We start from the raw sequence: 72,089 nt of genomic DNA on the forward strand, positions 1-72,089 counted from the left end.
ATGTGGACCATAGGAGGGCAACTCCAGAGTGCTTGAAATTGAGTTGCTTTGTTGTCTAAGCTCAAGTAATGAGCCAAGCAAGTATCTGTGAGTCATCCTACTTCTGTTTCCAAAACAGACTCACTGACCTGATTTAAGAGGCATTAAAAGGGACGAAGTTGACATTTGCAAATATATTTAACTTATTTGTCTCGCAGGCAGAGAACATGTTGGGACAACTTTCAACTGCATTATGTGTGGTCCAGGAGCTTTGATCTCTTTATGCTTTCTTTATATTGAAAAAAAGCTTTGAAGTATCCTGGAATAATGAATACAGTAGACTCCTGTTGTAATGGGTTGCTATGAAATTGATTTGACTCTACCAAGGGTCAACTCTTGTCTCCTGACGAAACCCTCATGTGCTGTAAAAGGCTTTTGCCTCTCAGTAACTGAAGGGAAGAGTGTTAGTCATACTTCCTATTTTTAGCCCAGGAAGGGGTATTTATACCATTTAAGTTTCTCCTTCAAGTCATTGATTAGATAGGGTATCCGTGCCAAAATGGCTGTCACATTGGCCAATACAAGTGGAGGTGACATGATGTTCATGCATTTATCTTGGGGTGTTTCTTTTTATTTATTTTTTTTTAGTTGTAAATGAATTTTTTGAGTGATGCTGGTGATTTTGACATGATGCTTTTTCTTATGACTATTCCATTGATGAGGAAAATTAACGCAAAACCTAAAAATAACAGTCTCTTGGATTTATATTATCCATGGATCATAGACAGGTTTAGTCTGATTTTATCTGACACTGTTGAGCACATAAAAAACAAATCTTGTGTTTGATCAGCTGAGTATCCCTTTCTGAGTTCTTTGCCCAGGCTTTCCAAATTGGACCAAAGAATTGGGAGCTTTACAGCCCCCGAGGTCCTGCCTTTGCTGGGCCTTTGGGACTCAGAGCCAAAACTTTCTGAAGGGGGATGGTATGCACTTGGGCTAGCCATTCTTCAGGAGATAGAGCCAAGTTGTAGAGCATATTTGTGCTTCCACTAAGCAGAGATATTTTTCCTTTTCGTCCTTCTTCTTTCCCTGCTTCTTACCACATTCTGGTCCTTTCATATTTCCAGGCTTCTGGTCATGTGGTATTCCTATCTCAGAAGTGAAGGAAGAGAATACTCACATCTCTGTATGTTCATGCTCCCTTTCTGCACTGACATGGCTCTGTGTGGGATACAAGACTAAGTCTGGGTTTTGCCAAACCCTTGTCAACCCTTTGGTGAAACCCTTATCCAATGGGATGGGTCATGGCTACCCACTAGGTCTTACATCTTCTGAGGCAAATCTTTATAGCTGGGTGTAGTGCTGACCAAAGGGTGGGGAACAAAGGGGGTGGGCCTAGGTAGCAAATCTCTCTCTTTCCAGCTGTGGGCAGGCAGGATTTTTATGACTCAGGCAGTATGACTGACCATAGACTGAAACAATGAGTACCGGAATTCCAACAATGAGACACTGGTCTTCAATAAACTCCAAGTAATCTCCTTTTACTGGATTGACTTTCACTTCAGGAAGATCAGTTTGTGGCCTGAAATCATTCACGGTGCTCCTTTAATGAGAAAAACAGTGACCTGGGATGAGAGGCCTGTTTAGAGCACAAATAGCTATTATTACAATTTTAGATAACCCAGTCTAACAGAAGGCCATGTGATTGAAAGGACAGACGATAAAATCTAAATATGAGTACAGCCTGAGAATGCACTCTTTCTTCTAGTGCTGACTGTCTAGTTGTGTTTGTTATCTAACCCTGTAATTAGGATGGCATTCAGAAAATATGAGGAAAGTTGGTATTCTTTTCATAACCCCCAAATCTTTGCATTGCTGCATGAAACTTTTGGCTTCAGCTTTTCCCTGTTCATTAACCATGCCAAAATTTTTAATCTAACACCACTGTTAAAGAGTGGCAGGCTTCCAGGGAAATATATCAGCCAGGCTTATTAATTTCATGCCAAGTGCTGGAGGCGTGAATGTAGAGAACGCTGTTTGACTTTGGATAATAGGAATCAGGCAGCTTAAAGGCAAGGGATAAAGATCAGGAGCCCTGTGTCTCAGGAGGAGGAGCAGGTGCAGGCTTCAAGCAAGGCCTTCAGGCCCAAAGGGGCAGCCCATGCTTAAAACAATCTGCAGTGCATTTTTTTTTTTTTAATTTGGCGTGTGCCTCTCACAGCTTAACAGACCGCTGCTCCACAAAGAGGGGTAAACAGAGAAAGGGAAATTAAAAAGGGAAGTCCCAAGGTAGACAAAAACAAATTAGGGCAAACAAATTACACAGAGTCAACAAATAAACAAGGGAACATCTGTGAATATATTTCTTGGATTTTCTGATTCTGAATGCAACCTGAGAAATGGTAGAGGGAGGTGAGTAGTTTAATCTAGAGCAAAATCCTTTACGGAGGGAATGAGCAAGCTGAACACAAAGAGTGAGAGGCACCTAGAAGGCTGAATCTCAGCAGGGTGCTGTGGGAGGAGTGGCAAGCTCCCAGGGGGTGCTGAACAGCCTGAGGCAGTAGCAGTAGTGAGCAGGTCCTCCTTTCCTTCCCAGCAGCACCCACTGTCTCCCTTGGAGGGCAGCTGCCGCTGTGCTTTCTGACACCCTTCAGACTGGAAGGGGCTGTAGAAACAGAAAGAGGTCGTAGTCTGTTCACATCAGCAAACCAAAATAAAGCAAGAAACATTGGAATAGCGGAAGTGTTCACCTTATCCATTTTTTCACATCTATTCCTAGTGGGCGCACTTCCAACTCTTCCAACCAGTAGATGCTTGCCAGGTGTTGACTGGATATTGGGAAACATTTGAGCTGCTCCTTCTGGCAGTTTGGTTGCTGCTGACACAATTTCCCTTTTACCCCAAGGCTGGTGAATAGGTCTCAAGGTTTTAAAAGGAAGTTCAGCATATTGCATCCAGTTAACCAAAGGCAGAAACAGAATTAAGGAATTTAGAGACTTACCTATATTTATTTAAAAAGTAGAAGTTTGTTTGCAACATCTTCCATAGATCTCCTTATTGTGGATAGTGGGCAACTATAATATGTGGGGGGCAGTGAAGAAATGGTAAAAGTTTGATTTATCCTTTGTATAAGCTCTAATGATATTCATATTATTTCTAAAACTTCTCCTTTTGGATTTTTAAAACTTCATGAGGTATGAGCTTGTAGGGTCTAAACTACTATTTTTCTAATCTTATTATTGTACTAAATGCCCTATTTACCTATCTTCTCTTGTGCCTTCATCATGTAAGGCTAATAACCTGCTAGAAACATTCAGCAAGGTGGGAACTTTTCTTTGTAAATGTGAGAATGAAATGATTCTCCTCCTATTCCTCATTTATAAAATTTGCCTTATTGCTTATTCCTAAATGGGACAGAACAGGCAAGCTGTGTCCAAAGCATTATACTAGATGTGTCTGGGAGGTTCCAAGATGCCATGGCAGGAAGATCCTGAACTCATTTCCCCTCATGGCCACACTGAATCTACAGCTACATATGAATTATTGCCTTCTGAAAAAGATCTGAAGCCTATATGAACTGTTCTCCACAAAAAGGATAAAAGGACAACGTGGAGACACTGTGGTCTTGCAAAAAACCCTACCTCCTAGCACAGCAACACATGATAGGGAGGGATCTTACCAGACAGGTGCTTCTCCAAGAAAAGCAAGGGATTGTTGCCCCACATGGAGTTCCTCAGGCCCAGGGATCTTCACTGGAAAGGTGGGCTCCCAGAATACCTGGCTTGGAAAACCAATGGAGCTGACATCTACATGTCCCCCAAAGCTATGGGAAACAGAGTCCCCATCTGAAAGGCTCACATTGTTCTTGCTTGCCCCAACACCCAGTGAAGAAATAGCAGTTTGCAAAGTGCTTATATTTTATGTGAGATTCATTTGCTAATGTGGGGGCATTGGCTAGAGCAGGTAAGGAGGGCAGAGAGAGACTGGCAGACACTGTTATTGCACTTCCCACATAACCTTTAACACAGGCAGGTGAGCTCAGGCGTGACATCTTCCCACCACCTTGCTGGGATGGGGGGTGGGGGGGTGGTGAACAGCTGTGGCACTGGCTGAGACCAGAGAGCACAAGCTGTTGCAGTGACTGGGGCTGGTGACTGCAAGCTGTCATAGCATACTCCTCCTCCCAGCCTAAAGCCGGGACACATGCACAGACAAGGCACTCTCTTGCTGTATTGCTGAAGCCTGTGGGCATGCATAAGACGGGATCTTTCCCCCATTGCTTTTCTGAAGTTGACAGGTGTACTCTGCCCCCTTCACTCTCCAGCTGCTTAGTTAAAGCCAGTGGATGCATACGATCCACATAGGGGACACCTCTTGATCTCCTGGCCCCAATAGCCAAGAAGGCTGGTGTTCCAAAGCTCCATGAGACTTTTAACAATCAGAAAGAAGCTCTTGGCAGGTCACCACCCCAGGGTATTGCACAGACAGCAGACTAAAACACAACCCCAGTCTTCCCGTGAAAAAGTCCTATTTATTTAGCTTCAAGCTTCAGCCTGAGGGACAGACTTCAGGTTTCCTACATATCTAGAGACTAAGAAGGTACTCCTAGGGGATGTAAGCAGGGAGACACTGTTTTTGTGCACTCCCTTGGCCTTGCTACAGCTTGACAAGATTTCCCAGAAAGGAGTTTATACACTTGTCTGGAGCCCCAGTTTTAGCTACTTGCCAAGAAACACATCCAGATCTCCTGGTCTGGATGCCAACAGGGATTACAATTGTGATCCCGCAGGACTGTGTATATTTGCATACTTCAAAAGCTGCTGTCTATGAGTCTGGCTTCCAAACAGCCTAAAACTAGGTGCTAAATGAAATTCCTTCTCTTGGATCACTGATAGGTCTTGGCACACCTTCAATGATGGGGACATATCAAGAGTAAATCAGGTAGTTTAGGCAATCACAAAGGTTTGAGAGACAACCAAGAGCTAGGGCCAGATTGAATGAGAAGGATCACCATATACACAAGGCCACCTTTTCAAGATGAAAGAAGTAACTATTTTGCCTAATATATAGAAATAAACAGAGATTCAAGCAAAATGAGAAAACAGAGAAATATATCCCAAATGAAAAACAAGACAAAAACCCCAGAAAAAGACCTTAATTATACAGAGATAAGTTATCTACCTAATAAAGAATACAAAATACTGGTCAGAAAGATGTTCACTGACCTTAGAAGAACGGATGAACACAAAAAAATAGAAAACCTAAGAAAGTACAAATAACAGTTACAGAGCCAAAGGATACAATAACTGAACTAGAAAGTACATTATAAATGTTCAACAGTAGACTAGATGAAGTAGAAATATAGATTCGTAAGCTGGAAGATAAATCAATTAAATATACCCAGACAGAGCTGCAAAAAAGGAAAAAAAACTTAAAAAAAAAAAAAAGAAATAACTTAAGGGATCTTTGGAACAACATCAAGTGGAATAAAATTCACATTATAGGGGTCCCTGAAGGAGAAGAGGGAGAGAAAGGGGTCAGAAAACATATTTGAAAAAAAAGAAAGAAAACATATTTGAATAATGGCTTAAAACTTCCCTAGCCTGGTGAAGGAAACAGACATCCTGGTCCAGTAGGCACAGAGTTCCAAATAAAATGAACCAAAGGAAAGCAACACCAAGGCACATTATAATTAAAATGTCAAAATTAAGGACAAAATCTTGGCTTCAGCTCAGGTCCTTACTTCATGGGTTGTGGGATTGAGCTCACGTCAGGCTCCACACTCAGAGGGGAGTCTGCTTGAAGAGTCTCTTCCTCTGCTTCCCTGACCCCACTCATGTGCATGCATGCTCTCTTTCTAAAATAAATAAATAAATCTTAAAAAAAGAAAAAAAAATCAAACCACAAGGGAAGAGAAAAAGATAAGAAAAAAAGAGGAGTTACAAAATCACCAGAAAATAATTAACAAAATATGACAGTAAATACATAACTATAGATAATTACTTTATTTATTTATTTTTTTTAGATAATTACCTTAAATACTTGTGGACTAAATTCTCCAATCAAAAGACATAGAGTAGCTGAGTGGGTAAAAAACAAGACCCATCTATACACAGCCTATAAGAGACTCACCTCAGAAGTAAGCACATATGCAGATTGAAAGGAAGGGATGGAAAAAGATATTCCATATAATGTAAACAAAAAGAAAGCTGGCATAGTTGTACTTATATCAGAGAAAATAGATTTTAAAACAAAGACTTTAATGAAAGATAAAGACATTATACACTACATAATGATAAAAGGGTCAATCAAGCAAGAAGATATAACATATTTAAATATATATGCATCCAACATGTGAGCACCAGAATATACGAAGCAGACATTAACAACCTAAAGGGAAAAATTGACAGCAATACAATAATGGTAAGAAACCTTAACACCATACTTACGTCAATACATAGATATCCTGACAGAAAATCAGTAAGAAAACATTGACCTTAATGACACATTAGACCAGACAGACTTAATAGACAGACATATACAGAACATTCCATCCAAAGCAACAGAATGCACATTCTTCTAAAGTGCACATGAAACATTCTCAAGAATAGACCACATGTTAGGCCACAAAACAAGGCTCAACAAACTCAAGAAAATGAAAATCATATCAAATATTTTTTTCTTATCATAATACTACGAAAGTAGAAATTAATTACAAGAAGAAAAGGGGAAAAACTACGAATATGTGGAATTTAAACAACATGTTACTGAACAACTACTAGGTCATAGAAGAATTGAAAAGAGAAAAACAAAAACCCTTAGAGACAAATGAAAACAGAAATAGGACACCAAAATTCGTGGGATGCAGCAAAATCAGTTCTAAAAGAGGTCAGAACAATACAGGCCTACCTCAAGAAATAAGAGAAATCTCAAATAAACAGTATAACTTTACACATAAAGGAATTAGAAAAAGAACAACAAATGAAGCCCAAGGTTAGTCAAAGGAAATAATAAAAATCGGAGTGGAAATAAATGAAATAGTAAAACAACAAACTAAGAGCTGGTTCTTTGAAAAGATAAAATTGGAAAATCTTTACCTAGACTTACAAAGAGACAGACAGAGAGAGAGAAAGAGAGAGAGAGAGAGATAGTGCTCAAATAAATAAGAAATGAAAGAGAAGTTAAATCTGATACCAAAAAAATACAAAGGGTCATAGGAGACCCTATGAACAATTATACACCAACGAATGGACAATGTAGACAATACAGATACATTTCTAGAAATTTAGAATCTTGCAATACTGAATCCAAGACTGAAAAAATAGAAAATCTGAATAGACTGATTCAATCAGTAGTCAAAAACCTCCCAACAAAAAAAAGTCTGGGACTAAACAGCTTTGCTGGTGAATTCTATGAACCATTCAAAGAGGAGTTAATACCTATCTTTGTAGAAATAGAATCTTCTAGTTATAAACAAGTCATGAGGATATAATGTCCAACATTGGGATCCTAGTCAAAAGTATTGTATTAACTTTGTAAGGTGACAGATGGCAACTAGACTTATTGCGGTGACCATTTGTGTAATATACACAAATGTCAAATCACTGTGCTTGCCGCATACCTGAAACTAACATAATATTTTATGTCAATTATACCTCAATAAACTTAAAGAAAAGAATTTTACTAGATGTGGTCAATTTATAAACATAAGAATGGTACCACTGTTAAAAGTTCTCGTAGTTAGGACTTGGTCTATGAAGTAAACAGTGTAGGGAATAACAGAAGCAGAAGGTCAATACTAACCCAAACCTCATTAGATTGGTAGTGAGGGCACCCAGGCATTTTTCCTAGCAGGGGTGGGCATGTTATGTGACCTTTGTCATTATTTGACATCTGTGTCCTTGCTGATTTGTAAAATAGGCATAGCCATATTTGTTTCTTTCTAGTGTTTCAAGAAGAGGTAGGAAATCCAGCCATTCTATATGAGGTACTTTTAATTCTGGACAGAAATTGGCTATAAAAATGCCAGACTCCATTTCTTATTAACTCTCAAGTCACAGGGCTTCAAGGGGCCTTGTGAGGTCAACCTATTCACACCCAGCTTGTGCTTGTTATTTGGGATCTTGGAGAAGCACAATGATGGATTATCCCAAACTCCTTTGTGTCAAGGTATTAAGATGAGGTACCCAATTACTATCAAAGCCCCACTAAAAACTCATTGTAGGATGCAAGAAATCAATATCATCAAATATTTATTGGGTGTCTATTGGGTGCCTCATGTTTCATTTGTAACTATTTACTATGATTTAGAATTCAGGTCTACAGGCTCTTATTTGCTAATTTAGTAACTTGTCTCCTCATTCAGTTCTTCCTCCTAATCTTTGGATTTCTTTTATAAGCTGAATATGCTTCTCTGGGAAGAATTTGTAAGAAATCCAGTTTTAATACCAATTCTGGAGAGAAGACAGAAAAAAAACTCCAACTGTGTAGAACAAAATACTACTGCAAAGGCTATTGCTACAGTAAACCTGAAAGAAAAAACAGAAAATGGTTTGTAATACTGTTATGGTTCCACTTACACGAGAAACCGAATACGGAATTAAACTTTAGTGTTTGTTGTTCCATTAGTCTTATAGAAAATTATTTTACTGTAATTATGTCTTTGAAATATAATTTTAGTAGCCTTGATACCAATTTATTTACTCAGTTTGATGAAGCATCCAAACCAGCCCTTAATACATGCTATAGGGCAGAGGTTATGGGGAGTGACATTATTTTTTTAAAGATTTTATTTGTTTATTCATAAAAGACACACACACACACAGAGGCAGAGACAGACAGAGGGAGAAGCAGGCCCTGCAAGGAGCCTGATGTGGGACTCGATCCCGGACGCTGGGATTACAACCTGAGCCAAACGCAGATGCTCAACTGCTGAGGCACCCAAGCATCCCACATTCTCTCTCTCTCTCTCTCTCTCTCTCTTTTTTTTAAAGATTTTATTTATTTATTTGAAAAAGAGAGTGAGAGAGAGCACATGCAGGGGCAAGGGGCAGAGAGAGAGGGAGAAGCAGGGAGCCCCATGCAGAACTCGATCCCAAGGTCTTCTGATCATGGCCTGAGCCAAATGAGGACGCTTAACTGGCTGAGCTGTTCAGGTGCCCCAGGGAGTGACATTCTTAATATGAACTATGTTGTACTTATGGGGAGTCTATTTCCTGGGATTTAAAACCACTTCAATGATTCTGACAATCAGCATGTTTTATACCTGTTTTTATCTAATTTCTCTGGATACCTACATACCTAGGAACTTAAGTTATTTTATTCCATTACTTTAATTTTAAATTTATAAATCAGAGCTGGAGAGTACTAGAAATAGTCCTTTCTCAATGTGTAGAAATGCTTTGAAATCCTTAGAAGAATGGTGCTATGGAAATTCAGGGTAGTTATTAGTCTAATTAACCAAATAATTTAATGAATCCAATTAGTTCTTTGTATTCCTTGTAGCCTATTAAAAAGTAATTACCAATCCTGCTTTAGATTAAGATCCAGTAGCTAGTATCAGACTAACCTTGATAAAGGCTACTATAAAACACTTGTTTGAAGGCAAAAAGGGAAATCAAGGCAGTCGGGACCTGGCGGTCAAAATCCCAAAGAGAAGGAATATGCATTGAGGTGAGCCCTGTATTTACCATCCGCTCTCCACATGGGGCATTTGCTAATTGTAGGGCAGGGCATAGAGTCTAACTAGAAACCTTGTAGCAAGTGTATTCATTGGGCTAAGCTGAGCCAAACATTATGGGTTAATTAATACTATATTGCTTAATTTCCAAACATTTGGCGATTTTGTAATTATTTTTTTGTCCCTTGTTTCCAGACAACAAAAATTATAAGCATATAGAAAGTGTGAATAACATAACCTGAAAAATTTCCCTAACTGCATATAAAGGACCACAGTACTGACCCCTGAAAATATATACTTTCTCTTCAAGTGAATGTGGAATATTTACCAAAATAGTGTATATGCTGGACCACAAAGCAAATTAAAAAAACAAACAAACCAAAAACAAAACTCCATCATAAGGAGTATGTTCTCTGATTATAATGGAATTAAGTAGAAATTTTAGAGTGAGGAGGAAAAAAAAGGATCAATTCAATAAAGAAACTACATTTGATAAAATTTAATACCAACTTATGAAAACATCCTTAGTAAGTTAGGAATAAAAATAACTTTCTTAATTATAAAAAATATTTTTAAAAAAGATGCAAACCTCAAATCAACCATGAACATTACTCTTAATGGTTAAATAATGAAAATATTTCCCTTGATATTGGGAACAAAGCAAGAATCTTCTATACATTGTTGTACTGGAATTCCTAGCCAGTGCGATGAAACAAGAAAATAAAACAAAAGACAGAAGTATTATGCACAAAGAAATAAAATTGTTTTTGTTCACAAATGAGAGGATTGTGCATGCAGAAGTTCCAAAAGAATCTACAAATGAACTATTAGAATTAGTTAATTTCGCAAGGTCGCTGTAGACAGCAAAGTCCATATATATAAATCAATTGTAATTATATCAACCACACCAATTCTAAAATACATTTTCAAAAATATGCCACTTGTACTAGCATCAGAAGTATTAAGTAGTCAGGAAAAATGTAATAAATGCAAGACCTCCATACAGAAAACTATGGAATATTATTGCCAGAAATTAAAGACCTAAAAGGAGGTCTATAAACATGAAAAGGGATTGAAAGGCTCAATATTGAAAAGATGCCGAACTGATCTACAAATGTAATGCCATCTTAATAAAAATTCCAGCTGTTTTTTAATGGAAATGGACATGTTCTAAAATTTATACGTAAATGCATAGAGTTGGGAATAGTGAAGACAATCTTGAAGAACAAAGTTGGAGGATGTAGATCTCAGATATCAAGATTTCTTATAAAGCCACAGGACTTGACTTTTGTTGTTGTTGGCTTAAGGATAGAGAAATTGACTAAAGGAATAGAATAAAAAGTTCAGAAACAGACCTACATATTTTCCTGGCCACCTGACTTATGACAAAGGTGCCACAGTAGTATAGCGTCAAAGGCTATGTTCCTTTCTTCAACAAATGGATAAATATAGAAAAAAATGGACTTTGTCCCCTATCACAGACCATGCACAAAAACCAATTCTTCGTGGATCATAAACCTTAATACAAAATAAAATATTCTAGAAGATAACATTGGAGAATGTATTTAAGACCTGGGAATATGCAAAGATTTCTTAAATAGGACACACACACAAAAACTAACCATAAAATGAAACTTTGATAAATCTACTTCATCAAAATCAAGAATCTCTTCATACCATTAAGGAGAGTGAAATGGCGAACAACAGAGAAGGATCGTTACATCACAAATACCAGGCTAAGGAGAAGCATCTAGAATGTATAAAAAAAAAATCCTACAAATCACTAAGAACAGGAAAAAATCCCATGGAAAGTGGACAAAAGGCTCACACCAGCACTTTCCAACAGCTAATAAGCATATAGAAAGATGCTCAACATTGACAGTCAATAGAGAAATGCAAATTAATACCATATGAGCTATCACCATCCATGCTTAAGATTTTACTAATTCGCAATATTAAGTGTTGTAGAGAATGTGGAAGACTAGGACTCCCTTATATATTGCTGGTGGGAGTGTAAATTAGTAAAGTGAGTTTGGAAAACTATCAGTATCTTCTAAAGTTACACATATACCCACCCTATGATGCAACAATTTCACTCCTAGGAATAAATGCAATAGGAATTCATAAATGTATGTACCCAAAGATGTATACAAGAATGTTTATAGCAGCATTATTCATAATCACCAAAACTAGAAATACCCAGATGGCCATCATCAGTGGAATGGATAAATACAGTATGTCCACATAATGGAATACTGACTGTACCACAATGAAAAAGAATGAATGAGTGATACCTACTACAATGTGGAATCATCTCACGGACATAAGTACCTCAGCAAAAGAAGCCAGACAATAAAGAGTGCATATGGAATCGCTCCATTTATATAAAGTTTGAAACCAGGCAAAGTTCACCTATGGTGATAAAAGTCAGAATTATATGCGACTGAGTTCATGACTGAAAGGAGCTATGCAGGAGGCTTCTGGAATATCAGTAACATCTTATATCTTGATCTGGGTTCTAGGAACACAGGGTGTTCAGTTTTTAAAAACTCCCTAGGTGTGCACTTAAAATCAAAAGTTTATAAAAATAATTGCTATCCAATAATTTAGAGACAGATCTTGGGTTGCTTTTCCAGGGTAGTAGAGAAGCTTTCGGTGGAGCTGATTCATATGAGGTTTCCAGCTGTAGCCTTTTAAAAGGGAAGATTGTCCTCCTGTCCCTCTGATCCCTTGTTCAGTGGAATTTACCTGGCGATTAACTTGTTACACTAAATACGAGGGAAGATTTTATTTTATTTTATTTTATTTTAACCAGTAAGGCTGCTCAGTTGAGTCTGGTTCAATGACATAAGGTTGTTTAAAGAATCTGGATATAAAAACCACACTTGGGATTAACAAACTCTTTTCACTGCTTTCTCTCTAGAACCAGGGGCTGACACTGAATTAATAAAGCTTTTCTTGTGTTTGGATTATAAATCAAAGAAAAATTACTTCCAGTCCGAGCATCTTTCGGGGTAAACAAAAGGAGACACGTGGGTGAGGCTGAGGGTGGGGAGAGTGGGACCACGGATCAGAGATTGAGAAGGACCAAGAGAGCAGGATGCATAGGAGTCAGAGCGGCATGGGAGGGAGGGAAAGGGAGTGTCAGAGGCCGGGAGTTAGGAGACAGCCAAAGAACCTGGAGTGAATCAGTATTTGTTCATTTGGATATGTAAAACACCTAAGGGAGAAGAAAACAGGTGCAATATGAATGCATTAATGGAATGAAAAATGAGGCTTGACCTATGAATAAATATTCGGAATAAAAGCATTTTAAAATGTATCTTGGTTTTAGGGCACTTACTCGGTCTGGCAGCTAATTCAAAGTTTTCATGGTCACACACACTCACATGGGTTGTCAGCTTCCCAGCGCCTGAGACGCATTCACCGAGGGTCCTGTGGTCCCTGTGCCTCCTCCTCCCCCCTCTGTTGCTCAGTCCTGTTTCTCTCCATGAGATTCTACTTAAATTGTATAAAACAAGATCCCTTATTATAATGGATTCAGATGGTCAAATTATGTCACCAGAAATCATGATCTGGACCTAAAGCCCCTGCTGGCAATTGTAGGGGCCAGGTGGTTGGTCCATTTCTCCCCCAGGAGCTGTTGCTGGCACCTGTCCTATGGCCTCCGATTTTGCCTCAGTCTTGTGATCAAAATCTTACCAGAAACCAGGTAAAGGGAAGGATATTATAAATTTGTCCCCCTTAGAAATGTGGCTTCTGGCAGGTTGGGTGGAGACCCCCATTAGTTCAGACCTGTGAGGAGCATCTCTATGACATATAGAATAGACTTTCAAAATGATTTCTTCAGCCTGATTTCCTCAGGAGATGCGCAAGGGGCCCTAGGAAATGAATCCCACCTGCAGCTGTCTCTCTGGCCTGAGACTCAGCTCAGAAATGGGGCTGCCCACACCCTACAAGAATGGCTCCCTGCTCCTCTGCCCATAGATTGTAAAGTTTTCTTCTGAGCCAGGAGTGACTCTTCTGATGGGGGCAGCCTGTGTCCCTCAGAGTGGCCAGGCCTCTGTCCACCTGCCAGGGGGCAGCACCCAGCCTTCTCCATCCACAGGGACACCTGTAGCTGCGTCCCTTCTGCTTGGTCCTGTCTCAGCTCTCCTTCTCTGCCCTGGCCCTTAAGGATCATAGCCTGCTTCAGCCGCTTTAGAAATCCAAGGAATTGGGGCAGCCCCGGGTGTCTCAGAGGTTTAGCGCCGCCTTCAGCCCAGGGCGTGATCCTGGAGTCACTGGATCAAGTCCCACATCGGGCTCCTTGTATGGAGCCTGCTTCTCCCTCCACCTGTGTCTCTGCCCCACCCCCTCTCTCTGTCTCTCATGAATAAATAAATAAAATCTTAAAAAAAAAATATCCAAGGAATTGTTATTTTGCTTTTGAGCATCTGTGAGATTCCAAGATGGGTCAACTTATGGTCTTTACCATAGAACTACATTTAGGTTTCATGAATTTCTTCAGGCTGCAGAGGGCAAGAGGGGTGGTATGGGCACAGATGGAATCTGGAAATGATTCAGGGGGTGGGTGTGGGATCATGGGGACATGCCATGATGCTCTCACAATGATTCCCTGTCCTTACTCTAGTCATTTGTAAAAAATGACCCCATATCTCTCACTTCCCTGAATCACCCTCATTCTCGAAGATTGACTTTGAGATAGTGATTAAATGTTTCCTTTAAACGTGTGTACCTTCTCTAGAAAATGAATCTTTTATAATAGAGAGGAGCCTACATTTCTCCCCTCAGGATTTCGAAATTTCACGATTGCAGAATTGGCCAAAGGCTTATTGAATTTCCCCCATGATTTGGTGTAGGATCAACCCCAGGACTGGGAAGGGTGGACTATTCAGTTGGGGGCTTAAGAGGTGGTGGTGGGGAAGGTGGGGGCAGAATGGAGGACAGGCAGGTGGAGCCAAGAGGCTGCTCCTTGGCTCAGTATTTTGAAGTGCTAATGTGAGGTGCATATATAAAGATATGGTGAGTGTTTGTTCTTTCTCTTGTACCCCATGGGATGGCATCTGTTAATGCCAATGCCTCGAAGAATTTGTTAATCATTTTTATTTTCTTCCCTGCTGTTATTTAGAGATGTCTTCTGTTATTAACAGTTACAGTAATAATTAACACATGTGTTAAGTCATTTATGTTTACAATGGCTTAATAAGGAAGGAACTGTTGCTAGTCCCATCTCACAGAAGAGGAAAGTAAATTATGGACAGGTAAGTGATGTGTCCAGGGTCACCAGCTGGTAAGTGGAGGCGCTGGGCTTTGAATCCTGGTTCTTAACTACTATACTACTTCTTTAAGAAGAGTTCTGAGCTTACCTTGATAAACTACACATCATGAAATCAGATACGGTGCAGATCACCTAGCCATGGAGCTTGGAAAGCTTAACTGTCCCACTCTTATGTTGTTTGACTGATTGGTTAATCCATTCATTTGATTAAAAAAGGAGAGCCCTCTCTGTGCTAGACATTGTGCTGGGTGCAGGGAATTCAGAGACAAGTAAGATCGGGAGCCCTCTATGTGGGAGAAGACATATGTTTCCCATTATTTACTAAATAACAGTACACATGTGAATGTGCAGATTAGTGTAGCATGCATTTAAACCATGGAGGAAAGGCAAAGGAAATCAGGGGAAGATTACAAAGTTGACATTTGAGTAAGTCCTAGTAAGAAAACAAAACAGAACAAAAACAATTACTCAAGAGATACATTTGCTGCATAAAAATGCAAACTGTATAGAGAGTGTATAGAATATGAAGGGAAAAACTACCTCCTTCTCAGAGGTATTATTAAAAGTTTTATCCGTACTTCTCCAGACATTTTTCTATATATTTACATAAACATAAATATATGCTAACACAGAGTTCGGACCAAAATAAAAATGGGTGCATCTTATAATACTATTCTTTACATTGTCCCCCTAATTTATTGATAATGTCTTAGCGATTTTTCCATGTCATATTATATAGGTCTATCCCATTGTTTTAATTGTTGGGTATTAGTGGGCTAAATGGTTATAACATAACTTATTTCCCATCATGCTACTGATGGCCATTTAGGTTAGCTCCATTTTTTAAATGCCACCATAAACAATGCTGCCATAAAAAGTATACATATGTATCATTGCCACTAGGCATTTGACTTCTATATTATTATCACGATGTATCATTTCTATGGTATATGTGCTCACTTCAACCTTTGATATATACTGACAATTTAATCTTCATTGAGTCTCTTCCAATTGATAGTCCTTCCATCAGTTCTGAGTGCCTACTTCCTCACACACTTGTCCATTTAGGATATTAATAACCTCTTAAATTGGCCAATTTGACCATGGAAGTTGATATTTCATTATTTTAATTTTTATGTCCCTGATTACTAATATGTTTGTCCTTGCTTGTATCATCTTGGTTTGTGCTTTTGGCTTTTAAGTCATTATTATTATTAATTTGTTTTCAGGATTTTGCTGCGAGGGGGTTATCTTGTTTGTCCCCTCTTCTTCAGTGATGTGCACGGCTTACATTCTGCCTGAAATTTCATATTGCGTGCCTCTTTGTTTCCGTAAAAACTTTCTTCAGTTCGCATTTCATTCAGGATCAAAGAATTCAAGTTACCTTTTGGCTTGCTCCTATACCATGTAAGATGGGCTCTCTAGCACAATGTTACTATATCTCCAATCTGTGCTACTTCCCACACTCTTGTTTCTTCCCACTGACTTTGGAGATCCAGATGACTGTTGTTACATCATTATTTTTTTTACTTTTCATATCTCCCCTTTAAAGAAATTTTTTAGAAATATGTATTTGATTTTGTATCTATATCTATGTATTGTGTTTGCCTGTGAATGTTTCTAATACTTACTGATAATATTTTTATACCACAGCTCCCAGCTTTTTATTCTGATTTATCATCCATTTGACTAGAGTAGATACTCAACTATTTTTTCAAGAAGTAGAAGAGTTTGGTATGTTTCTGGGCCCAGTATGCCTGAGGATATTTTTCTATTCTCTTAACACTTGAGTGACAAGTTGGCTGGGTATATAATTTTAGAGTTTTTTGTTTCTGTTTTTGTCAAAACTCTTTTTTGGATTTAGTGTATGGAGGAGACATCTGAGCTCAGATGGATTTTATTTTTTCTTTGTAGGAATTCCCCCTTCCCAATTTGGTTTCTTGTAGGATTTCTTCTCCCTCTCCTTCTATTTAGAGAAGTTTAAAAGATACTGAAAAGTATAAAGAATGAAACAAACTTTAATGCTCTCAATACCCAGAACGAACTATTTATATTCTGTCTCACTTGCTTCAACTCTTTTCTGTCTCTCCTCCCTCCTCCTTCTTCCTAATAAAACATCACAGATATAGCCAAGGCATCCTTTAACCAGCACCCCACTTCCCAGCCCATTCACTAGCCCCCTCCACAGCCACTCAAGGACAGCTGCTATTAAGATTTTGAAATGTAATTTTCAGGCCTTTTCTTTAAAATTGTCCATACATATTTATATATCCATGAATAATATACAGTATTGCTATGAATGTGTATGTATTTTTCTTATTTGTATAAATGGTCTCATGCTAGAGATATTCTGTATCTTCCTTTTTAAGGGATACATTTTCCTTGTCCCTTGCTTGTACTTTAAAGGATTGCCAGGATGTGTTGAGATGTGGTCTTTTATTTTGAATAATACATTTTGATCCTTTTTAAATTTGTACATTCTAGGTTTTTTTAGCTCAGATTTTAAAAAATTATGTTTTTGTTGGGGCGCCTGGATGGCTCGGTAGGTTAAGTGTCAGACTCTTGATCTCAGCTCAGATCTTGTTCTCAGGGTCATGAGTTTGAGCCTTGTGTTGTGATGGAGCCTACTTAAAAAATATATATATATATATTTGTTGTTTATTGCTTCTAACCAAATTGCTCTAGTCTTCCATTGGGAAACTTATAATTTGTAGAGTAGATCTAATTGTTGATCACTTATTTTTTCTTCTTGCTATACTTCGATGAGGAGAGATTAATCCAGCCTCTGCTTATTAACAGACGCATATTTGTTATTCACATGTGCACTGCTAACAGCCTTTTTAAAGTTGTACCTGTGGGGAAAGTTGATATGCTTCTCTTCTAGCCTAGTTCCCAGTTTCTCCAAGTTCTTATCTTGGGCAGCTCTAATGTACCATAATGAAACCATTTTTGCACTCTGAGACTCCTGTGTTCCTTGATCAACCGAAGAGAGGGAATAAACAAAAAAAACTAAACTCTTTCACATCACCTCACTCAGAATTCTTTCTATTGTGGCCCAACCCACCTCATTTACATATATGGAATAAGCTTCCCAGTATGAACAGAGTCTCTACTCTTTTTTCTCTCGAACTCCTGCCTTGTTTTCTGGAATTTGCTATCTCAGAATGGAAGAAAAGATTTGGGTGGAGTGGGATTGGGGAATAGTATCCTAGACATCTCTAGACTTCTCCATGCCACACGAATCCTGATCATAAGCTATCTACAGCTTAAGTTTTTATCTTTGGATGATATCATGAGTTCTCGCTCTCTTTTTTCCTCTCTCTTTCTCCTCCCTCTTTCTGTTTTGGTCTCTTTAATTAGCTAATTTAATGGTAGCTTAAGAAATGGCAGTTAGCTAGATCCCATTTTAACTAAACACATTTGGACTGTTTCAATCCAAAGACATCTTAGCTATTTCCTTTATGCCTTGGCACTTGGATAAAATAAGATTCTTACCTCACTGGTAAAGTTATACTGTCCCCAGTCAGCACTGATCCCAGTGTTACTTGAATTTTATCATTGTCTCTATATGCTTGAATCTCTTGGTTTTACTTACCTCTCAGTTTAAAGTGCCATTGGAGTAAGTACATGAAATAGTAGCTCCTTGGTAGATAAGGGCAGAGTGATGTGTTCCTGGGGCCAGTGGTGAAATGGCATTCTAGATAGAGGAAAAAAAAAAAAAACGTGAGCAATGGGAAGGAGATGAGAAGGCCATAGTGCATATGGTGAGTGTTGGACTGTTGATGAGACGATCTTAGTCCTAAGAATCTGGGGTTTATCATTAGATAAACTCTATTACTACTTTTATACATCACTGAAAACATTCTTTACTTTTTTCATCTGTAAAATGGGGACATTAAGAGTAGCTAGCTTGTATGATTTTTGCACAGATTAAATTATATAGTGTATGTATACTGAGTACTTAGCAGAGAGTAAAGGTCAATAGCTGTTAGATTCTATTTCTGTTATTGTTATTATTTGAACTAAAATGCAGTTGGAGCCATTGGTGTGGTCAGCATATGACCTGTGGTCAGAGCCACAGTTGTGGTCAGACCATGAGAAGCCACCAAAAAGAACAGGAATAGTATTGGGGTATTGTAGTATCAATGATCAATAGTATTGATCATTGACATGATCAAATTTGTGTTGAAATGTCTGTCTACTGTGCTTTGAGGGATGACTTGAGTGCAGACACCAAGCACAGAGCTGTGGTGTGCTGGAGTGGGTACATTGATATGTTGTGAGAGCCAATTATTAGGTTCTTAGAAATTTTCTGAATAGGTTTGGAATGCCGTTGTTATTACCTATTAAATGATATAGAGTTACAATTAAACTGTATTAAAAACATAAACAATAAATATGTAAAGCTTAGCAATTATTTTACTAGACTTTACTATCATTCATGCTCTTGGGGTTGTTTACATCTACTGAATCTGTATGTTGAAAACAGAGTGATATGCTACTGAGCATCTCTTCCCACGCTGCCATCAGTGATGTCTCTTGAGTAGCTTGAAATGAGTCAGGGTGGGAGTATTTATACCATGGAAATCTGCAGATTCCACAAATCAGTGTTTTATTCACCCCCTGGAGAGTCAGTTGTTAAACCTTTACTAGCACAGCACTGGGCCAGAGAGACCGATTAGAAAGCAATTGAAACAGTTCTGTAGAGAGAAGAAGAGTGCTTGAATCTTAGCACTTGGAATGAAGAGGAGACAGATTTGAGAGACACTTTATTGTTACAATAGGTAGTATATAATGTCTGACTGGATGTGGGGGCAAAGAAGATGAAAATTGAAGCCGAAAAGGAGATACATAGCTTGAGGTACTCTCCCTTGCTGTCTCTGATGAAGCAACTTTCCATATTGTAAATTGCCTTATGGAAAAACCATATGGCAAAGAATTGAAGGTGGCTTCTGGCTAATAAAGGAACCGAGGCCCTCAGTCTGACAGCCCAGAACATACTAAATCTTGCCAACAACCGGGTGCACTTGGAAGCAGACCCTTCCCCAGTCAAGCCTTCAGATAGGACTCCGACTCTGGCAAACACCTTGATCCTCAGCCTCCCAGGAGACACTGAAGTAGGAAACCCAACTAAGCTGTGCCGAAATTTCCCACTCACCAAAACTATGAGATAATAAATGAGCGGTGTTTTGAGTTGCTAAGTTTGTTGTAATTTGTTCTGCAGGAATAGATGATAAATTCCAGGCCTTCAAGCCCTAGGGAACACCTTTCTGCTTTTCAGATTGAGTTGGCTGGACACTGGCTTTTAAGTCCACTGAGCAGAGTTCCACACTGGAATCTGCAGTGGGGGCTTGTCCTTCTGGGTGACAGATGAGTAGCTCAGAGCTTGTCATGCTGCACTCTGCTTTTCCTCTGTTCCCTGAATGAAGCCCCCAAGGCTCTGGAATGTGGTCAGCAGTGCCTTATTTGGCAAATTTGGATCAAAATGATAGCTGATGTGAACCTAGCAGGCAGAGTCCAGTCACTGATGCAGCATTGGCTGTGAAGAATTCTTCTGTCTGATGAAGGAGCCATAATTCTCCCGCTGTACAAAACTTCTAGAATGGGCCAGAATTCATGTTTTGTTCATTTTCCAGAGATGGGAAGGGCTTTTAAGAGAAACATTGGTAATTTTTAATATTAATTGTTTGACTTGAGAAAGATCCCATGCTACCACATTCTCTTTTTTGTTTTTCAGCAGAGAGTATTTAAATACCTTTTTCATGAAGATTTGGTTTATTTAAATTATGCAGCCTAGAGTAAAAGAGAGGGTACACATTTTGAGATGATGTTAGTCATAAAAGGAGCTCTGAATGGGGTTTGGAAACTAACTTTGGGCAAAAGTGTGGGTCAGCATCTTGCTCCTGATCCCTCAGGCTGCAGAGAACTCCTTGTGTTTTGACTCTGTGCCCTAGACAGGGTGTTTAAGAAGGACCATGGCCAGGACAGTAGTCTACTAAAGTGACTTATCTTCCCAGACTCCCATTTTAAAAACAGAAGTCTAATTGCCGTTGGGGAATTTAAATAACAAAATAATGTAATTTATTTTTAAAACCAATTACCAGCATTTAAAAGGCTGCCTCTGTAGGATGTCAAGATGAACTCTTCATTTAAACTGACCTCTTAATAACACACTCATTGAAATTTTTTTTGCTTGAAACAGGCTAATTTTAAATAAGGACTTTTTTTGGGGGGGGGGTAAGATTCATTTATTTATTCAACATATATTTACTACGTGGCTATTTGATGCCAGGCACTGTTCTAGGCACTGTCTTCACTGTTGTGAGAAAGAAAGATAACAAATAGTATAACATGTAATGTGATAACATAATGATGTATTATCAATAAAATATAAGCAACATATGCAATATGATATTAATTTTATTGAGTAAAATATATTTATGGCACAGTAAAATTAATCAATGTATTAGAATAATTTTGATGTGTTTATTAACAATAAATATAATCATAGTAATTATATAACAATGTCAGGTTGTGATAGATATTCATAAACATCCAAAATATAAAAATTCATTTTTTGTGGCATTGTGCTGAAGGAAAAAAGATAAGTTACTCTTCAGAAAAACAAAGACTACTAAATATAGGCTCTTTCTCAAAGTGGGAAAAGGATGAAGAAATTTCTTTTAATTAATTAGTCTATTTATTTTCAGTATAATTAATGTTCAATGTTATATTAGTTTCAGGTGTACAACATAGTACATTACTCAGTGCTCATCATGATAAGTGTACTCTTAATCCCCTTTATCTATTTCATCCATCTCCCCCTGCCCCTCTGGTAACCACCAGTTTATTCTCTATATTTAAGAGTCTGTTTTTTGTTTATCTCATTTTTGTTGTTGTTCATTTGTTCTGTTCCTTAAATTCCACATATGAGTGAAATCACATGGTATTTGTCTTTCTGTCAATGACTTGTTTCATTTAGCATTATATCCTGTAGGTGCATCCATGTTGTACAAATGGCAAGATTTCATTCCTTTGTATGGCTGAATAATATGCCATCACACACACATACACATACACACACCACATCTTCTTTATCCATTATCTATTGATGGACACTTGAGTTGCTAGTGATGGACACTTGGGTTGCTTGGGTTGCTCTGGAAGGACATTTGGTGGTCCTGCTATGTTAAGTAAGAATGCTTTTGTCTGTGTGTGACAGAAAACCCAGTTTATAGTGGCTCATGTAACAAAGGGTCAGACAGTCAGGCAGCTGCTAGAGTTGGCTTAGCAGCTTAATAACATCAGGGCAAGCTTTCCATTATGCTTGTTGCCTCATAGTCACAAAATGACTGCTCCAGCATCAGGTATTGCACTCACCTTCAAAGCAAAAAGATGAGTGGATAGGTCAAGGCTAGCTATATTTTTGCCTCTCTTATCAGGAAACCAAAAGGAAAGGCCATAGTTAATCATTCCATGTTCTATACTGGAAAGGACTAGAGTAAGAAATTGGGTATAGATGTTGCACCAGCCAGTCAGTAGGGGTTGCCATAGGGATCTCGGAGTTAGGGCCATAAAATGCATTGACTTCTCAAAGCTTTCCCTGCATCTCATCCTTAATTGCTATGACGGTTTCCTCTGATTGGAAGAAAGGCAGAAGTTTGGTAGAAATAATCTCAAGGTAAACTATATATTATTTGATGAAGGAGCTTTGAGGAAATGGATGAATCAGAATGATGGCATCAAGTGAGAGCTTTTGGCTTACAATGATAAACACAGCAGAAAACTGACAAAAACGGCCTGGCTCTATGCTAGGGGTAGAGAAGATCTTTGGTTAGTGAGATTGTAAGAGACAAAACAAATTGCTACTGCTTGGCAGGTAGAATGGTGGGAGGGATAATCTACTTTTAAGGCTAGTCCAAATATGATACAGTAAAGGTAGTTCAAATAAAGCAATAGGTTGTGAATGATCCATAAATGTGTGATATGGACTAGAGAACCCAATATTGGGGGAACCAGAGTGAAAGGGTTCTAATGTTAGATCGAAGCAGAGACCATGTAGATATTGAAGGCTAATGGAAGTAAAGCAAGAGAGGCCCCAGTCACTCTTTTGGAGGTCATGGGCAGAACACCTGCTAGGATATCAGGCCAGGAAACAAATATGGAAAGACAAAAAGTAAAAGATACCAGAGGGCATGTGTTTCACTCCCCATCTGCTTTTAGAGACAACGTAAGTAGGACAGATTCCATTCTTGTTCTTGGCAGAGTTGGATGTGTACTGGTTCACGATTTTCTCATTGAACTGGTTTGAAATAAACCTGGGCCAATGGCAAGATCTGCCATAGACGGATAATTCACTAGTAGTTACATATAGGATGATCTTTGTTATATGGTAGTAATCTTTACAGATTAGTTGAGAAAGCACTTGTCATGTTGAAGGAACCCCATCAACACTCTAGAAATAGGTGTATGGGCTGATACATAAGAATGCTGAACACTGATCCTTGACGGGCACTCACAGATATATTGGTTGGAAAGCAGGCTCTGCCTTTAGAGGGATTACAGGCATTTGTGCTCAGTTTAGGAGGGTTCAATATGATCACCATGAGGACATTTAATCTCCCAGATTCAGAAGAAGAATTTCAGGGTGATTTGTAGGGTTATTTGAAAGAATATGTGTTTCTAAAGTGTTCGAACAACTGTGAGTAGACTGTTGAATATGACAGGAACCCAAGTTGCTTGCCTTGAATTTTAAGAAATCCTCTGGCAACTGTGAGAAAAAGTAATTTCAATCTTTGCTTGTATCTCTTGAAGGATTAAAGAGAGATTAAATTTATTATTTACAGTACTACTTATTAGGATCTCTTTGGAAGTTTCTTAAGTCTCTAAATTTTGAAACAAGTCTCTTCATCATGACTTTCTCCAGTACTCAGTACATTTTATTTTTCTGTCTTCTTCATTTCCTGAGTACTTCTGAAAAGTACTACTTATCTATTAGGTAGATAAACTTAGGCTTTTTGTTTTATTTTGTTTTCCTATCCCATAGACTATTTCCCTAGATTTTCTACAACATAAGAATGCTAGGAACTGACCCAGTAACTTTACATTCTTCCCCCACCCCTGGAAATTTAAGATATTTGAATATATATATATGCCATGAGGAAGGAAATACACTCAGAAATATGACCTTGAGGCTGTCCCTTTTGGTGACCTTACACGTCAGAAAATTGTACAAGGGCCTTGAAAGTAGATGTTCTCACTTTATCTGAATCATTTGGCAGAAGCAATAATGTCTGATGCTGGTGGAATAAGGAAGGAGAGCAGTGGGAGAGGAGAAAAATTTGGTATCTTACGAAGGTCAAGGCAAAAGAAAAACACTTTGGTTTATTTTATTTACTTAACTTGAATAGAGAAAGCTTAATACAAAGAATGATTAATTTTAATAGGGGATTGAAGCAATGTGGGATTAGCTAATGAGATGTTAAGAGAACCTGAAGAATACAGGAATAGCAGATTTAAGGAGGACCTTCCCTCTCCTACAGGGCTGAGAAAGAGCACCTGAGGAAGAGCCTGCCCCCTCACCCTGTTCCTCTGACCCAGGGCTGAGTTCAAGATGCTAACAGAGAGGGATCAGAGCAGCTTCTGAGATGCTGTGCCATCAGAGCGTGTTGGAAACCCTTCCTTTGGAATGCAGGGAGACGTGTACACAGGCAGCACCTCAACAGTTGCTGTGAAGCCACCTGAGGGGGTGCCTGGAGAGTCCACAGGAGTCTACACTGGAGGAGCCATGTGTCCTGCCCTTCATTTTATTTTCCACCCAGAAACTATCCTAGGTATGAACTCCCTGGTTTGTAAATCTCAATTTCTCCCTTATTAAATAATCAAGCAGCTACTACCTCCTGCCAGGTAACTTTGAGATTGTGGAGAGATAGCAAAACACCATGGCAAACTGTTTTCATATATTCACACTCATGGGAGTTTCCCTTCAGCTTGAGTTTTTGTGTACCCTGTCAAAATACAAATACCCTATAGAAGAAATGGCATTTTAAAGCTGTTATCAATCATGTACACCTTAGTGTGTGCGTGAAGATACGGTCTCCTTTCCAGATAGCCGGCTTGATGGGATAGTTGGGGCTGGGAGGGAGATGATGTTATCCTGGACAGCTAAAGAGTTGGGGAAGGATGCTCCCAGCCTTACCAGATGGTGGAGAATGGGACCTCAGGTACCAGCAATGACCCAGCCTACTTCACAGTTTTTGGGAATCTTGTCCTGACAGTTCCGTCAAATCATCAAATCCAAAATCCACTTTCTTTGTAGAACACTTCCCTTCTGTTTCTTCTCTTTTCTTACTTGCTTCGGGGAGGTTTATGGTTTGAAAAATTAAAGTGCGGATCTATTTTCATTACCAAAGGATTTGCAAAACTGAGCTGGGCCTGTCTGAGCTCACATTTGCATTTGCCATCCCTTAAGCTGATTTTCAATGCTGAGCAGCTATTTTAAATGTTTTTAAGAGCCTCCTTTTTAACTCTTTTCCTTACTTGTGTTATCTATTTCTGCAATTGAAAAAAGATTCCATTGCTGATTCTTGGTGGAAAATCCCCGTATCAGATGCCAGCTGCAATCATGGGTAAGAGTATTTGCTCAGGGAATGACTGGGCAGTTGGAGCAAATATCCAAGGGTGGCTCCCCCGAAAAGCTGGGCAGGGGTGGGTGGTGGGTGGCGGGGAGCAGATCTGGAGCCTCAGAGGATTTAGAGGACATCAAAGTTTCTTTATGGCAGGAGATGTGATTGGCCCAGAGTGGTACTCAAGAAATATTTGTTAAATACATGAATGGTTAAAGAAAAATGGGCAAATGAAGACATTACTCATTGTTCAATAATGGTGGGTGAATGGATTGGTGGTTACGCATTTCTGATGGGATAGACTATAAAGTCCTCCATGGGGAATGACCCTTCACAATGTGGAACTTGCTTGTGTGTCCGGTCAAGATATCCTTCCTTTCCACCCTTCACATTTTGTACTTCAACCTGGAATGTGCTGAGGCTTCTTTGTAAGTCTTTCCCTGAATCTTCTAGGGTGTGACTTTTCTGGGCTCCCACAATACTTTGTACACCCCCCATTAAAATAATGGCCATCCTGTTTTTACATACTATAATTTGTTTGCTTGTTTGTCTCACTAGCCTAAAGTTTGTTACTTCCAGGCATCATGTGTTCATAGTTGAGTCCTTCACTTAGTGTTTGTTGAATATATAAGTCAATTAGCAAGTATATACTATCCGCAGGTTAAAAGAGCTGTATCTAGGTAGCCAGACATGTTTATGGCTTTTGAGTTGCTCCTGTGAGCCCTCGTGCTCGATGGTGAAGATGTAGTTCAGGAGAATTACACACCAGAAGACCAGCCTGGGACTAATTCTGGGAATAGTTGTTTGCCCCAGTCTATGTGTTTGTGAGAAAATGATGATTTGGTTGACTTTTTCTATTTTATTTGTGTACCCTTTTATTTAAGTTCATTCCTTTCTTAAACTTTTTTTTTTTTTCCTTTTTGGGTAGTAGCAGGAAGCTTTATTTATATAACCTTGTGGTTGAGAACCCAACCCTAAGAGAGAAAAAAGTGGAGTGTCTCTAGGTCACACCCCAGGCAGAGAGTGTTGAGGCCCCCAAACCGGTCCCCTTTCACTTCTGTAGGTGATAGACTCTGAGACTCTAAGGAGCACAATTTGAAAACCACTGATTTGGATTAAGGAATCAGGTGAATACAAGGGAACACATCTTTTCCCGACATATTAAATAGAAACCCTTTGGCAACCAAGTTTTATATTTACCAAGCCTTTCATATGACTCAAAACTCTGTAACTCCAAATCAGTTTTTACAGCTTAAAAATTGGTATTGAAATAGTTACTTAGGTTTAATTTTAGAAAACTCAGGTCAATCAATATGTATGACTTTTAAGTTTAATCCTTCCTTTGGGGATCACGGAAGCTCCTTTCGGCTCCAGTGCTCTTTGATTTTCTGATTGTGAAGGGCAAGGTGGGAAAGAAATAAACAAGGTGACTAGGTTTCAAGGGCTAGCTTTCTTGGCATGAATGAGTAATTGGAAAGCCAGCATAATCAAAGTAATTTCATCCATCATGTACAGAAAGGGAAATAGAATTCAGGTTATTAAGGTTGCACGAAACTGCTTTTTGAATGTATGTACATATTTCTTCCTAGGGGCTAGATAACGTTTCCCATTTTTATTTCTAAAAGGAGTTATGGAAAAAGACAACTGAAAATAAAACAGGAGCTGCGGTCTCAGAGCAAAACTAGAATAATTCATTAAAGAGAAGAAAGAGGTTTTAGGTTTCCTTTTAAGAGAACAAGCTAGAAAACCAGAACACATGTTTTTAGCCCCTAAAGGGCCCCAGGCCTCAGTGAGCAATGTCATCCCCTTAGAGGCAAATAAGGACCTTCGTTCTTAGCTCCTCAGACCCTTGGTCTGGAGGAAGGAATCACATAACTTACATTTCGATTTCACAGTTGCCTAGCTGTATGCCCTTTTGGAGTTTGGGGAAAGCAAACAAAGTGGGAGAACCAAGGACAAGAGAGCCTCTGGCAGGTAAGAGAGATGGAGAAAGAGGCAAGGCAGGCCAGCTTCAAAAAGCAGAAGAGAATTAGGTTGCTAACCAGAAGGAAGCAGAAGGAAGAGGGCAGTTTTGGAAAGGGAACAGCAGAGACAGGCTTCACATCTGGATTCAGTGTCTGAGAGAGATAGGCACATTTTCCCTGTGGGGTTGGCGTTCTTTTAAATCTAGGCCAACTTTCACTAACTCATGGGGAACTAGAGCTGAGGTACATCCAAAGCTTTGTTTACCTATCCTTTTAAAAAATCATAAAATCAAGAATTTTTTTTTCCGTATCCACAAAGCTCTGGAATCGTAGGAAATTTGTCTCTTTTGTTCACAGCTGTGTCTAGTACCTAAAGCAGTAGTAGGTCCTCAAAAAGAAAATCTCTTGAAAAAAACGAATGAATGAATAAATGATCTTTTATCTTTTTTATTCTCCCATTTAATTTCTTCCTTCCTTCTCCCTTTTTCTTTCTTTCTTTCTTTCTTTCTTTCTTTCTTTCTTTCTTTCTTTCTTTCTTTCTTTCTTTCTCTTTCTTTCTTCTTTCTCTTTCTTTCTTTCTTTCTTTCTTTCTTTCTTTCTTTTCTTTCTTTCTTCTTTCTTTCTTTCTTTCTTTCTTTCTTTCTTTCTTTCTTCTTTCTTTTTCTTTCTTTCTTTCTTTCTCTTTCTTTCTTTCTTTTTTCTTTCTTTCTTTCTTTCTTTCTTTCTTTCTTTCTTTCTTCTCTCTTTTTCTTTCTTTCTCTCTTTCTTTTCTTTTCTTTTCTTTTCTTTTCTTTTCTTTTCTTTTCTTTTCTTTTCTTTCTTCTTTCTTCTTTCTTTCTTCTTATCTTTCCTTCCTTCTTTCTTAAAAAGAGATTGGAATAAGAAGAGAAAGTACACTCAGCAACGATGATGCATTCTGGGCCTATAGGAGGGAGTGGATGAGAAGAGTATGGTTGCATTTTCTCGACATTAAAGTGGCCTAGCTTGCTGAGCCTCAGTGTTCTGCTTCATCCATCATGATTACTAGTTACTCCTCTGTTACCAGCTTGTTTAATTACAGCAGCACCCCCCTGGCCCCCCATGTGTCTCCTCTTTCCTATTTCAGATTTGCTCTTTCTTGAAATTTAGGAAGAACTGAAGATCGTCTGGAGAGTATGAACACCAAATGTGTTAAACCGGCATCCTCCTTTTATACACATTTCTAAGTCATGGCCATGGGCAAACATACTCCTTTTCTTTATTAATAAGGAAGAATAAAAAGAAAGGAAAAGACAGCCATATAGGTCATTTTTCACACGTGCAATTCCATGCACGAGTGCCAATTCTTCCCCTTGTGTATCCACTTGAGACTAGTTCTGGTGGCATCCTTCAAAGCCCATGTGTGTGAATTCCATGAAGTCTTTCCCAATTATTCTCATTTTAATTTCCCTTCTCTAAACAGCTATGACATTAATTTATTACTTAATCATGAATTATGGCATACAATTCCCTAATTGATGTTTGTGGATTTTTTTCCCCAGCTATATTTTAATTTCCTCGAGGACAGAAGCCTTGCTTGTATAGTGTTAAAATAACCATCTCCCGCAGCTCCTAACACAATGCTCTGTGTATAGGGGATACATGTTGGTTCACCAATTTGTTCTTCACACCAAATATCCAGGGATATCTTACACAGAATTTATACCAAGCAAGGAAAAGACAGACTAGATTTTCTGGCCTGCCAAAAATATATACTCCCTAGTCACTGCAGCTTCCTAGGTCTGGAGGTCTTTCAATTTGTTATTGATGAGAAAGGAAAGCAGGGAGATGTCCTCTTAGTGAGAGAGGCAGAAAGCATGCTTAGGATCACCTGGCCCTCTGGCTTGGAAGGTAAGCTTTGGTCCTAAATCAAGTAACCTTCCTTTCACTTAACTTATTCTTGGGATTTTCTAAGGAATAGTCACTTAGCATAAAAAAACAAAAGCAAAACCCCCCAAAACTCTGGGCTCCAAGAAGTTGGATTATTGTTATTTAACCATTGTTATTAATAGCTATATAGTTTGCATCAATCCCCTGGGGGCTGAAATAAATCCTAAACATCTTAATTACATATAGTGTCACTCTCCCTAACCTATTACATTCCACAGGGTCCCTAAATCCTATTTAATGAGACTATTTGTGGCTTCAACATTTTTCTTCTTTCATCCTCACTATATCTGGGTTTGCAAAAGCAGAAACTTAAACAGCACATGAGAGAGAGAGAGAGAGAGAGGTGAGAGAGAGAGACTTGGCATTATTTCTAAAGCCTGACAAGCTTTATTTGATATTCTTTTTTTACAAAAAAATTTGAGGTTTCCTGTGACTTTATTATTAATACCCTCAGGGTTCGTGCATGATGACATAAAGATGATGTAGCCAAAATATAGGTGTGTTTAAAAAATTTTTAGCTTATTTTTTTAGCTTCTCACTTTTCTATAGGCTTCAAAATTATGAAAAAGTACCGTGGGTTTTCATTTCTCTTGCTAATGTTTTTCCTCTTTAATTACAAGATTAAATTATAAAATGGAAAAATTGGGGTTTTTTTCCCCACTAAATTTCGGCAGTAGTATTTATGGGGAAGTTATCTTACCTACTTGGCATAAGATACATTGAAAATGGTGGAATTTTAGAGTTATAAGTGGTTCTGATGGTTTGTTAGCATCACCTTGGAGAGGTTTTTAAAAATTAGGTACCATCCTAGAAATTCTATCCCAGCAGATCTGTTCTAGAGCCCAGAAATCTGGGATTCTGATACAATAGGCCTACCTACAGTTTGGAAACACTCGTTTTAGAATTTATTTTGTGGGATTCCCCAAAATAGTGTAAGATATTGATAAGAAAGAGCCATAGCTTCCCCTGGATTGAAGCTACCTCTTCATTTTAACTTTAACACTTTGGGGGCTTACATTAATGGCTTAAAACACATAGTATATACTCGAAGTGCACAAAAGCAATTGTTAAAAATCACCACGTCTCCTCAAGACATTTTTTTTAAATGTATAACATAAATGTATAATGAGTAGGTAGCCATTACAGGGAGAATTTGGGTTAAATTTTCTTCTTGTTTTTCAACAAAAATAACCAATCCAATTTAGGTAGAATAGATGTGCTTTTGCCGATGAGAGAAGTGTGGATCATTAGGTTTTTCAAAAACTCTGACATTTTAATAAATGTTCTCTCTAAGGGCTCTCCCAAAGATAACTTGCAGGGAAGTTGTCTCTGTGTAGCTGAGCCTCCTAGATAACCGAGGCTTTACCGAAGACTGACATCATCTCATTTTTGCTCCTTTCTGTCTCTGTGCCTGGCACATAGCTGCTCCTCAAGAAATGCTTTTTAAAGAATAAATGGATCAAGCCATATGTCTCCTCTTATTGTATATTATGAAAGTCTTTGCCTTTTTAGACTATACCAAATGTAATTTAACTTTTTCTAATGATGGCTTAGGCCATCATGTTGAGCTCTAGTGCCCTCAGGGGTCTGTTGTAGTATGTAGAATGTTTTCATTCGGCACTAAATGATCCTAAACTGCTGTGATTTTTACTTCTTTTGTTTGTCTTCTATAGTTATTCCCGCCCCCCTTCCCATCCTTGCTGTTAAGCCATCAGCTGTCACTCATTACTGTTACTGATGTGACTCTTCTGGTTCTCCTTTTCTTTTAATTTGCTGCTCTTATTGGGCTGTGCATTTGGAAATTTTATCACCAAGCCCGTTAGAATTTCTGAGGAGGACGAGACCCCGAGTGAGGACCCTCGGAAATCCTTTTTGGTAGAGTTCATTAATGGTGGTGGGCTCTGTTGAGTAGAAGTTGGCTGCTCAGAAGTCTCTTTTGTTTCTTTCTTGGTTCTCAGTTGTGTTCTGATAAAGCAAATGCCAAGTAAACAAAGTGACAATGTGTCTTTAAAGAGAAGAGAAGCGAGGATTTTAATTTCCTGTACTTCCTGGCAATTAGAGATGATCGGCAAGCACTTTTGTCTCCACCGTGCTTCTCCTTTCAGAAAGGAATTAGTTTGCAGCAATGGGAGACCTGATGAAACAGCTCAGGGCAGGTTTAGAGTCCTAACTGAGGTGGAGATCCAGTCTCCCAATGCCCAAGAAGGTGGCCTCTGTACATTCAGGCCTTTGGGAAGCGGAGTGGAATGAAGGAGAGAATTTCTCACCTTATGGGAAAAGCAAGGCAAGTATTTTACCCTCATCAATCTCTCATGTTCCTGATGAGAGAACTAAAGCATTTGCTCTGTAGTAGCCAAGGGACTCAACTTGAAACTTTTGCTAACATTAATAGCCTTATTAATGCCTTACCTCATGGCTGTTCCTTATGTATGTTGGCATTCAAGACTAGTGAGGATGTCTGCTGGAAACTTCCTCTTTCCTGGGTTTTATAGGAGAAATCTGGTTCTCTTCATTCTTCTACCTCTCAGGCCTCTCCTCCATCCTAGAGCAGACTCCTTGCCCTCTTCCTGTTATCTGAATATGGATGCGTCCCAGAGCTTTATCCTTAGTCTTTCCCTTTCTCCTTGCATTTTCCCCAGTGATCACATCCTAACCGTGGACTTGCCTGATTTGATTTGCTTCTTAAATACAATGACAAGAACAACACAGAACAAAACCCTCCGGAGCAGTTTTATAAGCACGTTGAGTCCCTCTGAGACCTGCAGGCAACTTCCTCAGGCCCCTATTCCAGCTGCCTGCTTCCATCCTGCATGCTCTTTAGAACATGCCTGCCATGGTTACTCTGCCTCCACTTTGGCTCCAGCCCTTGGCTTCTACTTTCTCTCTGGCCCCTCAGATTTGGGCACTGAAGTTTGGCTTGTTTAGCCTGGATCGAACCTTGGCTTCATGTTGGCGTTAAGCCTCTATATCCTACTGCACTCTACACATGGCCACCTGAATGCCCTGCAGATATAGCAAGCTCAACATGTCCACAATGAATCTGTTTATCCGCCATCCCAGGCCAGTAACTTCAGAGTTCTGCTTTCACCCCCATCTATGCAAACTCTACTTCCTGTCAGTTCTTTCTCCTGAATATACTCCTTATTTGTCCCCTGCTAGCTAGATCTGTGTTTTTTTTTTTTTTTATGTTGCTGAATAACAAATTACCCCGAGTTAGAAGCTTAAGATAACTCACATTTATTTTCTCACAGTTTGTATGGATCAGGATTCCAGGCCCCTGCAGGTCCTCACCGTGTGACCCTCTTGTAGACCACTCCCTGACCCCCTCCATAACAGAGTAGCTTGTTTCTTCAAGGCCAGCCGGAGAATCTCCCTGTTGGTTCTAGTCCCTGAGCTTTTTTCACTCTTAGGAGTGTTGTACATGTAGAACTTTGCAAACAGATGAGACATACATATTTAGTCTTAAGTAAAAGCCTTTGGGAGGTCTATTGCTTTGTCTACTGCAATATTTAAAGATTGTCACAAAAGTGTGTATTCATGTGGCAAATGTGGCAAAATGGTGGTTCCTGGTAGAAAATAATAATTTATACATGTTTCAGAAATACTTAACATCACTTGTCTGGCAGTTTATCCAGTGGAAAGTTCCTTTTCTCCTATTCCCTGCAGAGGGCATTTAGGCCCCTGGAGGTGAGAGCAGCAATGTGGTGAGTAGGTTTTGAGTGGTTCTGGTTGATTGGAGAACTACTGGTACAGAAAATCTCTAGGGCCTCCTTTCTGCTTCAGATGTCCCTGGCAGCTGAATCAAATTGATCCTATTTGACTATGAAACGTGGAGGACTTGGAACCACCAGCTGCTTCCATTCCTACCCACGGTGGAAAACAAAAAAACAAAATAGAAAAAGATTTCTCATTTTGGACTCAAGGTTTGGCAAGGTTACAGATGTGAGCAGGAGTTCGGGACTGGATGTACAGAGACATTGGTCAGCAAAATTGTATATGATTAAATAGCTGGTTCCAATGTAATTCCATTAGCCTCATTTTTGTAGAAACAATTAGAAAATTCAAATGCTGTATTTGTAAATTGCATTTGGGACTTAATGGTGGTATTTTCTCCCCAACTGGAATGCCTCTGTGTGTTGCCCTCTAATTCCCATTTATTTTTCCTTTATGCTTGAGCCTAATTCACATGTGGATCAGAATAAAAGCACTTTGTGTAATCTTTTCACTGTTAAGTTTGCCATCCATCGAGGTCTTAGGGTCCCGATAGGATGGTGCTCTTTTGACTGCTAATGTTAAAAAAGGAGCTCTCAGGAAATGTGGCAAAACGGCTTACATTTGAATACAGCTTTTCTTTTAAATATATATTTACGTCAGTGACAGTCATCTTGCTATCGATCTAGGCCATTTACTTTTTTTAATTTTTACCTTGAATAGAAACTTCCGGTGGTTGTCTTAAAGCAATAACTCTTAGGCATGTTTGTATTAAAATGGCATGATTTTCTAAATCATGTGGATTAGATACCAAGACACAGGAAAATTTATTTACAAAACATAAAATGGAGTTGGATATTTGAGTGTAGAATCATCTGCCTCTTTTCTTATTGTTTACTCAATTTAAATATTTTTTGTCAGTGAGGTTATCATAACTTTTCATGCTTCAAGGAGGTTATTTTTATTTTATTTGTTATTTATTTATTTACTTACCATATTTCTTTGTTTTAAGGATTGAGCTGGTTGTGGGTGTTTATTAGATACTTGTTGAATTCATCTCAGGAATGGCTTCTGATAGTTGCCCTCACCTGGAACCTGGCTTAGCTGAATCCTTCTGACCCAATGAGGGAAACTTTCCAGAATTTAGGTCCACTCAGGGTTAACATGTGAAATGGCCAAAAGGAAGTAGCAGGTAAAGCCTATATGATTAAGACTAAAGCTTACTTGCCAATTGTATGTCTATAAAGGAATACTCCAGTTAACAAGTATTTTTTGAGAATTCACACCAGATACTGAGGATATACATACTCTCCTCCTTCAGTAATCCAAAATATGCTGAAATTTGCATTCATTTTCACAAGGCTATATGCCATATGTGAATGTAACCCCCTCCCAATACATACATACATCAATGAAAAGAATATGGTCCTCGGAATTAAACAAATAGGGATTCAAATCCTGACTTGGCTATTTATTATGTTACCTTTGTTAAGTCATATAATCAACACGAGATGCTTTCTTCTCATTTGCATTATTTAATGAGGGCAATGAATACCTACCTGGCTGTTGTAAGGGTTGGGGGATAATGTGTTAAGTTACCTTGTATAGGGCCTGACCTCTATGGAGACTCACTGACTGATTATAAGATATAAATATGTTTAAAGTGGGATTTCCCAGTCAAAACAGATTGAGAGCACAGATCTACATCATTTAGGATAGCTGATAATGTCAGAGCTGATAGTTTTAATCACACACCTTAATGAAAATTTTCGCAGCAGCTTTCTTACAATAGCACCCACACCTTGGCAAGCTGGGCAAGTCCCCCTTCCATGATCCTCTGAGCCTTGAAAGATGAGTAGTTGTGACTCCTTGAGGTGCCAAACATTAATTTATATGTTTCTCAGAGAGTCTGTGCTCTGAATAACCCGAAATCTCTGCACACCGGCCTTGCTGGGCAGACAGCGGCGTGGCTGTTCTCTGGGAGGGTGGGCTAGCTGAATCTCACCAAAGGCACGTCTTCCTTGGGAAGGAGCAGAGGACGTTTCTCCAATCCTTTTTGTCAACACAGTGGGAGTTATCTGAATTTCATTTGGGTATTAACTGCTGTGTGAGTTGGGTTTCTCTCTGTTAGAGGAGCGGCTGTTATTGGATTAAAACCACAGTTGTTGGGAAGCACTTAAGACTCCGTGGGGGATTTCTCTATCAAATAGCAGGGTCAGAGTTTTGTTTCTTCTCTTTTCTAGTAACCCCACTCACCAGAGATGAGTTGCCTGTTTTCAAGGTAACTATATCACTTAGCTGGAGACCAAGGAGAGGCAGGATTTCTTTCTTATTACCAAGGTGCCAGACGAGTCGGCTTGGAAATTATCCAGAGCTTGATTTGGCTTTCAGCTGTAGGACTGGAACCACAGCTTCTTTGGGGACACAGAATTCAGCTGTAGGGGAGAATTTCATGAGCAACAAACTCCAGGTAGAGGTACACATTCTAATGTGCGGCAAAAAGGCCATCTCATGAATATTAACTCACTCCCAGATTCTCCCGTGGTTTGGACTCACTGTAGATTTTATCTTTTTATACAGTCCCTGGCAGCCTTGGCATTTACCAGAAAGGTGTTCTCCCTCTAGGTGAAAGCCAGAGGCTGCTGCCGGAACCCCTGGGACATGCAGGTTGGCACCTGCCAGCCCGCTGGGCTGAGAAACTAAAAGCCGGGGTTCTAACCCCAAACCTCATCCATCCGGTGGTGCTCAGCCAATACATCTATCTGGGAAAGAGAAATGCATTCGGATGCCTTGAAAGTTTAGCATCTGCTTCTCGTTGGCTCCTGCTGCTTTAGAAAAACATTCGGAAGTTTCTATTGGATTTGGATGAGGCCGAGATGGCATATTTTCTGCATCTCCAGAAGCCTACACCCCACTTGGGGAGCTTCATTTATATGCGCATCGGATGCCGTCTGACTGCCTCGGACTGTACCTTTGAGCAGATCCGATGGGATCCCCACATGCATGTAAATGAAGCTCCCTTAGCCCGAGCCCCGCTCCAAAGAGGCAAAGAGCAGGCTTCTCTTGAAACTTGTTACCGCGACAATCTCAAACCAGACACTACAATAAGGATTTTTTTTTCTTTTTTCCCTTTTGCTCGTGTGTGTGCCAGGAGGACGCCACGTAACCTGGTTTTCCAGACCGAGGTAATTTATTGAAACGTGGATTATTTGAAAAAAAAAATGGGAAGGGATACAGGGCTTGATTTTTAATCCCTGCTAACATAGAGAAAAGAATGCTCGTGTCACAACTCAGTGAGTGTAAAAATTAAAAAAGGCTGAGACTATTGTTTGAAAACAGGCAAAATAATTAAAATTATTATGGAATAATCACATATCACACAACAACCTCCCACTCTTACGAGCAACAATCCAAAACAGCTCCTCCAAAGCGGGCCCAAGGGCAGAGGTTCTGTATATCATTCAAAGACCATCTGTCGTGCAATTCCGGGAGCGCCTTTGCACTATTCTGGGGGCAGGCGGAAATTCGGGCCTGGCAGTTCTCTTTCCATTTGCTAACAAACAGCAGCGATGGCAGATAAATATGGCAAACAATAGGCGTTTGTAATGAACTGGAAAGGGACGCGGAGTTTTGGAACCTGCACCAAAATCACAAGTTTTGGGTCCTGTGCTGGGCTCCCGAGACCCCCAGAGCCGGTTCTTGCCATGTGGCGGCTCCCGCAGACATCTGCAGGCCGGGCGAGGCTTCCGTGCACTCAGCCAACCTCAGGGCCTCATTTAAATAAAGTTCTTTTCTTCCTTAGAAAGATTAATAATCACAAAGACTCAAAGCTAGGGTTTTTTTTTTTTTTTTCTTCTGTGGTTCCAGGAAAATCAAACCCCGCAAGTGGGTGGGCGAGCTGACTTTTCCGTCTGCAATCCTCGCTTTTGCTCAGAGGCCGTGTGCCCCCCTCCCTCTGCCCTCAGTCGTGTGCTCCAGGTAACTCTGCGTGTGTATCTGTGGTGTTGTCAAAGTATCGGTTTGAGATTTTTGATTGTTTGACGTTGAATGGGGGAAGTGAAGAAATTTCGACAATCTTTGATAATTATGGTTTTGAGTCACAAATTAGTGACACCCGAGGAACTCTAGATTAGAGCTGTTATTTTGAAGGTGTGGAGCAATCTAGAATTCCGATACAACCAAATGTTCTCTTAACATCATCTGTTGGCCACTTTTCTGGGAATGATAGCTGTCTGCGCACAAGCTCACAGGCTTGTATACCCAGCTCTCTAGACCCTATTTCTACTCTCATCTCTCCCCCCTAATCCCCCTTACACGCTTGTGTGCTCTCTCTCTCTCTCTCTCACACACACACACATGCACACACACACACACACACACAGAATTCATTAGTCAGAAGTCTCTGGAAGGCTTCATGCTAGGTTCAGGAATGAGTCGAACAGTGTTATTTCCAATAGGCACAGAACTGAATCTTTAATGATTTTAACTTCTAGTTGGAGTAATAAAAGGGTTGTTCCGGATCATCTTGTAAAATTAGCACTTCGTGCCAAGGAGGACACTTCACCTGCCTTGATAAGGAACCTGTGTGGACCTCAAATAGCAAGGCCGGCCTAGCGTGCTATGTGAACCCTGGGGAGGAGGGGCATTTGCACGGTCTGCACTTCAGGCTGTCAAGAGGAACCACTCTGGGGTGGGTGCAGAGGTGTTCAGAGGCAAATTCCAGTCCCTTCCATTACTGAAAGGACTCCAAGGCAAGGAGCTGCTTTTTCTGGGCTACCCCTGACACTGGGCTCACCGGCAGTGCTGCCAGAGTGGTGTGCTCAACTCCAGGGCTAAAGCCCTAATGACAATTGCGTCCTGAGCAGGCTTTTATTGCTACCAGTATTTTACGGCTAACGTAGCTTTAAACTCAAAACAACTGAAGTGACTTTAAAAGAGTCCACTTAGAAGCCTAGCACTTTAGAGCCATAAGGGACTTTGGGGGATTATTTACTTTATAGATGAGGCAAACTGAAACATAGAAAAGTTACACGATTTTCCCAAAGTCATTCAATAGAGGACGAGGACTATATATTGGGGGCTTTGCAATCCTAAGTGAGTGCCTTTTTGTCACACCCGGAAGCCTAGGTCAGTGAATCATACTATGCTTGGTGACTTAGGACAGTGGACTACTGGGATTTGTGAGTCATGGGATTGGAAGTCTGAAACCCTGACCTTTAGGTAATACATTCCAACATCACAATACCACAGCAGACAACCGAGGCTTCTCTTTAGTCTCGTAAATGAATTGCCAGAGCCTTATTATAGCTCTAATCTCTCTGAGCTTGTGTCATTTTTTTTGAAGATTTTATTTATTTATTCATGAGAGACACAGAGAGGTGGAGACACAGGCAGAGGGAGAAGCAGGCTCCATGCAGGGAACCTGATGCGAGACTCGATCCCAGGACCCCAGGATCACTATCTGAGCCAAAAGCAGATGCTCAACCACTGAGCTACCCAGGTGCCCTGAGTTCGTGTCATGTTGGTTGATTCTGCATGTCATCGACCAATTTACCTATCTGACTGTTGGCAAGTAACCACAATTCATGTTACCCCACTCCTAAAACAGTTGTTTTTGCTCCTACCACTCCAGGGTTGTTTTTCTTTCTTTTTTTCTACAGGGTGGAGAAAATCCTGTAGATTTTGGTGTTGTAAGTTCTTCCCTACCCAGTGGTGTGCTGGTGCTGGCCTGGTAGCAGCTCCTGAGAGCTAATTTTTGTTAGGAATCCTGCAAGCCAGTTGTTAAATTGCTGACAGGTTTAAACTGACTGCGATGGAGTATTTACACCACAGAAATTGGCAAACGAAGCAAGTCAAGGCACCCCTGCCCCAGGGGGGTGGTTGTTCAACATTTACCATCACATCACTGCTCCTATTCTTATCAAATTCCTTTTCTTTTTAAAGATTTTACTTATTTATTCATGAAAGACACACAGAGAGAGGCAAAGACATAGGCAGAGAGAGAAGCAGGCTCCATGCAGGGAGCCCGATGTGGGACTCGATCCAGGGACTCCAGGATCACGCCCTGGGCCAAAGGCAGATGCTCAACCTCTGAGCCACCCAGGCATCCCTCATATTCCTTTTCACCCTAACTTCCCATCTTTCCTAAGAACAATAGGTGAATTGAAACAAGGGTCAGGGTTCTGGACTTCTGCTGGGGAATGCCCAGAGAGGCAAAGATCAACAACGCTCTAGCAAAGTCTAAGCAAACCAAACAATAGTCCGACAGCATTATTGTTTTTGTTACTGGAACTGGGAGTGGTGATTGAACTGGAGATGGGTAGGAGTACTTATTTCTAGATCTTTCTAGAATTGCCTCGCTACTAATTCAGACAACATTTCACAATATGTGAAACGTTACTATGTACACTACCAGAAAGAAATTTACTCAGTCCTCTGAATTCACCACATCTCCATGTAATGTCTGTGGGTTCTTGCTCTTTCAGATGGAAAGGCTCTGGGTTATATTAGCTCTTCTGAACAGGATGTGCCATTAAAATTCAACCAAGTCAACATACACTTTTCAAGGGCCTCCCTCTTATGTCTAAGGCACGGGGCTATAGGAACCCAACTAAATGGACAATTTGAGGAATAGTCCCCTGTCTTCTGGTGTTTTCAGATTCAAAACAAATTTGTGTCCATTTATTTCTCCCATGGTGAGGCCTGAACATTTTGGCCAGCCATTCACAGGCTTTCAGCTACACGATTTCCTCTCCTGTCTCCTTTTCAGACTCTTCATAACACTAGAGGAAAGATTCTATGCTCTCCGGCCAAAATAGGATTAAACAGCCCCGGGAGGCAGCTGGTCAGTTACAAGGCAGTTTTAATGTGGAGATGTTCCTAAAAAGAGAGTGGAAATTTTCCATTCTGTCCTGGGAGCTGGCCCATGCTTCTAGGGCAAGTGCAAGCTTCATCTCTGCCAGACACAAGTGAAACCGGTATCTGCTTTCTGTACTCGGAAAGCAGATACTGTCAAAAATCAAACAGGGAATTGGGCTCCTCCAGAATCTTCTGGATAGTGAAGTCAAGACACTGAACAGAGAGTTTCAAAATCAATGCCAGGTCAACTACTAAGTCACCCAACCTGGTTAGTGAGTTTGCCGTTCCCTGAAAACCTATTTGTGCATGGCTGGATCGTATTTTTTTCACGATGTTTCCTCGTCTGTCCTCCCATTTCAATTTGAGTGACTAGTGTAGGTTACCTGAGCACTGTTTTTATAAGAGATCAAGTGTGAAATTTCTTTCTTTGTCAAAAATAGTGAGAACCCGAGCTGCTGGCAACGTTGCACCAGAAAGCACAGAGCTGGAATAGAAGAGAACTGGATTTTGGTCCTAGTTGTCTTATTGATGGGCCAGCCTCATGAGATTGGGTAAATGACCTAATCACCTAGAGTCTCTCTCTCTCTCTTTTTATTTTATTTTATTTTATTATTTTATTTTATTTTATTTTTTAGAGTCTCAGTTAATTCACCTGTAAAGGAGACTAAAACCAGATGATCTGTGTATATGATAGGCTGGTAATTCTTTAATATAACCATTTGGGATCCCCTCTTTTCCTACCGCCTACATTTTCTCCATATAACTCATTTATTTTTACTTGTCCCATACCTCTTTTAATATTCTAAATGAAGTGCTCTCTATAGCCATGATTCTCAAAGAATGGTCTCTGGACAAGCAATGCTGGCACACTTAGGAACTTATTAGAAATGCGACTCTCAGGCCTGACCCTGGATCTGCTGAATCTGAAACTGCTTAGGTGGAGCCCAGCAATCTGTGTTTTGACAAGCCTTCCAGGCAGTTCTAACAGACTGTGTTAGAGAATCAGATTGAGGGGTGAATATGGGGAACAGGATGATAAGTGTGGGGAGTAGCTATCTCAAAATCCTTCTGGCTATCAAGACCATAATCTTCTCTACACCCAAACACTTTTATTCCATAGATCAGTTTGCAAAAAACCATACCAGATACCAGTAGGCAAAAGTGTAGAGTCCGATATTAGTAGTAAAAGCAGTAACAACATGTGTATAGTGGTTTTTATAAATTGGTATTTTTCGCCTCATTTTCTCATTGAGGCTTGGACCGGGCAGCTGGCAGTGGTGAGGATGAGAGACTGGGGCTCTTAGTGGGGCTTAGCAACTCAAGAGACTAGTTGAAATGTGTTCCCTGCTCCAAGGCCACATTTCCTGGAGTGTGGTGATGGGCAAAACCACCAGGGCCACACACAGATTCTGCTACTCTCTCAGATTTGGATCAATGATCTTTTCTGGGGAATTGTGGATCTAGCAGACCCATAATCACATATCTCCAACCAATGACAGATACGGCAAGGGAAATAATTTTCACATTGAAGTCACCCAAGTCTACGACCAAACACGTTACAAGAGTAGATGGAAAAGCTCTTGTGTTTGCAGCTCATGGGTGAGAGGAGCCTGCTGACTGGGAATTACTTACACGGGAAGTCAGAAGGGGCTGTAGAATCGTGTGACATATGGCCCTCGGGCCTCTCACTCCTGTGATTGGCAGGTCACACTCTCTGGTTTTTTGACTAAGGCCTGTCACAGTTGAAAAGACAGCTAGTGAAATGGTTTTCACTTCACTGAGGGCTATGCCACAGGTCACCCAATGCTGCCACCCCAACAGTGAAATGCTGCAGTGCGTCTTGGTTAAGGACAATGCTTGGAGTGGTTTCACTCGGCTGTATGTTGCTGCTGGATGAAATGGTGCCGAATGGGCTAATGGAAAGAAGAGGAAATATTGCAACCTAACACATATTTGCTAAAGCTGACAGGACGGTGTATTATTTATTAACAGGCTTATACGCAAGTTAGAATCACAATGTAGTATATGTATTAAACACGTATATCCAAAATAGCTGGTTTGGGACCGGAATTAAGAAACAAGAAAAATATCTCATTAACATCTTGATTAAGTAGGAAATTTATAAGGAAGATCCAGAAGATCAAGAGTGTTTTTCAGGGGATAAATTTGATGTAATTTGATGGAATCTGAAGTACATTTGGTGGCAAACCTCTGCAGAATTTCTCTGGCTTGTACACATCACACAAGAGTGTATATCAATTAATGCAAATACATATTTAATTATCCTTAAAATGAAATTATATAGCATTCAGAAATGAATAAATGCATATCTTTGGGATTATTCATGGTGACATCTCTCAATTGTTTTGAGACAGAGACAGAGAGACAGAGACAGACAGAGACAGAAGGCCTCATTCTCATCCCTGATGGTCTCCTACTGTCCAGAAGGCCTGATCTCTGTGTGCATTTTCCTTAAGTGACACCTCCTTTCCCTCTGTGTGTATATGTTTTTTCTTTTCTTTCTTTATTAAAAAAATGAATCTTAAATTGGTGTTCAAATTCATTATGGGCTATGATCAGAAAAATAGAAAATAACATAGAATGTGATAACATTGGTGAAACATACCTTTAACGGTATGTAAAAAAATCTAAACCATGTAACATAAGTATCTAGCTTTAAAATCTTCATTTTATCTTATTTCAGAGGGCACATTGTTTCTGAGCATCGTCCTTGGTGCAGCTATTGAGATCAGGAGATACTGCACAATTCACCCATCACAAGAGGGAAGGTTCATGGGATGGTTAGAGAGCAAATTGCCCCAAGAAAAGTGTATATTCCATCAAAGCACAATAATTCTATGGAAATGGGGATCTCTCCCTTTGTCTCACCTTGTCTGTTTTTAAAACATTTTCAACTCTTACTTTTTTTTTCTTTCTTACAATTACTGAGAGAAAAAAAATGAAGCTTTGGCCTCCGTGTTTTAAACTGTCTGGGTTTGTTGATTGTATATGTCATAGTTAAGGACCAAGCACAGGCTAATGTCCACCTAGTAAGAACTGAATAGCGAGTTAATCATAAGAGTGCTTTTGAGTCTATGGAATCAAAGTTAGTTAGTACTTCAGTGAAAACAATTAATTTGAATTTTCATAAATAGGTTTAAATTTAATTCCTACTGTGTTTATTTTAAGGATCCAGGCTCAGCATTTTCTTACTGTGAGATTTTTTCCTTTTAACTGAAGTATAGTTGACATAGTGAGACATTCTTTTAAACTGAAAGTAACACATATCCTTCCTATTATGGTTTAAACAAAATCCATAATTTGTGAAAGATTGTTCCCTAACATGGATGTTATTATCTAGTGGTTTTACATATGCCAGCGATATGTCTGGTGATATCTGCTCACTCATAGGGTTTCTCACCATCTGGAATCCACCCCCTCCCTTTTCGTCAAATGGGTGGTGTTTGTTCACAGTGTCCTCTGCTTGCTGTTTGCCTACCTGTTCTATTAGTAGCTGTTTCCCCTGGTGTTCATTCTAAGCTACATTTTCTCAGGCATTTTGGTTTTGGCTGAGTGTATGTGAGGCCAAATGACAAAAAAGTTAAAAATCCTGCCATCAGGTAAGCAAATACCCCAAGCTGGCTTACTGAGTAAGTTTGTTTCTTTAACTAACTGAATTCTATCGAAGTAGTTGTGCACATGGATACAGCCTGACATCAGGAATAGGAGGGAAGATGTGTCTGTACTTCTAAGAGATGTTTCTCACCTTGATCTTGAGTTCAAAGATCATTCAAGTCGTGGCTTGCTTTTTCCTTCAGCCATGAAACCATTGGTGTTCCAAAACTGGACAGGCTATATCCATGTGCACAACTACTCCATTATCTGCCTCTTTGGTTTTTATTCAATCAGCAACAAGACCATTTTGCCCATTTCTCCTGTAGAGTTCACAGGGAAGATTGGATATTCACTTTGAAGGGTCTTAGAGAGTTGTGTACACTCTAGTTTATCTTTCACACTCTCAGGACATCTTTAATTCCAAATTTCTAAGCAAACTGGGGTAAGGTGAACAGCTTTGGTCTAGTGGGTAGTGTTAAATAAAAATCATTAGCGATTCCTGACTTGTATGGACTTCAAATATTAAAAACTCTGTAAGCTTTTACTTTCTGGTTATATTTAACCACTCTATCTTTTTTTGGTGAATGGTGTGCTAGTCTTCCCAATTCTGACCTAGTTCCTGAGATAGCTAATGATGTCTTTTTTTTCCCCCTTGAAAGATCTTTTTGAAGAACGGTATGTAAATATGTGCCTTAAAATATTTTCCTTACTACAGAGTTAAAGTTTATTGTAGAAAATATAGATTAGCAAAAAGAAAATGATAAAAATCACCTTTAATTTCACCTCCTACAGATAAGTACTCTTAATATTTTGAGGGATTTACTTCTAGACATTTTCCCCTATGCATATGAAAAACGAATGTGATTTCCTTATCAGGGCTTAAGGGGTTAAAAGGGAAAGAGAGGATTATTTCACTTCTTGCTTACATTTTGAGCTCCCTCAAGGTCCCCTCTTTAACAGACTGTCTCTGGAGTGATTCAGGATGCTGAAGCTGTTGATCACTGAATAAATCTTCTCTGACTCTGAAAATGTTACAGTATTATGCAGCGCACACAACGCGGGTTGCAGCTGAGCTGCTCTGTGGCCAGAGATGATCTCTGGGTAAAGAAACTGCTTGGAATTACCCAGGGGAGTTTGCATTTCAGTAGCGAAAGAGTGAGTGCAGAAATGGAATTGAGTGGCTTGCTCAACATTTTGGCCATGTAAACACTAAGCATGGGCTGGGAGAGCTTAGGAGAAAAAGAAATCTCAGTGTCTTTCGATTCAAGGAAGAGAAGGACACCCTATAAATGTCACTCATTAAGGAGCTCCAGAAACGGGCCATTTCAAATACATCACCAAACGGCCTGCAGGATGGAATGTCCTGGAAGCCTCAGTTCTCTTGGAGCCGCTCTGAACGAGGAAGCCATGTAGCATGAGGTAACGTCTGCTTCAGAGAATTGCAGAGCTTCGGATGTTGGCCTGTCCTCTATGTTGATATTGGGATGTGGGAGATGGGGGAGAAATACTTCAAAATAGATTCTACTAGAGATTTGTTCCCTCAGCACTAGGACAGTGAGAGATTATTTTTGTACTTGAATTTAAAGGAATATTTTCATGCAATGCTGACCATCAGAATCGTTTTGATACATATCCCTCCACCCTCTGAGCCACTTGTCTTACTCAATGTTGTATTTCCTGTCTGAGGTAAGCACTTGAAATGTACTGGATGACCAATGAAGATTTAGTGAATGAAGTGAAGGAATGTGTATACAGTAAACGGTGATTTAGGATTAGCTGCAATGTATGAAGGGCTTCTGTGTACCACTTGTACTACATCATAGCAGCAAACCCTTAAGATATGGGAAGTATGGTATAGTTCACAGAGGTTGCAAACTGTCAGCCTCCGTTTAGTACATGGATGTGTCCTACAGGGGTGCAAGGTAGGGAAGGGGTGCAGAAGCGGCCGACAGTATTAAAAAACATTCTCAGGGGCGCCTGAGTGGCTTAGTCAGTTGAGCATCTGACTCTTGGTTTTGGCTAAGGTAGCGATCTTGGGATTGTGGGATCGAGCCCCGGAATGGGCTCTGGGCTAGGTGTGGAGCCTGCTTAGGATTCTCTCTCTCCCTCTCCTTCTGTGGCCCCTACCCAACTTCATGCATGTGCATACTCTCTAAATAAATAAATAAATAAATAAATAAATAAATAAATCAGCTTAAAAAATATTCGCAGAGTAAATGCCTTTGGGTGGAACATACATTTCCTTATACACAGACTTAATTCTGTCAAAAGACATTGTCCTAAACACAAATTTACTTGCCTTGCTTGTAAAAGCACTTGAACTTGAGACCCCTGGTGTGGTGCAAAACTTCCCTATATAACAAATGTATTGAATTTGACTCTCTGGGGGGGACGAGGTCAAGAATTTATAATTTCAAACAACTCTCCAGATGATTTGGATATAGGTGGTCTGCACAGGCATTTGGGAGTCAATGGTATAAAGGAAGGGGTAATGCGACTTTTCCATTTTTCTATAATTTATGTGAACCATTTAGTCTTAATGTCCAATTACTATGCAGGGCCATAACAATTACCACATGTATGTTGTTAAATGTGTGCCTGATTAACTTTATTACAGGTTTATCTGAAATAGCAGTAACTGCACCTACATGGGGTCTCAGTCTTCAGAAATTTTATGAGCAGAATGTAAGAAACATTAACGGGAACACAATTTAGGGCCAAACTTCAGCACTTTGTCCTTACTAAGTTGTTAGATGTACTGTCTATCCGTGTGGAAAGTCAAGCTGTAAATAGTTTGTCAGCATTTTTTATTTATTTCTACTTTTTTATTTTAAAAATTTTTAAAGATTTTATTTATTGGGGGGAAAAGAGAGAGAGAGGGAGAGAGAGAGAGAGAGAGAGAGAGAGAGAGAAAACATGAGCCAGGGGGAGAGGCAGAGAGGGAGAGGGAGAAGCAGACTCCTTGCTGAGTAGGGAGCCTTATGCAGGGCTCAATCCAAGAACCCTGTGATCATGATCTGAGTGGAAGGCAGATGCTTAGCGACTGAGCCACCCAGGCACCCTGTCAGCATTTTTTAAAAGTCATTTTGTAATCTGGCCAGAATATTATTCTCTCTTTTATGATACTTGGATTTTCATTTCCTTTGTGATAAATTTGGAAGAAAGGAAAAAGATAATCTCAATTTATGCAGAACAAGCAAAATTCTGTTGTCCTGATGGCAGTCACCACTTTTCTAGGATACTGATCTAATCTCAGGACACACCCTGGTGCCTTCAACCTGCCTGGTGATTATTGGGCATGGCGAGAAAGCTTGAACTGGATTCCATATTGAATTCGACGATCCATTCCAAGGAAAGAATTTTGTTCAGGGCCGACTCCACAAATGACTAATGCGCCCCTCCTTCTACCACAGACCTTTACCACACCAGATAGCTGGGTACCACTTGTGTATAGCACATACCACACCAGATATGAACCTCTCTGATGATGGTCTTGAAATCAAAGTTTAGCAAGTCACCACCATCTTGTTTTATTCCAGTAAAAAAAGACAGAAAAAGGCAAGCTGAAATGTTTGTAAAGATAAAATAAGTATACTACAAAGCAAAGTTTTGGAGCAGATTCATTACTTTGAGCAACTATTGAGATTGGCAGATGGATAGGAAAAGTGCTTTCCAAGTGCCACGGGGGATGGAACAATGACTTGGCCCTCGCCTTCAAGAGGTCACAATTTGTCAGGCTTCCCCTGGGTCTGGCTTCCACCCAGTAATCAGCAGGAATCTCTTCCTGAATCACTCAGCCACTCATTGACACCAAGCCCCTTTAGGTTTAGAGGAGGGCTGGAGTTCTGACAAAAAGAATATGTCCTGGTCTTTTTTTTTTTTTAATTTTTTTCCTTTAAAGGTCTTATTTATTTGTTTATTCATGAGAGACACAGAGAGAGAGGGGCAGAGACACAGGGGAGAAGCAGGCTCTTTGCGGACGTGGGACTCCATCCCCAAACTGGGATCATGACCTGAGCCCAAGGCAGATGCTCAACAGCTGAGCCACCCAGGGATCCTTATCCTGGTCTTGCTTCCTTTTCACCCTGAGTAACCTCAGGGAGGCAGTGATGCCAGAGCAAAGTGCTCGGGTCCACCTGACTTCCCTCTCCAGGCTTAACACTAACTGCTGGTATCACCCTGGGCGTGTCATTGCCACCTCTTTGGTTTCTATAGGTGGTAAACAAGGATGATGGTATATCCACTTTGCAGTTTCACTTTGAGGATTGAGTGGGCTGTGTATGGACAGTGCCCATGGCACGATTAGGTATCGCTAGTGGTGGTTTTTTCCCTTTGCTGGGGTCTGTAGAGTTGGCTCAAGGTTGTCCTGATGCCAGAGTAGAGGTTCCAGATCTTGTGCCAGTGCGGAAGAACCGACTCTCCTTTCCAGAGGATCAAGCCTTTCCTTACTCCAGGGGTAGGTAACTGGACAGTCTTCCATAACCAGGAACACAAATTTGGATCTGGGGCTCCGGCTTACCAGAAACACACTACTGGCCTTTCATAGTTCCATGTCCCACTAAGGGGTACAACAGAGGCATTGTGCAAAAGGGTGCTCAGAAGGGGCTGCTTTTTTGAGCTTGCACAGGGAGGAGAGTCAAGAGTGCCAGAAATCAGAAACCACTAGGGGTCAAGGTTAGGAGGTGCTTTTGCTTTTTTTTTTTTTAAGAACTTGCAGTTGTTTACAGCAATGAATTTAAGGAGAAACGCGGATTAGTCAAAGATATTTCATGGCAGTGAGGCTGTCTTTCGAAAGCCTGATTTTTCCTCTCCTCCCCTCCTCTTTTCTCTTCCACCTTCCCCTCCCCTAATGGCTTGATTGAGCTTCATTCAAGCATCAGTTTCCATGAAGGGTGTCTTTTGATACCACCTATCCATATTTGGTCTTCTCTTTGGCTAATCCTGCAACACTGTACCCTACCAGTGATTTGGTGTGACTCTTTACATTTGCTGTTAACTATTTCACACATTTATTTCTTGTCTCCTCTAAGAGATTGTAAGCTTCTGGAGGGCAGGGAAGAATTTTCCATATTTTTATGAGTCTAGTCTGGGGTCTCATGCATGCTGGTAAGTGTAGCAATAAATTCTGGTTGAATCAATAAGTGCTCATGTTTCTAAAAGGCCATTTAGTATAGTCAGTGGATTCTTTTTCTTTCTTTCTTTCTTTCTTTCTTTCTTTCTTTCTTTCTTTCTTTCTTCTTTCTTTCTTTCTTCTTTCTTCTTTTTTTTTTTATCTTACTTATTCATGAGAGACAGAGAGAGAGAGAGGCAGAGCAGAGGGAGAAGCAGGCTCCTGGTCGGGAGCCTACTGCAGGTCTCCATCCTGGGGCCTGGGATCACCCCCTATGCTGAAGGCAGACACTCAACCGCTGAGCTACCCAGGCATCCCTAGTCAGTGAATTCTTATAAGAAGAGCTTGGGGCACCTGGGGGGCTCAGTAGTTGAATGCCTAAGTCTTGATTTTGGCTCAGGTCCTGATCTCAGGGTTGTGAGATCGAGCCCTGTTTTGGGCTCCATGCTAGGCATGGAGTCTGCTTAAGATACTCTCTTCCTTTGCCTCTCTTCAACCATTCATGCTCTCTCTCTAAAAAAAAAAAAAAAAAAAAAAAAAAAAAAAAAGGTTAAAAAATGCTAAAAAATGGGAAAGACTTAAAAAGTTTAGAATCCATTGTTGGGAGGGGGTGTTTATGAACTCTCCTGGTCACCGTAATATAATACAGTATATTCCATGCAGTTAGATCTTCCCTCACTAAGGAATATTGGAGAGCACACCAGACCAGAAGTCATCCTTGCTTTTGCTTCTAAGAAACAGTGTAAGAAACTTCTTAGACGATTCACTTGAGCACTCGCTGCCTCTGTTTCCTCACCTATGAAATGAAGGGTGTTAGAATAAACTCGAAGTTCCTGGTATTGTCTGAGATTTTATTATCTTTCAGTGTTGTAAGTTTTCTGTTATAATCATGACTGCTTATTATGTAGTCCCACAGTCTGTCTGGAAAGATGTAGTAGTTGAATTATTCATCCTGTTCAAAGATTACATTTCTGATGAGCAATTTTTATTGTTGCTTATTTTCGATAAAATCACAAAAATATGATCTGATGAGTTGAGTGCTTGGGTCAAGGAAGGTTTTGCCCAAGTTGAAGATTCCAGAAAGGTAAGTTGTTTTTTTTTTTTTTAAATCAAGACTATCTAATAATTTTTGTGAAAATTATTTTATAGAATTTTAATAGTTTAGGCTAAAATTTTGTCTTAAATTTAAGAAACTCGGTGCTATAAAGCTGTAGAAGGTAGAGAGATTAAAAAAGAATCTAATATCTAGAACAAATATATTTTTTTCTGGTAAAATTATAGACAGTATTATGAATGTTCTGCTTGATTAACTTCTGATTACAACATTCTAATTGGAAAAGTCCTTCAGGTAAAATAGGACAAGCTATAGTATAATGGGCTGAGAAGCATGGTTTCATGGACACAGTCAGGAATCAAGTATTTAAGAGTGCTCCTGGGGTGTTGAGGTTTGGGATGGAGACTTGGAGGGAGACGATGATAGTTTGGTAGATTCTATCCTCAGAACATAGGACTTGTTTTTTCTATATAGGATTTTAACGTCTATTGTTATGTTTGCTTACTTCTGTCTCTATCAACTGAGTAAATACACCCATCCAACCAAACTCTTTTAATTTTATGTAAGTTATTTTTATTTATTTATTTTTTTTTGAAAGAGAGAGAGTACACAGAGGGAAGAGGTGGATGGGGGAATGGGCAGAAGGAGAGGGAGAGAGAAAATCTTAAGCTGGCTCCATACCCAGCACAGAGCCCAACGCAGGGCTCAATCTCACAACGCTGAAATCCTGAGCTGAGCTCAAATCAAGAGCCAGATGCTTAACCGAACTGAACCACCCAGGCACCCCCACGCTCTTATTTTAAAAAGCAAAACATAAGACAGGAGGCTTGCAATTTCTTTTCCAAAATGACTTTCAAAGTTCGACTTTGAAAATTTTGCATTAGCTATCTGCATTTAAACCCTGTAATTGTCACTGTGATAACTCCTGGTCTGACTGGATATATTTTTTCTTAGCTGAAAACAACCTGGGATGCCTGGGTGGCTCAGCCTTCAGCTCAGGGTGTCATCCCGGGTCCCAGGATCGAGTCCCTCATCGGGCTCCCTGCATGGAGCCTGCTTCTCCCTCTCCCTCTGTCTGTGTCTCTGCCTCTCTGTGTGTGTCTCTCATGAATAAATAAATAAATCTTAAAAAAAAAAAAAAGAAAACAACACAACGTTTGCCTGAAGACAACATCTTTGACTTATGGATACAGATTCGTTTTAAAAAACAATCAGAAGGTAAGTGGGTGACGGGCACTGAGGGGGACACTTGACGGGATGAGCACTGGGTGTTATTCTGTATGTAGGTTAATTGAACACCAATAAAAAATTAATTTATTTTAAAAAAAACAATCAGAAGGAAAAGCCAGAAAACACAGAAAAAAATGCAAACAAATTATCCTGATTTCTTTTACTCTGTAATTTCAGGCCCATCTCAAAATTTTGTATTTACTTATGCAGTCTGCATTGTTCCAAAAAAAAGGATTTAAGGTTACTCTATGTTCTCTATTTTTACTTCTCACGTGGAACTAATTTGAACAGATCAACCAGATAGTACGAAGTTGGGTCCTATGTTGAAAATGTGGCAAGCACCCAACTGTCACTGAGAAATTAGAAGGTGCTGAAAAGCTTTCTGAAGCTAGAATATTTTCCCCCATTGACCTTCCCATTATCAGATTTCATTAGAATCACTTCTTAGGAATCTTCTGTAGACAGGCATTTTAACTGGGTTAAGATGTTACCTGGGAGAGGTGCCAGATAAACTAATCTGTGTTAATGTGTTATATATCTGATTAATTCATGGTTGCAAACACAGTGCCTCTGGTGCCCTGCAGGCCAGTAGCTCCGGGGAGGCCGGCTGACTGAGGCTGGGGGGTGGGGTGGGGTTGAGGTGAGTGGGGAGTTGGGCAGGAGTGGTGAGATCCAGGTTCCTCTTTGGGCCAGCTGTGGCTCAGACCCTGTGGGTGGGTGTGTGACATCGGGGTCCAGGCAGCTGATTTGCCTTATTTTTAAAAGGATTAATACATGAAGTATCCTGATTTTTAAATGTTGATAATTCAGGGACGCCTGGGTGGCTCAGCGGTTGAGCGTCTGCCTTCGGCTCAAGGTGTGATCCCTGGGGTCCTGGGATCGAGTCCCGCATCGGGCTCTCTGCTCAGCGGGGAGCCTGCTTCTCCCTCTGCCTGGGTCTCTGCCTCTCTCTGTGTGTCTCTCATGAATAAATAAATAAAATCTTTTTTTAAAAAAAGGTGATAATTCAGACTTTTGAAAACACTGCATGCTCTTCCAAAAAAATCTCTCTGACCACCCTGCTCTGGCCTCTGGTTTGCCACCTCCAGACTGGTACATTTGTCATGTTGGATCCCAGTGGCAGTTCTGGGAGCAGGTGACTGTTCTGAATGTCCCGACGGAGGGCTGGAGTGGAGGAGAGGCCTGCGGCTAATGCCCGCTACCTGGGGCATGGGATACGGGGGGCCTGGGGCAGCGCTTGGGTCCTACCCACCAGACTGGAGTCAGGTCTGAAAGAGGATGAGGGGCAGAGGAAAGTTGGATGGAGGCCACATCCTCATTTATTCTGGCTGGGATGAGACCCTGAATGACTTGGAGGCTTCAGTGAATGACACCCGTTTTCCTTTGATGCGGAAGCCGCTCTTGTTTGCTCTTCAGAGGACTCTGTGCGCTCTCTGGTTTTCAAGGTGCTCCTGAGCAGAGCAGATATCGGGGTCCTGCCCTATCAGTGAGCAAACAAATCCCCAGCGAGCCTTGCTGGCTGCTTCTCAGCCAGAGGATTAGCACGATTTAAAGAAACACGGGAGGACCCTTCGAAGAGTGGCTTCTTGGCACTGGAGTCAGCCAACAGCTGGCCTTCAGGAGAAATGCAATCCTTTAATTCAGGACCAAAACTATAATTTTTCAAACAGCTCCCAGGAGTCCGCCATGACAGTCTGGCCCTTGTGATGAGGAGACGCCATCTCAGCCGGGCTCTGTGTGGAAGGTCCTCACTGGGCCCTGGGCCTGTGCTCTGCTGGGGGGACAGGGCACCCCACCGGGCGGCCTTGACGAGTGGGACTGCAACCTAGAGGCCGCTGGCGATGGGAGGGAAATCTGTGGGTGACAGTTGAGGGGGCACAAGGAGGGCAAGACTTTCTGGAAAGAGGTCAGCATCCGACAAGCGGCCTGTCGTGCTTCCTATCTCTGGCAGCGCCTCCCGGATAGAAACTTCTGGCTCGCCTCCCTGTCCCTTCCCGAGCCGGGCATTAGGGGGAGCCCTTAACCTGACGGAGATCCAGAGCCGGCTTAGTTCAGCAGGCGGCTCAAATTTTCAGAGAACTCACAGACCTCATTCTATATTCTTTTCCACGCTCGCCTTTGTCCTGCAGCAACAAGTGATGGCTTTAGGGCATGATTTCAGGGACGGCTATGAGAAGGCCCTGGGGCCCAACAAAGAGGAGTGGCTGGCGTTGGTTTCAGCATTTTGGAACAAGAGGAATTTCTGTTGGAAAGTGGCAAGTGTGGATATGAGAGCCAGGAGAAGGGGAGTCGGAGGGGGAGACCCAGAGAAGGAGAAAAATGATCATTATTAGGAGATGGACTGTCTCTGTGGGACTCCAGGGAGTCCTACAAGGGCAGTCCTGTTTTGCCCTGCTCTCCTCAGGCCCGCCGCATTTCCTCGTCGTGGACACTGACTAGAGTCCTGGGTTAATCGTCACATGGCTGCTGACGGGCCAACCAACAGATTGGGTGGAATTAAGAACACTCAGTGATGGGACACCTGGGTGGCTCAGTGGTTGAGCACCTGCCTTTGGCCCAGGGCCTGATCCTGGAGTCCCGGGATGGGGTCCCACATCAGGCTCCCTGCATGGAGCCTGCTTCTCCCTCTGCCTGTGTCTCTGCCTCTCTCTCTCTCTCTATCATAAAAATAAAATAAAAAATAAATAAATAAATAAAATAAAATAAAATAAAAGAACAATCAGCAGTGTTAGTGCACGGCTCTGATTGCCCACAGGTGAGCGGTCAGAGTGACTGCATCCCAGGCCAAGATTTTCCACGGTCCCTTCCGGGTTGAGCTTCTGGCTTCAGTGTATTGATTTAATCCTCAGCCAAGACAGAGATCTGGAAATGTAAGCAGGATCTGTGAGTGGTCTGCAGCTGGACACCCACGGAAGCCCCCTGAGCGCTGCCCCTGTAATGAGGAGCAATCCATACTCTGACATTCTCCCCCCCACCCCTGCTCCCTTTCCCCTCCTCCTCCTCCTCCTTATCTTCCTGTGCATATTGTGGACTCACTACTGTTTCTTTTCCTTTTTACCAGTCAGGAAGGAATGGAAGACAGAGTAAGTAAAGGAGGTTGGCTCTGTTAATTTATCAGATGTTTTGTTAAGCAAATAAGCAAAAACCTTTGGCCAAAATGAAATACAGATTTTTTTTTTTTTTTTTTTTTTTACAGAACCCGATGACCAGATAGCCCCAGGCATTCACTAACAACTAGACGTGTTTTTTCCTAAATAGCAACATGAGCAAAGTATCACCGGCATTGAGGTGGGTAATAATATCCCTTTAGGATACTGAGGAGCAGTGGAAGTCGTTTCAAAGGGTTTAATTGCCACAGAGTGATTCCATTTCCCACTTAACTTTTTTTCTGCCTCAAGGTCCCCTTTCCCCGGCGTGTCTAAGGCGTGATTTAGGTTTTTGGAAGCAGCTTGATGGCATAAATCTGACGAGACAGAGAGGGTGCCGTGGAATTGGCAGTACACTCTGCCGGCCAGTGAGCCCGAATGTCACCCAAAACATTCCAGAATGAAGCAGGCAGGGACTGCTGGCCTCCCCGATGCAGATAGGCCGATAAGGAAAGGAGAAAATGTTGGTTCATGTGTTTAACTCAGGCACAGTTCCAGTGTGGTTGTTTCTTCAACAGGTGCACTGTTCCTCCCAATGGGGCCTGTCGTGGGCCTGCAGGTGCCTCGGCCTCACCTCCGACCTACTGCAGCAGAGCAAAGAAATGTTTGTCTCAAAGAGGGTCCTGGTGATCCTGTGTACACTAAAATTTGGGACCTCCTGCTCTGAGGACTCCAGGGCCTCCATTCTGCTAGGTTAGCCCAAGGAAGGGAGCGTGTGGTCCAACATTTATTCACTGACTTCTATGTGCCAGGAGAGGTTCCCTGGCCCTCTGCGTCCGCATCATATTCTCATAGTGAGAGTAATACCAGGGAGGGTGTGGAAACACAGAGAGGTTAAGCAAATTGCTCAAGGTCACACAGCTGGTAAGAGGTTGAGCCAACCCTTGGTTCGAAAGTAGTGTTCTTTTCACTAAACCATGAAACGTAGAAGATTTTTAATTTCCTTGTCAAAGAGTCCCCAGACATCACTCATTATAACCAGGCATGAAAAGAGTTTAATTCCCGTTTCTTTACATTTGTTCAGGCTCCTCTCAACCTCCTGAGAGGGAAGTCCTGACATCTGCCAGCTGCGGAACAAATCCAAGCTGCCCCTTACACTTGAGAGCAGCCACCCCGTTCCTCGGGGCTACTCTGGCAGCTTGGGGGAAGGGAATAATTCGTGCCCCGTCTCCAGCTGGAATTCAGACTCCACGCTCCTTCAATTCGGTATTCTTTTAGCCAATATGATGTAGCATGTCTTATACCAATCTTTGGTTTTCAATCATTTGCTGAAATAGAAATGAAGCCTTTTCTTAGGTGAATTTTAGGTCAAACTACTCTGTTGTAGGTTTGGCAGGATTCATTATTTTTCAGAAGATTCTAATTTACAAAAGAAAAGCTCTCTTTGAAAAGGGTTTTCCCATGAGAATCTGTTGCCAGTCAAGGACCTGGCCTCTTAGTTTTTGAGATACTGATTTTAGAGCACCTCAGAAATACTCCTTAGTGAAACCTAAGCCTGTCTTTCAGACCCGGAGTGGAATATGCACAATCCAGTGAAAAGATTATAGGCTCTGGAGGGAGACAGAAGCAAGCTATTGAACTCTTTGGCCTCTTGTTTCCTCAACCATTAAATAGTGAAAATAAAACCAACCTCATGGGGGAGGTTACATGATTAAATGAGATAAAGAGTGTGAAGGGCCAATCCCGGTGTCTGGTCTGGGGCGGGGAAGGAGTCAAATGTCACCTCCTTCCCTTTTTGTGGGTGGGTGTTGGTGGGGGGGTGTGGAAGAGAGAGGCAATGGCCACTGGCTGGCAGCCTGCAATAAGTGGAAGTTGAGGCTGAACACCTGCACACAGGTAGGGCCATAGCTGACAGACGGAAGTGTAAGGATTTCACCTTCACAAGATGTGAATTGAGCTCCTCTCAGCTTTTTTGGCTCCTGAAAGACTGCTTTGCATGATCAAACTCACAGTTGACTGCCCAGGTTCATATCTTAGCTCCCGCCCCCCCCAACCTTTTTAAAAATGATTTTATGTATTTATTCATGAGAGAGAGAGAGAGGCAGAGACATAGGCAGAGGGAGAGGCAGGTTCCCCGTGGGGAGCCCGATGCAGGACTCGATCCCAGGACCCCAGGATCATGACCTGAGCCAAAGGCAGACACTCAAACACTGAGCCAACCAGGTGCCCCCTCAATCCCCTTTTAGTTGTATGCTTTTGGGAAAGCTGCTGCCTCAATGTCTTATTCTGTAAAAGTGGAGATAATAATGGTGTCTTCTGTGAGGATTAAAAGTGAAGTCCTTCCACAGTGCCTGGAATGTAGTAGGTGCTCAGTGAAGGTTATTTCATACCTTCCCATCATCTGAAATGTCTATTTTCATTATTCACATTGTGCAGTGGGAAAACTGCCTTCATTCACTGAGAGACTCTCTCCTTCCCTGGGGTGCAGAGTTGAGGAGGGGCAAAAAGCATCATCCCAGGGTTTAGAGGAGGAGACCCATGAGGAAGAAAGCTCTGGGGTCACACGTTGAATACTGGAGTACATTCTATCAAGTTGTTGCTTTTAAGGCTGTTTGCCTCCATGTCTGTAAAAGTCACAACCTTCCCATCTTTGATTTTTTTTTTTTTCTCACAACTGCCCTAGCATGTTTTAAATTTCTCTTTGTCCAAGGAATGGCATCCAGCAATGGCAAGGTGTCTTAATTTAGCCTAACTCTTCTGGCGAGAATACCTCAGGACAGGTGGACGAATGTGAATAATCGTTTGTTTGCAGGCATTTGCAGAACCGTAGAGGCAGCAAGATCCTGACGGGAGGGCATGTCCAGAGAGGTGGACTTGACACTGAATGTCAATATTTGCTTACCAAGGTGGTGACTAGGAGGCTAAAAGGTTGAGCACAAAGTGGTGGCTGAGAGCAGAGTGAACACACGGCAGGCAGCCTTGTGCAGGTGTGGACAATAGGGGTTCAGAACCCACCAGGAGGAGGAGCTCTGGTAAACACCCTAGGGCTTCAGCTGGGTCCCCTGAAGCTAATCTTTTTTTCTCCCTGGTGCTCTTCCTTTTACCACTTGAGCTGGTGATGGATCTCTATTCATCTATTCAAATGGATAGAAATGCAAGACTTTTATTCAAGTTCTAGAAGTGAAAGTCTAGATTGGGTTGCCAACCACGTGGATAGTCTGGGCTGTTGGTAAAGAGACACTTAAAACATTTTTGGTTAAATAATAGGGCAGTGGTAAGACAACGTACAAGAATATGTTTCTTCAAACTGTGCTGTATGTCTCAGACTGAATGCTTTCAGAATGTCATCTATTGGAAACTTTATGCCTGTGTTGGGATACTAGGGCAAGACTTATAGGACCATAATTGGAAATTTCCAAATGTAAAATTGCTTGAAAATCTCAATGGTGAAGACTATACAGCTTAAGATAGCATGCAGTTTTGCTTTATTGATTTTCTTTTATGCATGAAAAATTGTCAGTATAGTGCATGACTGCCATCAATAACCCCTTTATTGCTTTGAGATTGGGGAAGATTTTGAGTACAGGATGTGTTGATTCAGGTCGAGCAGAGACAGAGGCAACTGGGGAGAGTGTGCTCGTGCATCTCTGTGGAGTTTCCTCCGGTTTGAGCATCTATCCAAATGAATTAAGTGAGGAAGTTGCAGCACTCACTTGAAGGCTTAAGCATTTCTAAAAAACCTTTTTATTTGGAAATAATTTCAAACTTATGGAACACTTGCAAGAATTAGAATAATGCAAAAAACACCATGAAGTCTTCACCCGTGTTTACCCATTGTTAACATTTTACCCCATTCGCTGTATTGTTCGTGCTCTCTCTTTACATGTATACATATTTATACTCTGTAATATGATATATGTAAATGTGTATATACTCAGACTATTTTTTCTGAACCATTTAAGGGTAATTTACATATATTATGGTCCTTTATCCCTAAATACTTCTGCATGTATTCTTAGCACAGGATATTTTCTTACATAATCACAGCACAACTATCAGCTTCAGGAAATTTAATGTTGATATAATACTTTTTGCCTCAGCTAGTTCCTAGATTTTAATTTTGTTAATTGGCCCAAGAATGGCCCTTATAGCAGTTTTTTTCCTCAATAGAGGATCCAGTCTAGGGTCAGGTACTACAATTAGTTGTCATCTCTCTTTAGCCTCCTTTAATCTAGAACATTTCCACAATCTTATTTGTTTTTTTCTTTTCTGACATGGGCATTTTTAAGGAATGCAGGCCCCCATATCTTTTCTCGATAGAACATTTTCCATTTTGTCAGGTGTTACCTCATGGTTTGTTGATTTGGGCTAGGCATTCTTAGCCTGAATGCTCCATAGGTGATGTTTGTGGCACATCCAGAGGCAAACAATGACATCTCCCCTCATTGGTAAAGTTAATTTTGATCACTCACTCAAGTTATTTTCTGGTTTCTCCATTTATATAACTACTAAATTTCCCCCTTGCAACTAATAAGCAGCCTGTGGGTAAGCCCTTTAACACCACACAGACATCTTGCCCTGCATGGAAGTTTCCCCTAGATGTAGCATTGGTGGGTGATTCTTGCTGGACCTGATCTCCACCCTAATGGTGATGTCTGCACCATTTAATGGTAAATATTAGGCAATTAAAAGGTCATTACATTTTAGAATGTGTGTAGTTAATAGCCAATGGTAGCTTTGAAAGTGAAAAGTCCCTTTCTCTCTTTCTCTCTTTCGCTTGCTTTTAAAAAAATTCAGGACACCAGATCATGTTGAGGTGAAGTCCCTATTTTTCCTGGCCAGCCAGCACATTATGAGCTTTAGACAAATATGCTCTCTCTCTTCCCTTGTACTCGGCCTGTCTTTAGCACGCTCACCTTGGGCTTGGTGAGAGTGGCTTAGACTGTGACTCATTATAGAGCTCAGAAGTGAGTTTATTACCTGTTTTTGTCTACTCCTGGTCCCATCACCATGGATTGATCCACATTCGAGCTTCTCGGGTTTTCCTTTACTTGTTAACTGTTTTTGTTTCCCTTGACCCCTAACCCTTGGGAAAGGAAGGGGGTGGGAGAGGGGGGTTGGAGCGGTGAAACACCTACCTCTCGAGTATTGACAAAACAGTGTGTAGAAAGAATAAATAAATAACTGAAGGAAGGCAGGCGGCCAACCCTGAGGAGCTCGCAGCCCCGCCCCCTGCCAGGAGCTTGCACTTGGGGCCTGCAATCCGCACATTACCACAAGATGAGCGGGAAGATAGCGGTGCTGAGCCTCTCTGCCTGGGGGAGTGGGGGGTTGCTTTTCCTGTGGCAGAAACTATCTGTGCTCCCCAGTATGCCCAGGAACAATCTCCACTTATTATACCAGCTCAAAACCCAGGACTGTTTATAGCCTCACGCCGACAAGACACTAACCCTCACTCATTACTGTCACCGTGGGGATTGATCTGTCCCACACTCTCCTTGCATGTGGCCCACATTTTCATCCAGTAAAATCACACGTTGTTAACTCAATATATACAGTGAAAACAGCATGAATAATGGAACCTTTAATCCTTATTTCTCAAAATTAGATTCTACTTTATCCTTCTCCCCTTTCCTCTCTTAAAAAAAAAAAAAAAAAAATCTCAGTGCTTAGCAGAATAGATGTTGTCCAAACCTTAGCTCTAAGCAGATTCTGTGGTATTTCCATTCCAGGACCAGGTCCCATTGCAGATCCGATTTCTGGGTAGATTGATTGCATTTCTTCCCCTGGTCACTTCACACGTGACTCGGGAGAAATTAACATCATCCCTGTCACAGCGGAAGAGATGAATGCATTGACAGTGAGTACATTGCGGCGAATTGAGTGAAAACTTTGTCTGATTAAACTTGTATCTGTAATATCAGAACACGAAGACACACTCATAACCTGTCTCTTTTTCTCAGTCTTCCCCTCTAAACAGATTTATTGGGTTGAAATTATTTTTGGTATTAAATCAGAAACCGGCAATAATAAATCAAACTTCAAGGACAGAGTTTGTCAAAGACTGGTGTGAGGCATTAAGACACCTTTGTTAATGTACGTCGTATCATATAGTATGCAGACAAAAATGCCTACGGGTTGTAGCAAGGGTATTCAGTTTGTTCAATTGTTGTTATTCCAGATATAGGTAAGTAAAAGCCAACAGATCAGATTTACGCTGGCCATTAGGACACTCAACATGTATAGGGCTCTCTGTTCCTTTTGATGATTTGGAAATGGTCACCCACATTTAAGTACCACAGCTCTGAGTGTCTAAACATGAACACATCTGTACATTACTGATAACTGGATTCCACGTGTGAACCCACTGAGTTTCAGTCTTGACTCTGCCCTATTTGCTAAGTAACCTTGGCCAACTTCTTCATTTTTCCATCTGTAAACAGGATAATCATGGACCCTACTTTGCTAGGCTGTCTGATGACTAAATGTATTAATGCACGTAAAGTGCTAGCATGGTGCCTGGCACATGCTAAATGTGCAAGAAATGCTAGTTGTCATTACCAGAGAGGCCGTTTAGTAAAGAGTGGATGAATTGAACTGGGCTCATAGGGTCCCGATCCGAGACTATTCTTGGAAAAGACCCTAAAAAACAATTATGTGCTCTAGCTAAAATGGGATTGATCCATGTCAATCATCAAGGTGGCCAGGATAATAGATTGGTTAGCTTGTGATCTATCATTTCATGAATTTAAATCTGTCTTAAGAATTTCTATTGAAATACCTTAAAAATTTACATCTTCTTACTGTGTCACCTTAGATCTTAAAGAGATGAATGCAAAATTTTCTTTTCTGGATGCTTCCCCCTTTGGATGGCTTCTTTTTTAACAAATGATAGTCGATTAATCTGTTTGGAGAGATGTAAATAGTCTTCGTTAGTAAAAGTTCTTGGTGGGAAAATAAGTTGCAGCTCGCTACTGTTTATGCCTTTCTATCTTACCAGGCCTTTAGAGGCCTGTGAGTAAGTCTGTCTCTGTACTGTGCTGGTCCTGTTCCCACTGGCTGTCGGCATTTGTTCCTGGCACATACAATCATGTGTACCTCTTTCTTTCTTTCTTTCTTTCTTTCTTTCTTTCTTTCTTTCTTTCTTTCTTTCTTTCTCTCTCTCTCTCTTTCTTTCTTTCTCTTCTTTATTCCTTTCTTCTTTTTATTTTTGTGATAGAATATCTGTGGAGAAGGGAGACGGGCATTCAAGTAGGTCTAGTCCTTGGGTCTAAATAGGACACATGAGGGCACCATCAACTTCTGGGGTAGCAGGCAGCCAGCTGTGTCCAGGCTTGTCTGTTCCTGCAGTACATCGTCACTCCTGGACCACCTATCTCTTTGCACCAGCAAGGCATGTTTCAAGCATTAGCAAAAGACTTTCATCAGAAAAGTAGATATTCCTGTTCCCACTTCATGCAGAAGGAAAAATCAAAGTGCAAGAAAGGAAAAGATTCAACTCATCCCCACCCAACCTACCCGTGCTGGCGTTCGCAGAGGGGCCAATTTCTGAATGTGGGAGAGGCTGCTTTCTACACTTTCCCCACCTCGTTGCTGTAGGCTTTCTTTGTTTATTACCTCTCAGTAAGTTTATAACCAATTGACAAAATGACCGTGTCCAAAAAATACTTTTACATGCTTCAGGAATCTTCTCACTTTCCGTTTCAAAATTTCCTCTGGGTCTCTATCAGATGGACAGGATTGCTGAGGTGTTCAACATACGTGGGTGTGTGTACATGCTAAGCGTGTGCATGTGGTCCTCAGGGCATAGAACAGGATCCATCCATGAAGGTCCAAACAAGACAAGAGCTAAGAGAGGCCAGAACAACCTGAAGACAGCTACCCTTTGTGAAGTTCTGAATCTCCTGAGGTTAGTGTTAGGACATGATTATCCATCTAGGGCGACTTCTCTTTTATTCTTCAAAGAAGTGATGGCCATGAAGTTAGTGTCGGTTTCCTTGTTTGCCTTCCTGTTGTAACCTGTGCTTTTCCCTTGCCTGGCTCCTGTCCCCTGCTTCTATGAGTGTAGGGCCCTGAGATGAGAGACATCACTTCTGTCTCAGCACAGTCCAGGGCTCCGCTGCCCTGTGCAGACCAGATTTAGTCATCACTGTTGGGTGCCCGTTAGCAGATGGGCAGTTTCACAAGTAGCAGCATCACTTCATTTCTGGTTTGTCCCCTTCAGACCCTGCAGTGGGTTTATTGACTGTGTTGTGATGGCTTTAGCAATGTGTCATTTTTTTTTCCGAAACTAAATTTGGTTTAAATGAGGCTAGGGTTTCAGTAGTTGTGGCCCAGGATCTCGTCAAAGTAGAATTGTCACCAAGTCAAGGAAAAGAACAAAATGGGAAATTCATCCAATTTTTATTAATTAGTGGTAGGGTCCCTCTTACAGTATCCAGGCCACCGATCTTTCTCAGTGTAAACTGTCCTTACCCCTAGGGTCAGTGCCGTCTGGCTTATAACCTAGGGCCAAGGGCAGGATCCATTTAAATGAAGCTGAATAGCATCTGGCACATTTGTGCTGCTTACATGCTATTCGATTATTTTGATAAAATCCTAGCTGTAGCTTCTCAGTGGTAAGGATGTAATAAGATGAATTATTTCTAAGTTAAGTGAGTTTATATTTAATTCCATATCTTATTTGATTTTGGAAAAGGGAAAAATAGATAAGAAAACACCATAGTTCTAAAAGAGAGAATAGTTGAATAAGATTAAATAGTTTCAAAAGTCAAATTCAATGCTTATTTCTGAATTTGTAATGGATTTAATGCCTATCATGGCCTGTAGGACAGGGGAGTGCTGAAATTCAGGTGGCTTTATTTTGAACTTTAGGGAGTACCTTCACAACAAAGGAAATTTGTCCTATTATTTTTAAAGATACTATTTATTTATTTGAGAGAGAAAGTGTGTGTGAGAGAGAGAGATCATGCTCAGTGGGGAAGGGCAGAGGGAGAAGCAGACCCCCCAGCTGAGCAGGGAGCCCAATGCGGGACTCAATCCTAAGGCCCTGGGATCATGACCTGAGCTGAAGGCAGACACTTAAATAATGGAAGCACCAGGCACCCGAAATTTGTGATTTTAATATGAATTAATGGCAAAATATTTGTATTGATGTTGCAAATATGGGTTAGTGCCAAAAAATCCCAATAACTGCATTCATAGCATGGTTTGTTGACTGGAGGATGTGATGTCAGGTGGTTAATCAACTGATGTCCACATGTTGAATTGATTTTTGTAAGTGTGTGAATGTGTGAGCTGCATTAATTTAAACCTCTCTACAATTTATCCAGCTTTGGTTTTTCATAAAACATATGCTATTCCTTTCTTAAGCAGTAGACCCTTTAATGAGTGGTAAGCCTTCTATAGAAAGGTGCAGAAACCAGTCCACGTTTACCTTTGGTGGGGTCCCCTCTGCAGTGCTGTGCCCCCTCGAGATCTGGAAGAAATGAAAAGATGTAGACCAAGCCAAATGCTTTGTAATTTTATCCAAACTACTCTTAGTGATGGTTTCCTGAACTGTGAGTGAAATAAACATTCATGTAGGAAATAGGAGGGTGGTGGTCCTTTCTTATGGTACCTGATTTTCCTTCCTTCTCTGTCCAGCAGGGGGTAGTCTGACACCAGAGTTGTTTATGAAAGGAGCCAAAAAAAAAAAAAAAAAGCTCTCAATCTGTAGTCACTTAGCTGTCTTCACTGGAAGAGGAGCCATCCAAACCAGGATAGATCTTGCTTCCTTGATGAATCAGACCTGCCACTCAAACATAATGTTAAATGATATTAGCACAAAGGCAACCACTCAGCTATTTTAAACTGTGTCTTAACTGCAGATAAAAGAAAGGGAAGATAGCATTTAGTCTCTTGCATGAGCATTCGATGCTTTGGCAGATCCACATATTTCTACTTTGCAGGTGTGTACGCACCACATTATTTCTCCTCATCGGAGTCTGTTCTTTAAGGTTGCAGTGTTGACCCTAGATCATTGTTCCCATGAGATGTCATCGTAATAATAATGGAAAGGTTCCCCACTCCTGTTCCCTTCTTAGCAGGCTGAACTCCAGATTTGACCCTTACTCTGGTTAAAGACATGATGGTTTCCAATGTGCAAAACTGCTCTTAGTATTAGAAACTTGAACAAGCGCAATATCTGCTGATTGCCACCAAACAAAGTGGTCTATGTACAAACTTGGTTGTCTAGATTTGCATTGCTGAACAAAGTGGCCACTAGCCACACGTGACTTTTAAATTCATTAAAATTACACAAAATTAAACACTCTGCTCCTCAGTCTCACCAGATGCATTCTGATGCTCAATAGCTACATGTGCTGATTAGCTGCTGTATCAATCTATGCAGATTTAGAAACTTTCCATCATCTCAGAAAATTCTACTGAACAGAACTTATCTAGAGGCAGGTGTGGGTCCTTATTTTGGGTCCTTAAGGGAAACATTCTAAAAGATTCCCCCTCCATGCTACTATTTCCATTAGTTACCTTACCAGGGTGAGTGATGGAAGGGAACTTCTTCATACGGGCATTGAGTCTGACTCCCTCTATAAGGAAGTATACACCCAATGGTAGTGGTGGTGATAAATATATGTGTCTACAGGTAAGTACAGATCCTAAATGCTACCTTCTCTGTGACTGCTTTAGCCAGGTCAGCCGAACATGGGCATAAGAGAATACTGGCTTTAAAAAAATAATTGGAAAGAAGAAAGAAAATAGATTATAAATGAGCCTTGCACAATCTATTCACAGGCGTGTTTCTTCCACCTGATGTATGAGGAAAGAAGACTGATCTTAGGAGAGAACAGGCTGTAAACCTGGTTCAACATTTTTGTAGTTACTGAAAATCCTTCTCTCTGCTCATCTTTTCACTTCTCTGCCAATTCCTTCATCAAGATGTGAGGTTTCTGTAACACTTGGACAGTGTTTAAATGAGAATTGTTATTTAAAAGACAGTAAAATTTTAATTTCTAGGCTAACCGCAAAGAAATGAGAACGGCACAATTAATGTATTATTAATGGTGCCTTCTTCTCCCTCAAAAACGTCCCAATTTGTGTGCCAAATTATAGGGTCACTGCATCTGTTGTGTAATAAGTCCTACATGTTTACAAGTTGGCAAAACTTAGGGATGCCCTCCTTGTTTATCTTTTGGTTGAATTTCCCTCTGAACTGCCATGAAGCCTACTTTCGACATCTCCACGTCTCTATTCTCCCCCTCTCTGCCCTGATCAAGAATTGTCACCCTAGGAAATCTCTGATCTCCTTTTAGGCCCCATTTTGATTCCTTTCTCTTTTCCCCAGCCATCACTGTATGCCCACGAGAGAGGCTTCTGAGATTACATCTGGATTTTCACACTTCTGGAAGAATGTCAGTCTTGTAGTCTCAAGACTGTTTTTTGCTCTGCTAACAACTTGTTTTATAACTTTGGCCAATTCTGTGCTTTTGTGCCTCAGTTTTTCCATTTATTAAGTGGGGTTGCTGATGCTTGAAAATCGCCTCATTGGAATGTGATGGGGAGAAACACAGATAATTTTTTTAAGTGCTTTGAAGTTTCTAGATAAATGATATTACCATCCTTCTAAGGATTGGTTAGTTAAGACACCAGATTATTTGACATATGTATATTGATGAACATCTTTAGAACACAACTTTTCTGAAAAAAAAATTCACCCCTCCTGCCTTATTATTAAACGTGATACCAATGACTTAGGAAAATATCAGTGGATACCCATGTCCTCACGAAGACCATGTACTGGTGGTAGGGTCTTCCCTTTCCTCCCAAACACCTGCAAATAGAGGAAGAGGGACACATTTTGTCCGGGTGCAGTAAGTCAGCAACCTCTGACAGAGAGACAGCTGCCGAAAGCCCTGTTTGGGGTGCACATGATTTCATTTGCATTTTGATTTCTGTGAGTTAACCGAAGGCATAGGTTGTCTCTGCCAAATATCGCTGGCCTACCAAGGGATGCCAGGTAGAACTGCCCAGAGCAGGCTGACTTATGAGGACCGCCACAGCAGCACAACCAGTGCATCCCTAAACATTCAGTAATAAAAAATCTGTTGTTCTTTGGTCGCCAGGATTTAACAAGCCTAATCCCTAGGAGAGGCGATAAAAATTCATTAATCTAATTAAATACTTCTTATTGCCAAAGTGACTTTGTAGAGTAGCTTTGCTGAAGGATAAGTGCAAAGTAAAATGGGGTCCCAGCAGAGAAACAAACGTTAGACTTGAGCAAGCTGGTGCACGCTTCATTAAACTCATAATTATCCTTTGTTCTAAGTAGCTGATAATATTTAATGAGTATCCAAGATAATTTCAAGAAAATGTTTACTAATGAGGTACAAACAGTGCACAGAACACGGATACCTAGGGTGCCATAACCGTGTATCTTCCTGCTGAATCTTGCTCATTGGACATTGGGAGGGAGACCACAGGCTTTGTGACTGGCATGTGAACCAACTGAGGTGAAAGTTTGATAGTAAAGACACATCGCTTCTAGCCAAAATGTGTAAAAAGTTTTCTAAGATGGAAGGAATACTAAGGAAATTTATTATCAGAATAGGGAGTTAGAAAAATAAAATTATTGAGAAAAGATGGAATGTCATGTTGCATGAAAAATAGTTGAAGGGTTTGGCTGTTTCTGATCTTTGAGGGGCTGTCCCATGGAAAATAACTTTATCTTAAAATAAATTTATCTTCATTGACAAAGCACATAAAGAGGACCAATTGAGTGGAAGCTCTAAGGGGATTTGTAGCCAACTGAAGGAAGAACTTTTTAATACTTAGAACTGACTGAAAGTAGAATAGGCTTCTTTGAGGAGTGTTGAGGTCTTAACTGCTGGTTGGGTGGTGATTTGGGGGAAATATTTAAGGCAATCTTTGGAAGTTTGCTAAGTGTTCCATTCTCCTCTCTCTGCAGGAGAGTTACACATCTCTGACCTATTGAACTCATAAGTGATCTTATGATTTGCTCTGGCCAATGAGATGTGGATAGAAGTCACACCTGCCATATTGTGGCAGAAATTTTAAGTGCAAGGGTATAGTTTGCTGTCTCTTTTCTGTTTGCCACAACTACTGTTAATGTGTGGCCAGCCGAGGCCCTAATGAACATGGCACAGAGGAGAACCATAGCTCATCTACCACAGATGTGTAGTATGAGGAGACACAAACCCTGGATGATCCAAGCGAATTGAGGTTGTATATTATTGCAGCAGAACAGCCTATCCTGATTGATACATGCCATATTCTGGATGAAATGACTTCTATAGCTGAGGTGTTATAAATATTTTCATAAAAAGCACTTAAATTTTGTGTTAACTATCTATGGTATCTTCTGCTTTTAGCTACTTAACTTTACTCTTTTGTCATAGTTGAGTTGTAATTATCCGAGGTGATAAAATCAATGAAAAACCATGAGTTGTTAAAATTACCCTTGAAAATAATGAAAAACATCCCTAAACAGCAATAAATACAATGGTATGTATACACAACCTGATAAGTGTTACATATGAGCTTATAACGAAGTAGGTGGATTGTCTTTAAGGGTCACGTTGCATGACAATACATATCTTTCAATTCTAGAATTATGTGCACTATAGCAAGATATTCATGTTTTGAGAGGTACTAGGATGCTGAGACCAAACTAACTGGGGAAACAGAAATTAGTGTCTCCCATCCCATGCAAATCAGGGCATATGCTGATGGAATGGAATGGTATGTGGAAACGTCACCATAATTTAAATGTTCTCTCCTCTCTACAAGCAGCCTGGTGCATGAAGTTGAATTCACCTAAGTTATGCAGCTTATAAGGCAGTGCTGTTGAACTGCGCTTCTTTTCTTTATTGTAGTATGGGTGTTGAAGAGCAAGACTCAATCCTGAAATCATATTTGGGGGGGGGGAGACACAGTTTTAGAGAGACAATTGAATTTGGATAATATCCTTTTGTATTTACTCCTTGCCAGGGATTTTTTTGGGGGGAGAAATGACCTTACATTTCTCCATTATCTCATTACCCCAATATCTACCAACCCTTACCTTTGCCAGGACTTGGCAGAGCAATAGGCTCAAACAGCAGGGTGACCACATTCTCTTAGCCTGGCTCATCTGGGAAGAAAGAAGAAAAAAGATAAACAAACATAAAACAGACTATGATATGTAGGGGAAATGTAGGGGAAGTTTTTGGGCCTCAAGATAGCCAGATTGATAGTAAAACAAAGTTACTGTAGCATATGCATTCTGTGAACTATGCTTCATTTTCTTGTTTACTCAAAGAGGAGACAAGTAAAATAAAGAGATGAAGCAAGTTATAGAGTCCTCTTCTTTGTGACAGCAGCAGTGCTGGTGTGTTGGGCAAAGAGAAGGCGATGGGAGAGAGGGTGAAGGTGAGTGGCAGGCTGAAGGCAGGACAAAGCAGAGCCAGACTCATTCAAGTCCTCTGGCACCAATGCACCAAGAAAGCCCAACTTTTTTGACATAGATTAGAGGAAAATGTTAAATAAACCAGTAACCCTGCATCAGTCAGCAATTGCACCAACTCTCAAAACCTCTAGCTACTCAAGAATTAAGGTTTTGTCACATGAAAAGATGTTCAACATCACTCATCATCAGGGAAATACAAATAAAAACCATGATGAGATACCACCTCACACCTGTCAGAATGGCTAAAACTAACAATACAGGAAGCAACAGATGTTGGCAAGGATGCAGAAAAAGGAGAATCCTCTTACACTGTTAGTGGGATTGCAAACTGGTGGAAGCCACTCTAGAAAACAGTGTGGAGTTTCCTTTAAAAGTTAAAAATAGAAGTATGCTGTGTTCCAGCAATTACACTAATAGATATTATCCAAAGGTGTACATGCACCCTGATGTTGATAGCAGCATTATCAATAATAGCCAAACTATGGAAAGGGCCCAAGTCCTTGTGGCTGACAAATGGATAAATAAAATGTCATATATGTGTGTACACACACACACACACACACACACACACACACACACACAACCAGGAATATTACTCAGCCATGAAAAAGAATGGAATCTTGCCATTTACAATAATGTAGATGGAGCTAGATTATATTATGGTAAGTGATATAAATCAGTCAGAGAAAGACAAATACCATATGATTTCACTCATATGTGGAATTTAGGAAACAAACCTGATGAACATATGGGAACATATGGGAAAGGGAATCCCAGAATGGATTCTCCCCTAGAACCTTGATTTCTGGCTTCTGGCTTCTGCAATTGTGAAAGAATAAATTTCTGTTGTTCTAAGCCACCCAATTTTGACAATTTGTTACAGCAACCATAAGAAACAAGTTCAGGTTTCTAATGGAAAATGGTGAGGGAATTCCTGGGCCACCGTTTCGTGAACACTGCAGTCTGAATATCTACCTCCTAGGAAATAGGTAGAGATTTCCATGAAGGTTTCTATTGGACCCTTGCTTTTAACCAAGGGCCTTGCTTTCATTACAGAAAACCTCCTGCTCTGAAGGTTCTTCCTCTGGGGAAATGCGTGGTGCCCACCTCCTCCAGGGTCAGGCACGGTCAGGACTGACCTCAGGATTCTGGTGAGCTGCTGGGGAGCGGGCCAGGGAGATGCATGGGCTTTGTACCAGAAGAGGCAAATTGAATAGGAATGGGAAACTTCAGATTTTTACCACCTTGAGATGTCCTCTTCTACAGAAATGAGTGTTTCTGGTTAAACTCTATATGCATGCAAATTTCAGCCTTTTCCAACCCAATGGGAGACTGGTTGCCTAATAGGTAGGAATTAGGGGGTCTATAAGCTGTAATGGGTTAGCTTCTGTTGCTTCACAAGAGGTGGAATTCTTGCTAATAATAGAAGACTGGCAACACGCCTCGATGATATTTTCAGAAGACTACACATATATATAAAGCTCATCAACAGGGATCAGGTAAGATGACTTCTTAACAGTACTCACAAGGCTCACAACTGGGGGGTGGTTTTAATGCAGGAAGAGTGTAATTTTAACAGCTGCCTTTCCTGCTTCTGAGAGTGGTTTTGCAGATGTGTTACCTATTGTGCGGCACAAAAGGTGCCAGCATAGTAAGCAGTCATCAATACAGAGTCAGGAGCTGTCTGTTCACATCCTGGAAATATAAGCACATGATAATGGCCTGAATACTTCATCTTGTAGACACAGTGAGATTCATAAAACTGTCTTTTAGCCATTTTAGAGTTGAATCTTTCTCACCCTCCAAAGCACTCCTTCAAAAACTAGCAGGCATTTTACAATTGAGCAGAGAGGCTGATACTTTTAAAACTGCTTTAAGGGGCATAGTAAATGGAAATAGCTGTCTTAACTTCAGGCCAGCTGGGAATGCAATCTCTATTTTATGTAAAATGAAATGATACCTGGTTAGCTTTATTTTTTAATACTTAACCGTTATTATTTTTTTCCTGAATTTTATGGATGCTATAGAAATATTCCACTTATAAAATTCCACTTATAAAATTATACTCTCCGTGTTAAGTTATGCAGAATGATTGTTTAAAGCTGTTAGAAACTTTATTACTTTTGATTCATTTGTCCCTTTACCCCCCATCAGTAAATAGCTTTGCCCATATCTATATTTGTCACACGAAATGGAAATTTAAGACAATTTTCTGGGTAATTGACAATGTAAAACTCATTTTACTCAGGAAATACTTTGTTTGGACTAATTATCCAAGTACTAGTTACTTCAGTTTTCATTTTTCCAGTTAAGACCCTTTAAACGCTACATTCCCAAATTTTCTTTCTACCTCTCTTCCATTTTACAAATCAAAAATTACCTGTTCTATATCTCCTTCTCTTTAGAACTTGCTCTCTACCTTTCAGCATGACCCCTAGTTTTTTTTTTTTTTTTTTTTTTTGCTAGAAGAGATACTGGATTTTCTACTTAGCTGCCTGTGTTTGTGTAGAGGAGACAAGTCTTTCCCTCTGAGCTTTTATTTTAAAAAATGTACTCTATTTGAGGAAGCCATGTTATACATCTATCCTGATAGGTAGTAAAAAGCATGGGCGATTTCCTCTGTGTTATTTTAGATTAAAACAAAAGTTTGGAAAGCTGGTTCGGAGCTCCCCCAATCTTTACAGATAATATATTTCATAAGGAGCACATCTTGGCTGGGAACGTGGACATGAAAAAGATAACGTTTCAATTCCAGCCAAAGCAATTGCCTTCTTTGGAAGCCATATGTTGGGTGAGGGATGGGGGAAGGAGCACTGTATACATTTCTTCTACCTTGGGTGAGGGAGTACAGTGATCCAAGCTGGAAAGAATGAGATGAGGTTCATTTCTGCAACACACGTGGGTTGTGGAGACAAACTTACACCATTTGGAAACAGGAAAGAGTTCAGTGTGCCTCTATGATGAGAAGAGCTTTTATCTATATTTTCTTTTTTTTTTATAAGTGTATTATTTTCTTTTTTAAGATTTATTTATTTATTCAGAGAGAAAGAGGCAAAGACACAGGCAGAGGGAGAAACAGGCTCCATGCAGGAAGCCTGACATGGGACTAGATCCTGGGTCTCCAGGATCACGCCCTGGACTGAAGGCGGCGCTAAACCGCTTTGCCACCGGGGCTGCCCTTATCTATATTTTCTCAAAAAGGACTACCATTTCTAAGTCTGGATCTGTTGGCTTTTTTTTTTCCCTTCTGGACATTCAGCTTTCCTATATTATTTGAATTTTTATATTAATATGTCCCCTTTGCTTTGTCCTTAGAGAGTCCTGTGATTTCCAGTAGATCCTGTAACAACTCCACTGGGCACCATCAACAGGGACTGGAATGCAGGCCTCTTCCATGTACGACCATACTTTCAGATGTTGACTTTTATGATGTTTTCTATTTTTATAATCCCACATCTTGGCTAGTGCAAGGACCACCTGGCAAAGTTTGGCGCTTTTGGCAGAATTTTTAGGTATAGGTTAAAC

This window comes from Canis lupus, chromosome 7 (assembly GCF_048164855.1).
Source record: "Canis lupus baileyi chromosome 7, mCanLup2.hap1, whole genome shotgun sequence".
In the NCBI taxonomy this organism is placed as follows: domain Eukaryota; kingdom Metazoa; phylum Chordata; class Mammalia; order Carnivora; family Canidae; genus Canis; species Canis lupus.